The sequence below is a fragment of the Vicia villosa genome, linkage group LG7 (assembly GCF_029867415.1).
Source record: "Vicia villosa cultivar HV-30 ecotype Madison, WI linkage group LG7, Vvil1.0, whole genome shotgun sequence".
In the NCBI taxonomy this organism is placed as follows: Eukaryota; Viridiplantae; Streptophyta; class Magnoliopsida; order Fabales; family Fabaceae; genus Vicia; species Vicia villosa.
This window is the reverse complement of record NC_081186.1, coordinates 98414176-98485995: the sequence shown is the minus strand read 5'-3', so window position 1 is coordinate 98485995 and position 71820 is coordinate 98414176. Positions and strand designations below refer to the sequence as shown.

Here is a 71820-nt window from a genome sequence, read left to right as displayed (position 1 = left end):
TCATGCGCGACAAAAAGGAGAAGAAACTTTGGAATTCACAAGAATATTAGATTGAAAGAGTGATACAAAGATTCAAAATGGAAAGTTTTAATGCGGTAAGCACTCATCTTATTTCAAGTTGAGTTCTAATCAAAGTCCATCAAGTAAAGATGAAACGTTTGATATGAAACGTGTTTCTTATGTGTTTGTTGTGGGTATTATGATATATATGCAATGATGTGTACAAGACTAGATATAGTACAAGTTATTGGTATAGTCAGTAGATTTTTTCTCAAATCCAGTTAGAGTGCATTGAAATTTTATAAAATAGATTTTAAGGTATATTCGCGATACTACTTATATGAGACTTTGCTTTGGAGGAGATAAATATACTCTAGATGGTTACTCTGACTCTGATATGGTTGGAGACATTGATTCCATAAACTTCACTTTGGGCTACATGATGAAGTTTGTAGGGGTAGTTGTGGCTTGGCAGTCTAGATTGCAAAAGTGTGTAGCATTGTCTACTACAGAGGCTGAGTTTATTGTCATTACCAAAGCAAACAAAGAGTTACTATGAAGAATTTTTTGTAGGATCTTTGTTTTGTTCAAGACAAATATATTTTATTTCTTGATATTCAAAAAGCTATTCAACTTGGTAAGAATCCGACTTTTCATAAAGGTCTAAACACATTGTTGTGAGATATTATTGGTGTTGTGATATATCATTGGATACGTGATATTTTGGATGTTAAGTTATTGGAGTTAGCTAAAGTCCATACAAATGATAATGATTCTGATATGATTACTAAAGTGTTACTAAGAGGGAAATTTGAAGCTTGTTGTGATATCGTTGTTTTGACGATTTCCTCCACATAGTTGTGAAAGAGATATTTGTTGGGTTTGGGGTCCCTTCCTATATGGAGAAAGACCCAAATATGATTAGCCCATTTGCATGTCTCACTTATTTAAGTGGAGAGGATCAATTAGGATTGTGAGAGATAGAGAGAAAAGAATACTTCAAAAGAGAGAAAAGTTCGACAGAACCCTATTCCGGTTCTCTTCAACATAATTCTCACTAAATCGACGATTTTGCATTCTTAATCGTCGGATCGAGCTCAAATTTGGAGGGAATGTTTGCAACACATGTATCAACCTTTTGACCGTCTGGATAGATATCTACTTCACGCTGAAGTTGCAGATTTGAGTAATTTTTCAGCTTCTTGATTCTTATTTATAATCTAGTATGCTTTGTGATTTTCATTTGTTAGCATTAGTTTGTGAAACACTTTAAGACTCTTGTACCCTTATTTGATTATACTTGAGCTATTTCTTTGGTCTGGTCGACTCGTGATTTTTACTCTCATATTGAAAGATTTTGCACATTAAAATATCAATGTTTTCTTGTGTCTTTATTTGTTCTATTTATTATCATATATTTGTTGTTGATCCTTAAAGTTTTTACTGTGAATACAAGATTACACTCAAAGATGTTTTTGATTTATGGCAAACTCAAATGAGCATTCAAACAACAAGGAGGAATTTGATCACTCATGAAAGCACAAGGTGACCCACTATGCATATAAGTCGACTCAACACAAGCTGGACATGAAAAATGCAGAAAATCAGCAGTTAGGTCGACCTACTGTCAACCTAGGTCGACCTAAAATGAAGGAAAATCCATATACCTCTGCTAGGTCGACTCACAGACCATTTAGGTCGACTCAAAATGAAGAAATCTTCACATCAGTCTGCTAGGTCGACCTACATGGCAACTAGGTCGACCTAATCTGTGAAAATGTCCCCAGAATGCATCAGAAGAGGATTCTGGTCGACCTACTCCTTCAACAGGTCGACCTAACTGGGAGAAAAATTCTGCAAGCTCTGTTAGGTCGACCTAAGCACTACAAGTGGTCGACCTAACTGATCAAGAAAGTTCAAAAATCAGTTTTTCTTGGTTCTAACTGCTATGCAATCATATATATTGTGCAAGGGTAATTATTCAAGCAACACCAACGACTGAAAGATACATAAACGCTTCTCATCTTCGTTCTTCATCATCTCCAACACAATTACACATAATCATTCTTGCGTTGCGGGTTAGTGATGAGTTCGATAACGTCCATGGAACGGAATTGAAGATTCCTAGTGGGTGAAGGTTTGTGGGGTTTGTTGGTGAATAAAATCTGCGGGTTTTGTCCTCCACGACGGGTGGTTCTTGGGGGTTTTTATCAAGAGGCGTTCATTGAGGATTCGGCTGAGTGTAACGATTGAGGAACGGGGAGTTCAAGGAATCAAGACACTGCAGAAGGGAATCAAAGTGAAGCTCTTGGATAACCTTGATCTGGCTCAAGATTAAGGGGGAAGAAGATTCAAAGGATCGACATAAATTGGTTTATCGTTTATCGCTTTGTTATCTTCTTTGTATATACTACTTTCAACATTAATGAAAGATTACCCAATTTCAATTTGGAATTGGGGGCAGACGTAGTCGTAGCGAGGACGATCGACGAACTGCCTAAACAAATATCGTGTTCTTGTCGCTTTTACTTTCTCTTTTACTTTCTGTTCATAATTGGTTATAAGTGCAAAATTGATCAACGATTCGAGTGTTAAAATTGTGAATTAAAGTTCTGCACAAACATCACAATTCACCACAACTTGAATCACTATCAATTTGAACGTATCACCAAGTGTTTGTGTTTTTGCTTAATCCAATCTTACTGCATTGAAAATCAAAATTGTCAATCTAGAAGTTAATTGGTTTTCAGTTGTAAAACGTACTGTTTAGCTATCATATTACTTCACCATCAATTCCACTTACCCTTTGGTTTTGAAACACATACGACCTTTGCAATAGCGGTCCAGAATAGACGCAAGTCGATTCAGAACCGCTTTCGCTCGAGTCAGTAGAAAAATCCTTAAAAACTTAGTGAGATCTATTCACCCCCCCCCCTTCTAGATCTTTTGGCCAGCGTCTAACAAGTGGCATCAAGAGCTCTGGTTTATTCCGTGCTTCGTGAAACACTTATTGGAAAGATGGCTTCTGGACCTAAAGGGGCTCATAATAGAGCTCCAGTTTTCAACGGAGAAAACTACGGCTATTGGAAGGATTGTATGTGTGTCCATATCAATGCAATTGATAGGAACATCTGGACAGCTATTGTCAATGGTCCATTTCAGATCACTATGACAAATGCAGCTGGTGCAGTTGTTCCAAAACCAGAAGATACTTGGAATGCTGAAGATGAAAAGAAATATGCATACGATTGGAAAGCGAGAAACATTCTAATCTCAGCTCTAGGAGTTGATGAATACTATCGCGTTTCCCATTGTAGATCAGCTAAAGCTATGTGGGACACATTGCAAGTTGCCCACGAGGGAACGGATGATGTCAAACTAGCTAGGATCAATACGTTAACTCAAGAGTTCGAACTTTTCCACATGGAAGATGGTGAAACCATCGAAAGCATGCAGAAAAGATTCGTTCACCTGAAAAATCGATTAAATTCTCTTGATAGACCTGTTTCCAATGCAGTTGCTACTAACAAAATCTTAAGGTGTTTAAACAGGGAATGGCAGCCCAAAGTTACAGCAATTAAGGAAGCAAATGATCTCAACACTTTAGACATTACCACTCTCTTTGGTAAACTAGAGGAACATGAACAGCATCTTAAATGCCTTGACATGCATGAGAAGAGGACAAAGAAAGAAAAGAACATGGAGAAAGAGGTAGAGAAGAAGTCAATAGCTCTAAAAGCTTCGAGCTCCAAGACCTCAAAACGAGAGCCAAAGGATAGTGACACAAGTGATGACGAAGACTCCGATGATGAGGAAATGGGACTGTTTGTGCGAAGATACAACAAATATCTAAAGAAAAATGGAGCAAAACATTCCGACAAAGGATTGATCAACTATAGAAAGCAATCAAACATGTTCAAACAAGATGACGACAACAAAGGAAAGATCAAAGGTCTTTGCTTCAATTGTGGGAAAGCCGGTCACTACAAACCGGATTGTCCATACCTTAAGAAAGAAAAGGAGAAGAACCAAAGCAAAGGTCATAACAAATCTAAAAGAGCTTACATAGCATGGGAAAGTGATTCATCTAGTGAAAGCTCGTCAAGCGATGAAGAAGAATCAGCAAACCTATGTCTCATGGCTCATCAAAACAAGAAAAAGAAAGCTGTAAGTCATCTTAAACCTGAACTCGTAGATAAGGTATCTCATTCTCAACTAAAACTTGCTTTTGAAGAATTACATAGAGATGCAATTAAAGCTTTCAAACTTTTGGCCTCAAATAAGAAAATATTTTCATACCTTGAATCAAAAGTTGAGAAAACCGAAAGGGATATGGAAGCTTTAAAACAATCTATGCTAGACATTCAAAAGGACAAAGTTGAATTAGATCCTACATCATGGTTTGGTTGTGAGACATGTCACATTTGGCAAAAAGAAGTAAGAGATCTAAAAGCCAAGTTAGACAAGGCTCTACAACCAAAAGTGACTTTTGCAGTTGATCCAAACAAGTTCAAAAGATCGTATACTCCTTTATATAGTAAATACACTTTTGTACCAAAAGTATCAACTAGCAAAACTCCATATTCTCATCATATTACCTGTCATTATTGTTGCAAAAAGGGACATACCATTGAAAAATGCAAATTTAGGAGAATTTTAGTTCCTAAAGGAGTATTTCAATGGTTGCCTAAGTGCAACAAATTGTGTACTCACTACCAAGGACCCAATGAAAATTGGGGACCTCCCTCTTTAAATTAATCTTGCAGGAAAAGTGTCTTGACATTGCCGAAAGGTTGTGGTTCCTTGATAGCGGATGTTCAAGACACATGACTGGAGACCTATCTCTTTTCGTTGAGTTTCAAGCAAAGAAAAAGGGGTATGTCACCTATGGAGATAACAATCGGGGAGCCATACTTGGTAAAGGAAGTGTAGGTAACCCTTCTACCACTACTATAACTGATGTGCTGCTAGTAGAAGGTCTTAAACATAATCTTTTAAGTATAAGTCAATTGTGCGACAAAGATTTTAAAGTAATGTTTACAAATTCTGGATGCACAATTGAACATACTAAGAAAAGAGACATTATGTTTAAGGGCTTAAGAGTAAACAACATTTACATGCTAAACTTGGATGAGGTATCTAAGTCTAGTACCAAATGTCTAGTTGCTCTAGGCGATGACTCATGGCTTTGGCATAGACGTCTCGCCCACATAAATTTTGACTTACTAAATAAAGTTGTCTCAAAAGATTTAGTAATCGGCTTACCCAAAATGAAGTTTTCAAAAGATCATCTATGTGATGCTTGTCAAAAGGGAAAGCAAACAAAAATCTCTTTTAAATCAAAGAACGTGGTTTCAACATCACGCCCTCTTGAGCTACTTCACATGGATCTCTTTGGCCCTTCAAGGACTAAAAGCATAGGTGGAAATACCTATGGTTTTGTCATTGTCGATGATTACTCGAGATTTTGTTGGACAATCTTTTTACCTAGTAAGGATCAAACTTTTCCAGCCTTTACACAATTTGCAAGATTATGTCAAAACAAAATGAACAACAAAATAGTTGCAATTCGAAGTGATCACGGTGGAGAATTTGAAAACATTTCTTTTGAAAAATACTGTGATAAACATGGAATTGAGCATAACTTTTCAGCTCCTAGAACACCTCAACAAAACGGAGTAGTTGAACGTAAAAATCGTGTTCTAGAGGAGCTGGCAAGAACAATGCTGAATGAGGGTAATCTACCAAAGTATTTCTGGGCTGACGCAATTAGTACAGCATGTTATGTTTTGAATAGGATAACAATACGTCCTATACTGAACAAAACTCCCTATGAATTACTAAAGGGTAGAAAACCAAATGTATCTCATCTCCATGTATTCGGTTGCAAGTGTTTTGTTTTGAACAATGGTAAGGATTATCTTGGCAAATTCGATGCTAAAGCTGATGAGGGCATATTCCTTGGTTACTCACAATCTAGCAAAGCATATCGAATATATAATAAGAGATTACTTATAGTAGAAGAGTCAGTACACGTTTCTTTTGATGAATCTTATGCAAAATATGTCAAGAAAGGTCTTTCATTTAATGGTGCAGGCCCATCCACTGAAGACATTGTCAAGGATAAGGAAGATGAGGATGAGAGTATTGTAAAGAAAGATGCTGAGAGAGAGAAAGATGAGTCTCACAATGAAAATGAAAAAGAAAGCATCTCAAACAATGAAGAACTTCCCAAGGCCTGGACAAACGTGAAAGACCATCCAATTGACAATATAATAGGAGACATCTCAAGGGGCGTTACAACACGCTCAAAGATAAGTAACTTCTGCCATCATTTTGCTTTTGTTTCACAAGTTGAGCCGAAAAACGCTAAGGACGCATTACTTGATGAGCATTGGCTAATGGCCATGCAAGAAGAATTAAACCAATTTAAACGGAATGATGTTTGGGACTTAGTCCCTCATCCGGGAGATCATCAAGTAATAGGCACTAGATGGGTTTTTCGTAACAAACTTGATGAAAACGGTGTTATTACTAGAAACAAAGCTAGATTAGTTGCTCAAGGTTACAATCAAGAGGAAGGTATTGATTATGAAGAGACATACGCTCCTGTAGCACGTCTCGAAGCTATTCGCCTCTTACTTGCTTATGCGTGTTCTAAAGACTTCAAACTATTCCAAATGGATGTTAAGAGTGCCTTTCTAAATGGCTATATAAATGAAGAAGTCTATGTTGCTCAGCCACCCGGCTTTGAGAATTACATGTATCCAACTCATGTTTATAAGCTGAAACGTGCTCTATACGGCCTTAAACAAGCCCCTCGGGCTTGGTACGAACGTTTGAGCAAATTTCTCCTTAGTCAAGGGTACTCTAGAGGTAAAGTTGATACTACTCTCTTTATTAAAAGAAAAGATAAGGATATTCTCTTAGTCCAAATTTATGTAGATGATATTATATTTGGGTCCACTAATGCAAAACTTGTCAAAGACTTTTCTAAGCTTATGCAGAGTGAATTTGAGATGAGTCTCATGGGTGAGCTAAATTTCTTCCTTGGCCTACAAATCAAGCAACTCAGTCATGGAACGTTTGTGAATCAAACTAAATATTGTACGGAGCTGCTCAAAAGATTTGGAATGAGTGAAGCAAAGGAAATTGACACACCTATGGCAACCAATACAAATCTAGACAAAGATGAGAAAGGTAAAGAGGTTGACGTGAAATTATACCGAGGTATGATAGGCTCACTATTGTATCTTACTGCCTCAAGACCAGACATTATGTTTAGTGTGTGTATGTGTGCAAGATATCAATCTTGTCCAAAAGAATCTCACTTGAAAGCTGTCAAAAGAATTCTGCGATATTTACGTGGAACTACTACATATGGTCTATGGTATCCAAAAGGAAATGAGTGTCATTTGGTAGGATTCTCCGATTCAGATTTTGCTGGCTGCAAATCCGATAGAAAAAGCACCAGTGGAACGTGTCATCTATTCTCAAACTCATTAATAAGTTGGCATAGTAAGAAACAAGTATCGGTTGCATTATCCACTGCTGAGGCAGAATATGTAGCTGCTGGAAGCTGCTGTGCACAAATATTATGGCTCAAGCAACAACTTCTTGACTTTGGCATTAAGCTTGATCACATACCTATCATGTGCGACAACACAAGCGCCATAAACTTGAGTAAAAATCCTGTCTTACACTCACGTACCAAACATATTGAAATAAGGCATCACTTTCTACGAGATCATGTAGAGAAAGGAGAAGTTACTTTTGAACATGTAGAAAGCAAGAAGCAACTAGCTGACATCTTCACCAAACCGCTAGCAACGGAGCAATATTTCAACATTCGTAGGGAATTAGGGATACTCGATATCTCTAATTTGGGCTAATTACGTTTGTTTTCTCTTAATATTATTTCTTTACTTTATGTATATATCTATTTGTCTTGCTAACAATTTTTTTAGCATAAAGGTAGTTCATCATCAAGCCAGGCGTCATATTGAAAAAGCGGTAACGCAATTGGTGTTCACTTCCAAAAATATTATTGATACTATAATATGCTATCAATTAACATGCTTATAGTGACCTCATGCATAAAAACTGCTCCTGCTCACATATGTGTCTCATTCTACCATTAACTACCTTTTACCTACTATACTATACATGCTAGCATTATTATCTATGGTTCTCTTGTTACTCTTCTATTCTCCTGTTTTCTCTTTTTGATGTTGACAAAGGGGGAGATAGATGCTGAGCGTACGGGGGAGCTTTGTTGAGAGATTGCCTTGGTGAGAGATAGATGCCGGATGTACGGGGGAGCCTTTTGAGTCCTTGTCACTTACTACCAAAGCTTTTGAGTATTGGTTTGCCATCATCAAAAAGGGGGAGTTTGTGAATACAAGATTACACTCAAAGATGTTTTTGATTTATGGCAAACTCAAATGAGCATTCAAACAACAAGGAGGAATTTGATCACTCATGAAAGCACAAGGTGACCCACTATGCATATAAGTCGACTCAACACAAGCTGGACATGAAAAATGCAGAAAATCAGCAGTTAGGTCGACCTACTGTCAACCTAGGTCGACCTAAAATGAAGGAAAATCCATATACCTCTGCTAGGTCGACTCACAGACCATTTAGGTCGACTCAAAATGAAGAAATCTTCACATCAGTTTGCTAGGTCGACCTACATGGCAACTAGGTCGACCTAATCTGTGAAAATGTCCCCAGAATGCATCAGAAGAGGATTCTGGTCGACCTACTCCTTCAACAGGTCGACCTAACTGGGAAAAAAATTCTGCAAGCTCTGTTAGGTCGACCTAAGCACTACAAGTGGTCGACCTAACTGATCAAGAAAGTTCAAAAATCAGTTTTTCTTGGTTCTAACTGCTATGCAATCATATATATTGTGCAAGGGTAATTATTCAAGCAACACCAACGACTGAAAGATACATAAACGCTTCTCATCTTCATTCTTCATCATCTCCAACACAATTACACATAATCATTCTTGCGTTGCGGGTTAGTGATGAGTTCGATAACGTCCATGGAACGGAATTGAAGATTCCTAGTGGGTGAAGGTTTGTGGGGTTTGTTGGTGAATAAAATCTGCGGGTTTTGTCCTCCACGACGGGTGGTTCTTGGGGGTTTTTATCAAGAGGCGTTCATTGAGGATTCGGCTGAGTGTAACGATTGAGGAACGGGGAGTTCAAGGAATCAAGACACTGCAGAAGGGAATCAAAGTGAAGCTCTTGGATAACCTTGATCTGGCTCAAGATTAAGGGGGAAGAAGATTCAAAGGATCGACATAAATTGGTTTATCGTTTATCGCTTTGTTATCTTCTTTGTATATACTACTTTCAACATTAATGAAAGATTACCCAATTTCAATTTGGAATTGGGGGCAGACGTAGTCGTAGCGAGGACGATCGACGAACTGCCTAAACAAATATCGTGTTCTTGTCGCTTTTACTTTCTCTTTTACTTTCTGTTCATAATTGGTTATAAGTGCAAAATTGATCAACGATTCGAGTGTTAAAATTGTGAATTAAAGTTCTGCACAAACATCACAATTCACCACAACTTGAATCACTATCAATTTGAACGTATCACCAAGTGTTTGTGTTTTTGCTTAATCCAATCTTACTGCATTGAAAATCAAAATTGTCAATCTAGAAGTTAATTGGTTTTCAGTTGTAAAACGTACTGTTTAGCTATCATATTACTTCACCATCAATTCCACTTACCCTTTGGTTTTGAAACACATACGACCTTTGCAATAGCGGTCCAGAATAGACGCAAGTCGATTCAGAACCGCTTTCGCTCGAGTCAGTAGAAAAATCCTTAAAAACTTAGTGAGATCTATTCACCCCCCCCCCCCTTCTAGATCTTTTGGCCAGCGTCTAACAAGTGGCATCAAGAGCTCTGGTTTATTCCGTGCTTCGTGAAACACTTATTGGAAAGATGGCTTCTGGACCTAAAGGGGCTCATAATAGAGCTCCAGTTTTCAACGGAGAAAACTACGGCTATTGGAAGGATTGTATGTGTGTCCATATCAATGCAATTGATAGGAACATCTGGACAGCTATTGTCAATGGTCCATTTCAGATCACTATGACAAATGCAGCTGGTGCAGTTGTTCCAAAACCAGAAGATACTTGGAATGCTGAAGATGAAAAGAAATATGCATACGATTGGAAAGCGAGAAACATTCTAATCTCAGCTCTAGGAGTTGATGAATACTATCGCGTTTCCCATTGTAGATCAGCTAAAGCTATGTGGGACACATTGCAAGTTGCCCACGAGGGAACGGATGATGTCAAACTAGCTAGGATCAATACGTTAACTCAAGAGTTCGAACTTTTCCACATGGAAGATGGTGAAACCATCGAAAGCATGCAGAAAAGATTCGTTCACCTGAAAAATCGATTAAATTCTCTTGATAGACCTGTTTCCAATGCAGTTGCTACTAACAAAATCTTAAGGTGTTTAAACAGGGAATGGCAGCCCAAAGTTACAGCAATTAAGGAAGCAAATGATCTCAACACTTTAGACATTACCACTCTCTTTGGTAAACTAGAGGAACATGAACAGCATCTTAAATGCCTTGACATGCATGAGAAGAGGACAAAGAAAGAAAAGAACATGGAGAAAGAGGTAGAGAAGAAGTCAATAGCTCTAAAAGCTTCGAGCTCCAAGACCTCAAAACGAGAGCCAAAGGATAGTGACACAAGTGATGACGAAGACTCCGATGATGAGGAAATGGGACTGTTTGTGCGAAGATACAACAAATATCTAAAGAAAAATGGAGCAAAACATTCCGACAAAGGATTGATCAACTATAGAAAGCAATCAAACATGTTCAAACAAGATGACGACAACAAAGGAAAGATCAAAGGTCTTTGCTTCAATTGTGGGAAAGCCGGTCACTACAAACCGGATTGTCCATACCTTAAGAAAGAAAAGGAGAAGAACCAAAGCAAAGGTCATAACAAATCTAAAAGAGCTTACATAGCATGGGAAAGTGATTCATCTAGTGAAAGCTCGTCAAGCGATGAAGAAGAATCAGCAAACCTATGTCTCATGGCTCATCAAAACAAGAAAAAGAAAGCTGTAAGTCATCTTAAACCTGAACTCGTAGATAAGGTATCTCATTCTCAACTAAAACTTGCTTTTGAAGAATTACATAGAGATGCAATTAAAGCTTTCAAACTTTTGGCCTCAAATAAGAAAATATTTTCATACCTTGAATCAAAAGTTGAGAAAACCGAAAGGGATATGGAAGCTTTAAAACAATCTATGCTAGACATTCAAAAGGACAAAGTTGAATTAGATCCTACATCATGGTTTGGTTGTGAGACATGTCACATTTGGCAAAAAGAAGTAAGAGATCTAAAAGCCAAGTTAGACAAGGCTCTACAACCAAAAGTGACTTTTGCAGTTGATCCAAACAAGTTCAAAAGATCGTATACTCCTTTATATAGTAAATACACTTTTGTACCAAAAGTATCAACTAGCAAAACTCCATATTCTCATCATATTACCTGTCATTATTGTTGCAAAAAGGGACATACCATTGAAAAATGCAAATTTAGGAGAATTTTAGTTCCTAAAGGAGTATTTCAATGGTTGCCTAAGTGCAACAAATTGTGTACTCACTACCAAGGACCCAATGAAAATTGGGGACCTCCCTCTTTAAATTAATCTTGCAGGAAAAGTGTCTTGACATTGCCGAAAGGTTGTGGTTCCTTGATAGCGGATGTTCAAGACACATGACTGGAGACCTATCTCTTTTCGTTGAGTTTCAAGCAAAGAAAAAGGGGTATGTCACCTATGGAGATAACAATCGGGGAGCCATACTTGGTAAAGGAAGTGTAGGTAACCCTTCTACCACTACTATAACTGATGTGCTGCTAGTAGAAGGTCTTAAACATAATCTTTTAAGTATAAGTCAATTGTGCGACAAAGATTTTAAAGTAATGTTTACAAATTCTGGATGCACAATTGAACATACTAAGAAAAGAGACATTATGTTTAAGGGCTTAAGAGTAAACAACATTTACATGCTAAACTTGGATGAGGTATCTAAGTCTAGTACCAAATGTCTAGTTGCTCTAGGCGATGACTCATGGCTTTGGCATAGACGTCTCGCCCACATAAATTTTGACTTACTAAATAAAGTTGTCTCAAAAGATTTAGTAATCGGCTTACCCAAAATGAAGTTTTCAAAAGATCATCTATGTGATGCTTGTCAAAAGGGAAAGCAAACAAAAATCTCTTTTAAATCAAAGAACGTGGTTTCAACATCACGCCCTCTTGAGCTACTTCACATGGATCTCTTTGGCCCTTCAAGGACTAAAAGCATAGGTGGAAATACCTATGGTTTTGTCATTGTCGATGATTACTCGAGATTTTGTTGGACAATCTTTTTACCTAGTAAGGATCAAACTTTTCCAGCCTTTACACAATTTGCAAGATTATGTCAAAACAAAATGAACAACAAAATAGTTGCAATTCGAAGTGATCACGGTGGAGAATTTGAAAACATTTCTTTTGAAAAATACTGTGATAAACATGGAATTGAGCATAACTTTTCAGCTCCTAGAACACCTTAACAAAACGGAGTAGTTGAACGTAAAAATCGTGTTCTAGAGGAGCTGGCAAGAACAATGCTGAATGAGGGTAATCTACCAAAGTATTTCTGGGCTGACGCAATTAGTACAGCATGTTATGTTTTGAATAGGATAACAATACGTCCTATACTGAACAAAACTCCCTATGAATTACTAAAGGGTAGAAAACCAAATGTATCTCATCTCCATGTATTCGGTTGCAAGTGTTTTGTTTTGAACAATGGTAAGGATTATCTTGGCAAATTCGATGCTAAAGCTGATGAGGGCATATTCCTTGGTTACTCACAATCTAGCAAAGCATATCGAATATATAATAAGAGATTACTTATAGTAGAAGAGTCAGTACACGTTTCTTTTGATGAATCTTATGCAAAATATGTCAAGAAAGGTCTTTCATTTAATGGTGCAGGCCCATCCACTGAAGACATTGTCAAGGATAAGGAAGATGAGGATGAGAGTATTGTAAAGAAAGATGCTGAGAGAGAGAAAGATGAGTCTCACAATGAAAATGAAAAAGAAAGCATCTCAAACAATGAAGAACTTCCCAAGGCCTGGACAAACGTGAAAGACCATCCAATTGACAATATAATAGGAGACATCTCAAGGGGCGTTACAACACGCTCAAAGATAAGTAACTTCTGCCATCATTTTGCTTTTGTTTCACAAGTTGAGCCGAAAAACGCTAAGGACGCATTACTTGATGAGCATTGGCTAATGGCCATGCAAGAAGAATTAAACCAATTTAAACGGAATGATGTTTGGGACTTAGTCCCTCATCCGGGAGATCATCAAGTAATAGGCACTAGATGGGTTTTTCGTAACAAACTTGATGAAAACGGTGTTATTACTAGAAACAAAGCTAGATTAGTTGCTCAAGGTTACAATCAAGAGGAAGGTATTGATTATGAAGAGACATACGCTCCTGTAGCACGTCTCGAAGCTATTCGCCTCTTACTTGCTTATGCGTGTTCTAAAGACTTCAAACTATTCCAAATGGATGTTAAGAGTGCCTTTCTAAATGGCTATATAAATGAAGAAGTCTATGTTGCTCAGCCACCCGGCTTTGAGAATTACATGTATCCAACTCATGTTTATAAGCTGAAACGTGCTCTATACGGCCTTAAACAAGCCCCTCGGGCTTGGTACGAACGTTTGAGCAAATTTCTCCTTAGTCAAGGGTACTCTAGAGGTAAAGTTGATACTACTCTCTTTATTAAAAGAAAAGATAAGGATATTCTCTTAGTCCAAATTTATGTAGATGATATTATATTTGGGTCCACTAATGCAAAACTTGTCAAAGACTTTTCTAAGCTTATGCAGAGTGAATTTGAGATGAGTCTCATGGGTGAGCTAAATTTCTTCCTTGGCCTACAAATCAAGCAACTCAGTCATGGAACGTTTGTGAATCAAACTAAATATTGTACGGAGCTGCTCAAAAGATTTGGAATGAGTGAAGCAAAGGAAATTGACACACCTATGGCAACCAATACAAATCTAGACAAAGATGAGAAAGGTAAAGAGGTTGACGTGAAATTATACCGAGGTATGATAGGCTCACTATTGTATCTTACTGCCTCAAGACCAGACATTATGTTTAGTGTGTGTATGTGTGCAAGATATCAATCTTGTCCAAAAGAATCTCACTTGAAAGCTGTCAAAAGAATTCTGCGATATTTACGTGGAACTACTACATATGGTCTATGGTATCCAAAAGGAAATGAGTGTCATTTGGTAGGATTCTCCGATTCAGATTTTGCTGGCTGCAAATCCGATAGAAAAAGCACCAGTGGAACGTGTCATCTATTCTCAAACTCATTAATAAGTTGGCATAGTAAGAAACAAGTATCGGTTGCATTATCCACTGCTGAGGCAGAATATGTAGCTGCTGGAAGCTGCTGTGCACAAATATTATGGCTCAAGCAACAACTTCTTGACTTTGGCATTAAGCTTGATCACATACCTATCATGTGCGACAACACAAGCGCCATAAACTTGAGTAAAAATCCTGTCTTACACTCACGTACCAAACATATTGAAATAAGGCATCACTTTCTACGAGATCATGTAGAGAAAGGAGAAGTTACTTTTGAACATGTAGAAAGCAAGAAGCAACTAGCTGACATCTTCACCAAACCGCTAGCAACGGAGCAATATTTCAACATTCGTAGGGAATTAGGGATACTCGATATCTCTAATTTGGGCTAATTACGTTTGTTTTCTCTTAATATTATTTCTTTACTTTATGTATATATCTATTTGTCTTGCTAACAATTTTTTTAGCATAAAGGTAGTTCATCATCAAGCCAGGCGTCATATTGAAAAAGCGGTAACGCAATTGGTGTTCACTTCCAAAAATATTATTGATACTATAATATGCTATCAATTAACATGCTTATAGTGACCTCATGCATAAAAACTGCTCCTGCTCACATATGTGTCTCATTCTACCATTAACTACCTTTTACCTACTATACTATACATGCTAGCATTATTATCTATGGTTCTCTTGTTACTCTTCTATTCTCCTGTTTTCTCTTTTTGATGTTGACAAAGGGGGAGATAGATGCTGAGCGTACGGGGGAGCTTTGTTGAGAGATTGCCTTGGTGAGAGATAGATGCCGGATGTACGGGGGAGCCTTTTGAGTCCTTGTCACTTACTACCAAAGCTTTTGAGTATTGGTTTGCCATCATCAAAAAGGGGGAGTTTGTGAATACAAGATTACACTCAAAGATGTTTTTGATTTATGGCAAACTCAAATGAGCATTCAAACAACAAGGAGGAATTTGATCACTCATGAAAGCACAAGGTGACCCACTATGCATATAAGTCGACTCAACACAAGCTGGACATGAAAAATGCAGAAAATCAGCAGTTAGGTCGACCTACTGTCAACCTAGGTCGACCTAAAATGAAGGAAAATCCATATACCTCTGCTAGGTCGACTCACAGACCATTTAGGTCGACTCAAAATGAAGAAATCTTCACATCAGTTTGCTAGGTCGACCTACATGGCAACTAGGTCGACCTAATCTGTGAAAATGTCCCCAGAATGCATCAGAAGAGGATTCTGGTCGACCTACTCCTTCAACAGGTCGACCTAACTGGGAAAAAAATTCTGCAAGCTCTGTTAGGTCGACCTAAGCACTACAAGTGGTCGACCTAACTGATCAAGAAAGTTCAAAAATCAGTTTTTCTTGGTTCTAACTGCTATGCAATCATATATATTGTGCAAGGGTAATTATTCAAGCAACACCAACGACTGAAAGATACATAATTATTTAAGGATATTCTCTTAGTCCAAATTTATGTAGATGATATTATATTTGGGTCCACTAATGCAAAACTTGTCAAAGACTTTTCTAAGCTTATGCAGAGTGAATTTGAGATGAGTCTCATGGGTGAGCTAAATTTCTTCCTTGGCCTACAAATCAAGCAACTCAGTCATGGAACGTTTGTGAATCAAACTAAATATTGTACGGAGCTGCTCAAAAGATTTGGAATGAGTGAAGCAAAGGAAATTGACACACCTATGGCAACCAATACAAATCTAGACAAAGATGAGAAAGGTAAAGAGGTTGACGTGAAATTATACCGAGGTATGATAGGCTCACTATTGTATCTTACTGCCTCAAGACCAGACATTATGTTTAGTGTGTGTATGTGTGCAAGATATCAATCTTGTCCAAAAGAATCTCACTTGAAAGCTGTCAAAAGAATTCTGCGATATTTACGTGGAACTACTACATATGGTCTATGGTATCCAAAAGGAAATGAGTGTCATTTGGTAGGATTCTCCGATTCAGATTTTGCTGGCTGCAAATCCGATAGAAAAAGCACCAGTGGAACGTGTCATCTATTCTCAAACTCATTAATAAGTTGGCATAGTAAGAAACAAGTATCGGTTGCATTATCCACTGCTGAGGCAGAATATGTAGCTGCTGGAAGCTGCTGTGCACAAATATTATGGCTCAAGCAACAACTTCTTGACTTTGGCATTAAGCTTGATCACATACCTATCATGTGCGACAACACAAGCGCCATAAACTTGAGTAAAAATCCTGTCTTACACTCACGTACCAAACATATTGAAATAAGGCATCACTTTCTACGAGATCATGTAGAGAAAGGAGAAGTTACTTTTGAACATGTAGAAAGCAAGAAGCAACTAGCTGACATCTTCACCAAACCGCTAGCAACGGAGCAATATTTCAACATTCGTAGGGAATTAGGGATACTCGATATCTCTAATTTGGGCTAATTACGTTTGTTTTCTCTTAATATTATTTCTTTACTTTATGTATATATCTATTTGTCTTGCTAACAATTTTTTTAGCATAAAGGTAGTTCATCATCAAGCCAGGCGTCATATTGAAAAAGCGGTAACGCAATTGGTGTTCACTTCCAAAAATATTATTGATACTATAATATGCTATCAATTAACATGCTTATAGTGACCTCATGCATAAAAACTGCTCCTGCTCACATATGTGTCTCATTCTACCATTAACTACCTTTTACCTACTATACTATACATGCTAGCATTATTATCTATGGTTCTCTTGTTACTCTTCTATTCTCCTGTTTTCTCTTTTTGATGTTGACAAAGGGGGAGATAGATGCTGAGCGTACGGGGGAGCTTTGTTGAGAGATTGCCTTGGTGAGAGATAGATGCCGGATGTACGGGGGAGCCTTTTGAGTCCTTGTCACTTACTACCAAAGCTTTTGAGTATTGGTTTGCCATCATCAAAAAGGGGGAGTTTGTGAATACAAGATTACACTCAAAGATGTTTTTGATTTATGGCAAACTCAAATGAGCATTCAAACAACAAGGAGGAATTTGATCACTCATGAAAGCACAAGGTGACCCACTATGCATATAAGTCGACTCAACACAAGCTGGACATGAAAAATGCAGAAAATCAGCAGTTAGGTCGACCTACTGTCAACCTAGGTCGACCTAAAATGAAGGAAAATCCATATACCTCTGCTAGGTCGACTCACAGACCATTTAGGTCGACTCAAAATGAAGAAATCTTCACATCAGTTTGCTAGGTCGACCTACATGGCAACTAGGTCGACCTAATCTGTGAAAATGTCCCCAGAATGCATCAGAAGAGGATTCTGGTCGACCTACTCCTTCAACAGGTCGACCTAACTGGGAAAAAAATTCTGCAAGCTCTGTTAGGTCGACCTAAGCACTACAAGTGGTCGACCTAACTGATCAAGAAAGTTCAAAAATCAGTTTTTCTTGGTTCTAACTGCTATGCAATCATATATATTGTGCAAGGGTAATTATTCAAGCAACACCAACGACTGAAAGATACATAAACTCTTCTCATCTTCGTTCTTCATCATCTCCAACACAATTACACATAATCATTCTTGCGTTGCGGGTTAGTGATGAGTTCGATAACGTCCATGGAACGGAATTGAAGATTCCTAGTGGGTGAAGGTTTGTGGGGTTTGTTGGTGAATAAAATCTGCGGGTTTTGTCCTCCACGACGGGTGGTTCTTGGGGGTTTTTATCAAGAGGCGTTCATTGAGGATTCGGCTGAGTGTAACGATTGAGGAACGGGGAGTTCAAGGAATCAAGACACTGCAGAAGGGAATCAAAGTGAAGCTCTTGGATAACCTTGATCTGGCTCAAGATTAAGGGGGAAGAAGATTCAAAGGATCGACATAAATTGGTTTATCGTTTATCGCTTTGTTATCTTCTTTGTATATACTACTTTCAACATTAATGAAAGATTACCCAATTTCAATTTGGAATTGGGGGCAGACGTAGTCGTAGCGAGGACGATCGACGAACTGCCTAAACAAATATCGTGTTCTTGTCGCTTTTACTTTCTCTTTTACTTTCTGTTCATAATTGGTTATAAGTGCAAAATTGATCAACGATTCGAGTGTTAAAATTGTGAATTAAAGTTCTGCACAAACATCACAATTCACCACAACTTGAATCACTATCAATTTGAACGTATCACCAAGTGTTTGTGTTTTTGCTTAATCCAATCTTACTGCATTGAAAATCAAAATTGTCAATCTAGAAGTTAATTGGTTTTCAGTTGTAAAACGTACTGTTTAGCTATCATATTACTTCACCATCAATTCCACTTACCCTTTGGTTTTGAAACACATACGACCTTTGCAATAGCGGTCCAGAATAGACGCAAGTCGATTCAGAACCGCTTTCGCTCGAGTCAGTAGAAAAATCCTTAAAAACTTAGTGAGATCTATTCACCCCCCCCCCCTTCTAGATCTTTTGGCCAGCGTCTAACATTTACAAGTTTGAAAATTTTTATATCCCATACATATATATTGGCTTGTTATGGTAAATCTTAGTAATATTTTAATCATAAATTTATTTTTAAAAGAAAATGGTGTATTATTTTATTTAATAGCTTAATAGATAGTCCCTGTAATCAAATAAGTTTATTGTTAAATACGTTGGAACAATTAATATAATAAATTCATATATGTTTCAAATATATTAACCATTTAATGTACATAAAAAATAATTCTTTTTATAATAATAATCCGAAGGGAATATTTTTAGAAGAGTGCGATTGTATATATTAAAAGTAAATTGAGAAAGTAGCCTGCAAATGTGTTGATGATAACTCATTTAACCTGTAAATTCAGCCGACCAACCAATATAAATTCTGATGTAAACATATATGACTTTCTCATCTCTTCACCTATGCATGCATGCAATTAAACTAGCAATTTTCAAACTATACTTCTTTTCCAACAAGAACAATTAGTGACTATAAATTAAGAATAGTAACACATTACTTTTCCAAGTCTCACTTAATTACTTCTATCTCTATATAAAGCATATCCCTTAAGTTTAAGGACCAAGGCAAAAAGCTTACAACTTTAGTGCAAAGAGTTATACTATAAATATTTAATTAAGTTGCTTATCCAAATAGGTCTTTGTTCTAGACGAAAAAGGTGATCTCATGGAATCTTGTGATGAATATCATATCCAACAAATCATTAACATTCCAGAAATGATTGAACCTATGTTTCATGAACAATGTTGCATTTACAAGGTTCCTAAACATCTTTTGAAGTTGAATGAAGAAGCTTTTACTCCAAAGTTCATCTCAATAGGTCCTTTTCATAGTCACAATTCAGAGCTAAATCAAGAGAAACAAAAACAAAGGTACTTTCATGCATTTTGGAAACGTTTATCAAACAAACAAGGTTTAGATTTGGGTCAATATAAAGTTTTTCTTGAAGAAAATAAAGAGAATATTACTAAATGGTACTCGAATCATGAAGTTTGCATTTCCGAAAAGTTTTTGGAAATGATTTTCTTAGATTCAGTTTTCATTATGGAGTTGTTTTTAAGAAAAGGAAATGAATCTGAACAGAAAAATGATTTCATGTTTACAACATCATGGATTTATAAAATAACACAAAGGGATTTGTTGTTGCTTGAAAATCAAATTCCTATGTTTGTTTTGGAGGAATTACACAAAAGGGTTTTGTGTGAAAATTATGTTAGTTTTATTGAACTTGCTTTTAACTACTTTGAAGATTATTATCCTCAGAGGTCTCGCTTAAAAGATGAGATGATTCAGAATTGTAAATCTTGCAAACATTTCACTGATTTGATTCGATATAGTTATCTTCCAAGAAAGATTCAAGAAAATGGTGTGAATCAATCAGAAAACTTCCCTAAATTTTCATCAGAATATGTACTAAGAACAGCGACAAAGTTAAATGAAGCAGGAATTAGCTTTGAGAAAATTCTAGGTAGAAGCTATTGTGACATAAAGTTTAAGAAAACACCAATATTGAACTGGTTTTTATGCTTAGGTTTTTTACCATGTTTCAAATTTGTGGAGTCGAAGTTACAAATCCCACATTTGAAAGTTGATCAATCGACGGAATGTGTTCTAAGGAACCTTATCGCGTTTGAACAATGTTATTATTCGAGCCAACCTTTTGTATGCAACTATGTTGCTTTGGTTGATTCTTTGATTCATACTCATGAAGATGTTGAGTTGTTGGTTGACACCGAAATCATTAGCCATGAACTTGGGAGTCATGCAGAATTGGCCACTTTGGTTAATTGTCTTTGCAGATATGTTGTGGTGACATCAAATTGCTATGGTGAAATGGTGAAGGAACTGAATGAACATTATAATAATGTTTGGAAACATTATATGGGAATGTTGAGATCTGTGTATTTTCGTGATCCTTGGAGGCTTAGTTCAACTGTTGTTGGAGTTTCTATTTTCTTGTTTGCTGTTGTCAATTTTCTTAAAGTTATTGGTGTATTGCATCCCAAGTTCTCAAATATTTTTTAGTACTAGTTTATTTTGTTAGAATTCGTTGTATCTAGCGGTGGGAATATGTCAAACCAACTAATAAGGGTCTACAGCTTAGCATATACATACCCACATAGGCTAGGCTTTTATTAAATAAATGACTAGGCTTTTTATAAGTCTATTTAGCTAAACATGGTAGGCCAAGGGCCATAAAAAAAGCCTTTTAAGCCTACCAGGCTGACCTATTTAAATAAACATGAATAAATTTATTAGTATTATTTTATTTGTACTTTGAATTAAAATATGAAAATAAAGCTTAGTTATCTTGAAAAACTTACGAAAATAAGTTGAAAAAAATTTATGAACAATGTCATAAGTTTTTGTCTTAAGTTGTTTTTACAAGTTCTCTCGAAAAAATAGTATCACAAAACTTATGCTAATAGTTAAACTCAAATGAGTCAACGAAAAAAAACATTAGTCGCATTGATCTTTTAATTTTTTTAGTCTATTTAGAGACTGTTTGACCGGACTTTTTGTTGACTTATTTTCTACTTTAAGAGAGAAGTAAGTCCAAACAATATTTAGAAAAAATTTCGTATAAAAAGAGTGACTTTTATTTTAAGAATAAAAATACAATTTAAGGAGCTTCTACTAAAGCAGTTGAAAGTAACTTTATAATAATTTTTTGGAACATTTACATGTACATAACTATATTTCTTCGAATTCCAGCTAATAGAATTTGTACTATCATATTATAATAAATTATTTTTTAATTCTTCACTCTAACATAAATTTTCATAATTCATTCATTACTTCATTTTATTATCTAATTCAAAAAAATTATGCATTCACGTGTTAATATTATCTTCACATATTTTCAAATATTTATATCAAAAAGTATTTATTTCATTATCTTAATATATTTCATGTCTTTTAGTAATATAGTATTATTTTATTTTAATTTGTATCCATTTTTTGTGTAAAACATTTATACATATATATTTAATATTTTATTGTTTTTAACAATATGAATAAAAATTAGTACTTTCACTTACAAATATTTTACATGAAACACTATATATTTGTCATAAAAATAATTTTGTCACATAAAATAATTTTATGTGAAACAGACTCCCAATATATTTGTCACATAAAATAATTTTTTTCAACTCAATTCATTCTAATTTCAACAACTCAATTCATCTCACACCATACATTTTCATTTTCTATTTTTTTTTCATAACTCAATCCATTTATTCTTAATTAATCCATCACAATGCAAATTCTAATTAACCGAAATATATATATATTTTTATTTTATAATTTATTTCATATTTCATTATGTCATGCATATCATTCATGATTTTATTTAAAAAAATTAATTCATTAAATTTTCAAGATTAATTAATCAATTTTTTTAAAAAAAAATATATTTGCGTTTTGTAAATTACATGGTGTGCGTAAAAATAAAATTAACCTCATTTTTTTTAAATAATATAATTTTAAAAAATATTTAAAATAAATTATAAAATCATTTTAAAGAGATTTTTTGTAAAAAAAAATTAATTTTTATTAGGATAAAATTCAATTATTTATTTTCATTGTCTTTCTTTTTGTTTTTCAAAATAAATCTGACATATCATATATGCATAACAATAATACCAAACTCTCAATTCTATATTTTTGGTGAAATGGTTGGGTGGTAGTCAAGTGTCTACTGTAGAGATGTTTGTGATGGTTTGTATGATCGAGTAGTGAACCGTTGAGTTATCATAATGAAATGTTGATGTTATAATGAATTAAAATGATTGAATGTCCATGATTATGTAATTGTTAAATTGCTACTATTGATGTTGGTTGTCGATTGTCGTAACTTTGAATTGTGGTTGTGAATGGTGAATAATATTATACATGATGATGATAGATGTATGGTGATTCCTTTTGATGAATTTTTTGTGATAATACATGTTATTGAGTATCGTGCATCATGGTATACGGACTTCGATCTAATTTTGGTGGGCCTTGATCCTATAGTAAGGATCGAGTGTGAGTAACTGGTTCCGGTGGGGACCGGTGAAGCGTTACCTATGGTGATGGTAGCGATCTTGGTGTGTTCCGGTTCCAAGAGGGAATTTTATCCTATGATGGGAATCATGGAGCGAGATAAACCTGAGTGTTCATATTTGGTACCCCATGCATGTTGAGTCGGTGTCTACTGTAGAGATGTTTGTGATGGTTTGTATGATCGAGTAGTGAACCGTTGAGTTATCATAATAAAATGTTGATGTTATAATGAATTAAAATGATTGAATGTCCATGATTATGTAATTGTTAAATTGCTACTATTGATGTTGGTTGTCGATTGTCGTAACTTTGAATTGTGGTTGTGAATGGTGAATAATATTATACATGATGATGATAGATGTATGGTGATTCCTTTTGATGAATTTTTTGTGATAATACATGTTATTGAGTATCGTGCATCATGGTATACGGACTTCGATCTAATTTTGGTGGGCCTTGATCCTATAGTAAGGATCGAGTGTGAGTAACTGGTTCCGGTGGGGACCGGTGAAGCGTTACCTATGGTGATGGTAGCGATCTTGGTGTGTTCCGGTTCCAAGAGGGAATTTTATCCTATGATGGGAATCATGGAGCGAGATAAACCTGAGTGTTCATATTTGGTACCCCATGCATGTTGAGTCGGTGTTGATTACATGGCATAAGTGTTGCATTTGTATTGATTATTGTGATGCGTCATTTGGATGAGAATTCTTAATATGTTGGCGTTAATTGAGTAATGTGTACTCCCTCCGTCTCATATTATAAGAAAAATTTACCTTTTCAGATTCATTGAATAATTAATATATTTGGACTATATATAGTCCATATACATTAATTATTCAATGATTCTGAAAAGATTAATTTTGCTTATAATATGGGACGGAGGGAGTATGTTGTTTTTATGTGACAATCTACTCCCATTTGTTTTCACCATTAATTATTGATGTGTATTCTCACCCATTTACTTTAATGTTTTCCACCATGGACGACTTGCAGATACTCGGGAGAAACATTGTTGAAGTAAGTGGAAGATAGCTCTTGGAGTGACTTCCATTAGTTTGTCACTTTATTAGTAAGGTCTTGCTCTGATCATGTAACATTGGGCTAGGAACGTTTGCTTTCACTTGTTTTGTTTTGTTGAAGTTACTATTTATGTTTTGTTGAGATTTCGAAGTTGTTGTGAGTTGAACAATAAAACTCCTTTTGTCATGTTTTGAAAATTAAGGTTTATGAGACTAAGTGTTATGAGTTGAAATATTTTGTTTATTTGATTTAATAATGATTCCTCTGCGATGATACCTTAAGTGAAGGTGAGCATGTGATGACAGGTTCTAAATTGTCATGTTGTAACCTGTGTTACGGAGTAGCCTATGTTTCAACCAATAAGTGAATGGTGATATTGTGTAGAGAAATGCTAAGAACACTCTATTTTCAACACTCTCTCAAACACTCACTTTCTTATTGGTTGAAACATGTGTGGGTCCTACCATTTTATGTGGGACCTATTTCCAAAATGAAGGACTCACACATATTTCAACAAAAAAGAAAGTGAGTGTTTGAGAGAGTGTTGAAAATAGAGTGTTGTTAGCACTCCTTTTTGTTTAATTAAATTCTCTATTCAATTGTATGCTGGATTTATGGTGTTACAACTAGTGTCAATCATTTGTACCTGAAATGCAAAGTAAAAAAGCCAACTTACCGAAGCAAAAGTAACTTAAAAGACGTTAAAACAAATAAATACCAAGTTAATTAAAATGGTAAAAACACATGTTATCAAATTCTCCCTCACTTGAACCATTGCTTGTCCTCAAGCAACTTAGCTCGCGTAAACAGAAAGTAAATGAAGCAACATACATGTGAATCCGTGAAAAATACTAACACTAATACTTATATGTGATCTCAAATTTGGATCGCCTAAATGTCATTTCTCTCAATTCTAAAGTTAAAACCAAGTGAATTGTAAATACACAAACCACAATAAATTAATTCGGTTCAAAGAATGGGTAGGCAGATAATAGAAGCAGAAATCACATGCATAAATGATTCGACAACACATGTTGATGGCTCAATAACAACTAAACAACAAAAATAACATAAAGTCCTAACTACAAAGCGGAAAAAATCCTAACTAGAAAACAACAAATCTAACTAAAAATTGAAAAATCCTCTCTCACACTTAAATCCCACATAGTCCTTAATGTTAAAGGAAATAAGTAATTGAAAGGAAAGACATAACCTGAAGATTTATGCCTACATGCAACTAACAGGTGTCAAGTGATTGACCTCTTTATTTTCTACAAATACAAACAAACAAAAGCAAAAATGTAAAATTGAAAACACGTGGGTTGACTCTCACGCAACGCTTTGTTTATAGCCGGTTAGCTTGACTTTTCCTAACCCTCTAAATCAAGAGGGTGTTTTCTTCAAACTCGAATCCTTTTCCTTTTGCCCAACAACTTTAGGGCTCCATTGAAACATTTCCAAAATTTTCCCAAGTATTTTGCCCCTGTCTCCTTTCCTTTTATGACGATCTTCATACTTGAGGTCTAACGGTGGAGGTTCCCTTTTTAACCTTCGTATTGTCCTGTGTGCCAGTGTTAAGCTTTATGATTTAAAGCTCTGATTTTTAGTAACAAGATTATTCTCTAGCACCTTCTCGTAAACCTCAACTTCTTTGTCTTTTCTACCCATGTTAATAGCACAATGCAAGAAATTGAGAAGCTCCCTAGATTAAAAACATTAACTATTCAATATATATAAAAAATAATAAATTTTTTCTTGAGAATATTTTTATATGAATACGAGTGCACTTAATAAAAGTAAATTGAGAAAGTAGCTTGCATATCTGTTGATGATAACTCATTTAACCTGTAAATTCAGCTCACCAACCAACATAAATTCTGATGTAAACATATATGACTTTCTCATCTCTTCAAACCAAAAACAGATCTCAGTTATTATCATCACCTATGCTAGCATGCAATTAAACTAGCATTTTTCAAACTATATTTCTTTGACCATAATAATTACTAAAGGAAAAAACTAAAGCATGAATAGACATTCAGTGTGTGTCTAAGTCTCACTTAATTACTTCTATCTCTATAAAGCATACCTCTTTAGTTTAAGGATCATTGCAGAAAGCTTAGAACTTTAGTGCAAGAAGCTTGGAACTCAGAAGTTGTTGGAGGAAACATACTTTCAGGTTCTATCACTTATTGTTGTTTAAGCCTTTGTTTTTTGAGTCTATATACTTCACTCCAAACTTATGCTACATGCTTTTTTCTTTATCATAAAAAGTAGTGTTTTTCTAGCTTATATCCCTTTTCTCCTATTATGGTTTTTCTTATATTTTATTATACAAATAGAATAAACATAAGTACTTAAATGATAAGCTGTTTATACTACAAATATTTAATTAAGTTGTTTATCCAAACAGATCTTAGTGTCTGTCAATTGATCTGCTTACTTAGCGGCTAAGAAAAAGGTGATCTCATGGGATCTTCCGATGAATATCATATCCAACGAATCATTAACATTCGAGAAAAGGTAGAACCTTCCCTTTGGCCTCAATGTTGTATATACAATGTTCCTGCTATTCTTTTGAAGGTGAAAGAAGAAGCTTATACACCTCTACTCGTATCAATCGGTCCTATCCACCATAACAACAAAAAACTCGAGGAAATGCAAGAGTACAAACAAAGATATTTTCATTTCTTTCGGAATCGTCTAGAAAGAAAAAGTGATTTAGTGAACTATAGATCGTTCCTTGTACAAGATGAACAAAATATTCGCCGTTGTTATCAGAAGAAATTCAATGATATCAGCAATGAACAATTTGTTGACATGATGTTGTTGGATGCTGTGTTCATCATGGAGCTTTTTCTAAGAGAGAATAAAAAATGGGAACACAAAGATGATTATATAGTAACTCAACTTTGCGTAAGTAAGAGTATTCAACGCGATTTGTCGCTTCTTGAGAATCAGCTTCCAATTTATGTGTTGGAAAAACTATATGACACTGTTGTTCCAAGCAGTGTCAAAAAGAACAACTGGTTTTTCAAGCTGGCACATGAGTATTTTGCATCTTGTTACCCTCGTCACAAGGAATCTGATGAACGAAAGTTTGAGGCGAAAAAATGGGAGAAATCACTTCATTTCGTTGATTTGATTAGATGTTCTTATCTCCATAAGAAAATGAGTAATCAGTATATTGATTCTCAAAATGAGTGTTTGATGTTAAGGACTGCAACAAAGTTGAATGAAGCTGGTATAAGCTTTGAGAAAATTCATAATAGAAGCTTACTTGACATTAAGTTTGAGAAAAAAACATTTTTGAGTTGGTTTCTTTGTTTAGGTTGTTTACCATGTTGCGGGTTTTTCAGAGCTAGATTTCTATTACCACAGTTAAAAGTAGATCAAGCGACGGAATGTGTTCTTAGGAACTTAATCGCTTTCGAGCAATGTCACTATCCTGATGAGCCTTACATTTGCAACTATGTTTCTTTGATTGATTCTCTTATTCGTACCAAAGATGATGCAGAGTTGCTCGTAGATAAAGAAGTCATTGTTCATGAGCTTGAAAGCAATGAAGAATTGACAACTCTTGTTAACGGTCTATGCAAACATGTTGTAACAAACTCTTCATGTTATTATCAAGTTATGGAAGATCTGAATGAACACTACAATAGTGTGTGGAAAAGAGCTATGGGTACTATAAGTCGGGTTTACTTTCATGATCCTTGGAGAAGTAGTTCTACCATAGTTGTTATAATTGTTCTAGTTTTCATCATCTTCAACTTCTATCGTACTGTTCATCTAATGTTTTAGTTACTTCAGAAATATATATGTACTGAATCACCTGTAGTAGTTATTGTTGCACATGATTTCTTGTTATGATCTCATGGAAATATTCTATAGCTTTTAAAAGTAAACTAAGTAATGTACTCTAACCATTTCACTTTATCCCAAGTAACCATTCCAATCATCTGATTCACTAAAACAAAAAAGTTAAAACCACTTGCCACAATTACACAAAGAGAAGTCAAAATCAAGATTCTTGATATCCAATGTCAAATAAACAGTGAACATGGACACTAAAGCAGAACCAAAAATACTAACAAGAAATACTTAAAAATGAAATTCAAGAATGCAGTGAAAGATAACATGGTCCTATTGATTAACAGAAAGCTCCCTTCGCTTGTATCGGACCATAACTTTTCCTTTAACTCCGACAACCATGGCATTCCAATCAATCTCAGGGAAAGGTGACAGAAGCTCGAATTCAAAGTTTCTAAGAAGATGAGACCAAATTGCTTTTATCTGCAGATATGCAAACGGCTCTCCGAGGCATCCATGTCTACCACCACCAAATGAAATGTATGAGAATGCCCCTGCCGCCTTGTCTTCTTCCCTCCCTACAGCATACCTATCAGGATCATACTTATCAGGTTCATTGAAAATGTGAGGTAACCTGTTTGCAAATGCAGGGGATGTAGCAACTATATGACCCTTTGGAATGTCATACTCTTTCCCTTCTCTTGTAGTGACGCTAAAATCGCTGTGTGAGCTTCGAAGCAGCATAATCAATGGAGGGTGGAGTCTCAAGGCTTCTTTAATGCACCTATACAAGACGTCCATCTCGGCCAAAACATCATGATCAACTCTATCGCCGTGTTTCGCCATCAAGTTCTTCTGCTCCTCCACCACACCAGAAAGGTACTGTTTGTTACACAGGAGGTATGCTCCGGTCCAAGTTGAGGTGATTGAGCTGGTATGCTGCCCCGCGAAAAGAGCAGCAATGAGGAGACCGGTGACTTCGGCTTCTGTTGTAGGGCGACCGTCTTTGTATTTTGAGTCAATGAAGCACTGCAGCATGTCGTCCTCTGACTTGTTGGAATCTTTTCGTGAAGATATAATGCTTGCAAAGATTTCAGCGAGCTTCTTGCGTGCATTGTCACGGCGTCTGTGAGCTGGGATTGGTAGGTATGGGAAGAGAACACTGATTGGAAGCATTCCATTGTCGAGGTCATGGAACAATGCAGAGACATCGTCAAAGAGCTTGTCGCGAACTTCCCGTCCCAACAGACATCTACTGGCCGTCAAGATGATCAGATGCTCAAGTTCATACTTCAAATCAACTTCACCACTTGATCCCCATTTAGAGAAATAGTCCTGCAAATTTGGTTCATTTTTTAGAAACACAACTCAGCCAAAGAAAGTTACAACAGAGGTTTATACTATTGCAAACATAAAGAAACAAACAATGAAGTCAAGTCCCAATAGAATTAAAAGCTTACTCAATTAATCAATATATGAGAATGAATTCAAGTTGCAGTGAAAAATTATATTTTCAGTTAAGTTGGGAGTTTGGCTCCATGAAAAGTGTGGAGTTAATAACCATTGGCTAGAAACATGACTGCTGAGATATAACTGACCTCACCTAAGGTCATAAAGCCAAATCATTCAATCAAAACTGCATTAAGTTAACCAGAAACAGCACCAGCCTGCAGTGTATCATGTATACTACAGATCACCACAGGTGTTGCCAGACCACCAACCAGAATTGATTATAACTCAAAATATCACTTTTACATTTAAATTTATTGTATGTGTATGTTTGGTAGGCCTTTGGGTGAACTAAAATTGATTCCAAGAGTAGAATTAACTTTACCTCCAAATTGATTCTAACTTTTAAGTTATAAAATGGAGCTTTTGATTCAATATATCTGTTCAGCTCGTTTTACATGAATGTGTCCAAACAAAAAACCACTTTACTTTCAACTTACTTTTAGCCAGAATCAATTATAATAATTCATTCAAAATCAACTTTTGTCACCATAGAAACAAACACAATAACTCACTTCAACACTAACTTAAACCAATTTTTGTCACCCTAGAACCAAAAAGACACATTGATGAATATAAATGTCCTCACTTAAGATCATAAAATCAAATCCTTCAATAGACACATAACAAGCATTGAATGCACAAACATGTGGTCTTTCAAGTAAGAAAAAAAAGGGTCAACTCAAGTACACAAAACAGCAATTAATAAAAAAGAGAGAGATTTATTACCCTATTGTATCCAACTGTAAGATGTTTGTTCAAAGAATATCATTCTTAAAAAACGGATCTAGGTCCGACCAAATCAATGTCTCACTATTCGTTATTATAACTACTAAAGTTGATATTGATATTCCAACACATTCAAGATTTATTCTACATACAAAATCAGCCATTGATTAATTCATAAAAAACAAAACAAACAAATCATCAAACAGATAATCTGCACAAACAAAAACATAACAATTAAGCATAATTAACAACGAATTAGACAAAGGGTTATGAACAAAACATTACCTCAGCTTCAGAAACCATCTGATTAACATAACTCTTAAGCTTATTAACCCTAAGCGCTTCAGTAAAAAACCTAAACTGCTCCTGCCTAACAGAATAATCAACATCAAAAACAACCCCAGGCCCAAAAGTCGGCACATTAAACTGATAAACCTCTTGCTGACTAAGATCAGTTTCCGGAGCTTTAAAAAAATGCGCAGAAACCTCAGGCCCAATCAAAAAGGTGATGTTTTTATGAAAGATTTTCAAGGTGAAAACGCCACCGAGTTTGGGGTATTCTTCACGGAGCATAAAGATTGGACCTTTGAGGAAACGGAAGAGGCCTCCGACGATGGGCCATCCAGGGAGAATTGGGGGGAGGCGTTTGCGGGATTTGGGGATGATGAATGATGAAATGAGTTTTGCTACGATTATGGTTGTGATGAGGAGGAGAATGGTGTTGAGGGATTTGTTTCCGTCGAAAAAATCCATGATGATGATGGTTGTGAGTGAGTGTTAAGTAGATCTAGAAAATTGGGAGATGTAATGGCAAGTGCATTATTATTATAGAGAGATGAGTGATTGTGGTGGGTATAGTATTAGTAGTAAAGAACAGAAAGGAATCAATCTCTTATTTGTAGATTTGTTTATAAAGGTGGATTTGATTTGGCTTAGCTGGGCTCATGGATTAAGGGTAGGATGAAACTGTGGGTTTGTTTGTTTCTTTCATTTTTCATTTTTTATTTTTTATATTTGTGAACTGATTTAGAAATTTTGTTATTTCTTGGTTTCATCGATTGGGGAATGTTATTAAAAAAGTACTATTCTTAGCTGTGTAGAATAGAAAGAAAAAAAATAGCCAACAAGAGAAAGGCATAAATCAATAAATGATATCGTGGAAAAGATATCAATGGGTTAAGCCATTGATGTTTGTTTCCTTCAAGAAACTAAGGTGGAGGTGGTTGATGACAATTTAGTGTTTGGATTTTGTGAAGGATGATCTTTTGAGAGTGGTGGAGGGGTTTTATCGTGGTGCTCGAGTGCCGAAAGCGATCATAGTAACTTTCATTGTGTTGATCTCCAAAGCGGATAATTCTCATTCTCTCGATGAATTTAAGCTGGTTTGTTTAGTGGAAAGAAAAGAAGGAATGTCAAGTTTAAAAGAAGGTTGGCGATGTAGCATAATAGATTATTGTCTATTGAAGGTATGGTGGTTCTTTTAAATTCCCTTTTATCCAACATGTCGATTTTTTTTCTTCTCTTTCCACAATGCTCATAAGGTGAACATTAAGGTTCAAAGAGGGTTTTAATGGGGAGGGGCGACAATATTAAGAAAATTACTTGGATGAGTTGGGACTCTATTTGCTTATCTAAGGAGAAATGAGGTTTGGAGCTTAAACATTGTGGTTTGTTCAATCTTGCATTGTTAAGTGAGTGGAAGTGGAGGATTCAAAATGAGGATTCTTCTTTGTGGTCTGATCTTCTATCTTGTAAGTATGGTAATGTGAAGTGGGGAGTTTTAGGTGGAGTGTGTTTGAGTTGGAGGACGTCCTTGTGGTGGAAGGACTTGTGATCTATTGGGGAACCCATGGATAACTCCTCTCGTATTAATTGGTTTTCTTCTTCCATCTCTTGTAAACTTGGAAATAGGACGTCTTCATATTTTTAAAGACATCACTGGTTAGGTTCCTTTTCTCTTAGAGTCTTATTTCCCATTTTATTTTGATGTTGTGTTTTGTCTCGGCTTAAAGTCTGAGAGGTGAGGGCTTGGTCAAATAATTCTTGGGTGTGGGACAGTGGTTTCAATGGAGTGGCCTTGAGTGGAGTTGACACATTATTGTTGGAGGAGCTTCTTTTGCTTTTGAATGGGGTGGAGCCTAAGCCTCTTGATAACGGCCGCTTCATGTGGTTAAGGAATAAATTTGGTTTTTCGATTAAAGATTGTTTTAAGAAGATTTGTAAAGCTTGTGTTTTTGTGCGTATTTTGGATCCTCTATAAGCTAAAGCATTAGCTTGTCTATGGAAATCTAAAGTGCCTAGCAAAATTCTTATTTTTGGTTTGAATCTAATTCTTAATAAGTTGCCAACTAGAGTAGAATTAGTTAAGCGGGAAATTATTGAAGGTGTTCATAATGTTGTTTTCCCTTGTGTTTTTTGGAAGAGGAAGACGTGGAGCAATTGTTTTGTTCTTATTCTTTCTCTAATCTCTTATGGAACAAGTTTTTCTTTTGAATTGGTGTTTATGCTATGTCGATTGCTGACTCTTTGTTGGTGAGGCTACAAAATTTAAATTCTTCAATCTTTTATTGGTTTTTTAGTTTTGCCTTTTGTTGATCTATTTAGTTTTGTAGAAATTTCACTCTTTTTAAGGGTTGTACTCTTATAAGTTTATATGTGTTGAGTTATATTAACGCTGATCTTTCCGAGCAGAACAGGTGGCCAGCAACGGTGAAGCTTGAATTTCGAGACGATTGGAGGAGAAAAAGGTTGTTGTACCTGCAAGGCACTTTGATGCCAAAGTAAGTGTTTGGACAACAAGGTACAACAGAAAAGTGAGAGATTTTGGGTAAGTGATTATCTTGCCCTCTAGGGTTGGAGGACTATTTATATGGCAGTTCAATGGAAAAGGACTCCACATTTTGAGGATTAATGCGAGGCACTAGGCCAGGAAACATGGGGACTAGCCGTTGTCGAGCACGAGGCTTTTAGCGTGCTCGGTTGTGTCTCGTGTTTTCCCGGAGCGGACCGGGGCAGGCTGCCGTGTGTATGGACCAGAATGCCTTGGACCAAGGAGTGGATTGGCCCAATTGGAATAATTGGGCCGACCCAGAACAAATGCTTTAGCCCGAGGTTGGTTAAATACTTTCCATAAAAAAGGAAGGAACATTACTTGGGTTGATTGGTGTAATAACCCAGGGGCTTGTTGAGGGTAATTCTTGTAGCTTTATTTTTTAGTTGGTTATTGATTGATGTTTAGCTTCTTTCTTGGTTTCTTGGTTGTATAACGGTGAGCACCTTTAATGCTTCTTTTTAAATGTCAAGTTGCTTATTTCTTATTTAAAAAATATAGGTTTATTTAGTCTCCAAGTCCCTTAAATGTTCCGCTTTAGTCACTTAATTAAAAAACGTTACAAGTTAGTCTTTTAACTTCACTTCAATTATCTTATTTGGTCCCTTCCGTCAATTTCTGGCAAAAAACTGTTAAATTCTGGTGACGTAGATGTACAACAAGGCTCAAAGTCCAAATGTGACTAAGAATTTATGCTATAAAGTAGTGTTTTCACTTAAGTAGGTGCTATAAAGATGTTAAATCACATTTGAACTTTGAACCTTGTTACACATCCACATCACTAGAACATGACATTTTTTTTGCTAGAAATTGACGAAATGGATCAAATAGGATAACAGAAGCAAAATTAAGAGACTAACTTATAACGTTTTTTAATTAAGAGAATAAAATGAAACATTAAATTAAATTAAAAGACTAAAACATGTATGAAGCCAAAAAATATATATATATATATATATATATATATATATATATATATATATATATATATATATATATATATATATATATATATATATATATATATATATATATATATATATACAAATACTTTTATTATTTGTTTAGTCATATATTTTATCATCTTCCGTTATCATCTTCTTGCAAATCAAACGTTGCCTTAAAACAAAAATAACAATATTATTGTATTTTTTTTATATAAGAAAAAGTTGATAAAAAACAATGCTAGATTAAGTAAAATATTTTTTAAAAATGTGGATAGACGGAGACCACAACCACAAGTGTCCGCTAGTAAATAGCAAATTAATGCAATGTAGGAAATTTTATTTTGAATAAGTCAAATATACTATCACACCAAATAATATAAACACAAGATGAGTCTAATTTTTTTCCTTAACTTCTCTTTTTTATCAAATATTATAAATGTTGACATAGAAGAACATATACAGAAAAACATATGGACAAGTTTTATAGTTCACTTTTAGAAAATTGGTTCAAACTTCTTGAGAAATAGTCAAAACACACTATTCTCATAAATAGAGGTTATGAATAAAACCATGAAGCGCCCTGAAGCAAAATCTTAAACACAATGGAAAATTTTGATTGCATTTAATTAGTTAATAATAATAATAAACTTTTTAGTACAATAATAAATTAGTTAATAATAATAATAATAATAATAATAATAATAATAATAATAATAATAATAATAATAATAATAATAATAATAATAATAATAATAATAATAATAATAATAATAATAAATTAAATTGTTAATGGACAACGTGGGCATGTTTAGTGGGAAGAATGAGTAACCACCATAACCGCACAAGTCTAAGAACATGGAATAGTGTGAAGCAAATATTTAGGAGGAAGAAAACAACATAAAATAAAATGCCAAGCATTTGAAACCTAGTAGAAAACAAAAATATCAGAGTCTTAGTTTAAAGTAGTTGTCTGTGTCGTGTTATTATTATAGATAGAAGAAAAGAGAGAGAAAAATGCATGGGAAGAAAGAACAAGAACATGTGAAGAAAGGTCCATGGAAAACAGAAGAAGATGATGTTTTACTTCATCATGTTAAGAAATATGGTCCAAGAGATTGGAGCTCCATTCGATCCAAAGGTCTTCTTCAAAGAACTGGAAAGTCTTGTCGTCTTCGTTGGGTTAATAAGCTTCGACCAAACCTCAAAAAGTAAGTTACTACCATTGCATTTCACTTTCATTTCTTCTTCTCATTGTTGTGTTTGTTACTTGCAATATATACTTCACCCACACCATACCGATACGTCGACATGTGATGGTATAATACATACTAACGCCATACATACATGATTATATTCAATTATTTTATTTTCGCTGATATTAATATTAATGTCAATATGTTTTGTTAATGTTTTTGTCGGTGTTAGTGTTTGGTCTGTATTTGTATATCTAATTCAACAATTCTGTTTTAAAGATGGAGTTAATTGGTTAATTTGTTTCTAGTACATATATATGCATGTCTGATTTTAGTATTTAGTGTCCAAATTGGGTGTTAGATACTTCACATTCGTGATAACATTCAATTATTTGATTTTTTTTTCCACATTATTAGTATCGACATGTCTGTGTTAGTGTCCATATTCATGTTAGTCTCCGCGGTTTGCTTACAAAGACGGAGTTTATTGGTTAATTTTGCTTCTAGTGCATACATGTTTGATTGCTTAAGTTTAGGCTTAAAATAATTATTTGATGTGTTTTTCTAATTTGATTATTGTGTTTGGGGTGTTTCACTATGTGAAAGTGGATGCAAGTTTGCAATAGAAGAAGAGAGGATTGTGATAGAGTTGCAGGAACAATTTGGGAACAAATGGGCTAAGATTGCATCCTACTTGCCCGGAAGAACAGACAATGATGTCAAAAATTTCTGGAGCAGTAGACAGAAGAGGTTGGCTAGGCTTCTCAAAACATCATCATCAACATCAACCTCGAAGTCACACAAAAACAAAGCCAAAGTTTCTTCCCATGTTCCAACTTCAGAGGTAATTAAACAACACAAAGGTTCCTATTTTTCTTGTCATGTCATTTCTTCGAATTCAGATTCCTCAAAGTCTTAGGTTTTCCGGATTCGCCTAATCAATTGCACCATGAATTGAGATCGGATGTGTTTTTTCTTTCAGATTCCTTATAAGTTCAGCTCTTCATCAGAGGGAGAAACATCATCAAAGCCTAACCCGTGTTCATTACCCTGCATTGAAAAATCTTCTGAGGTTATCAAAATGGTGCCACTAGAAGATCTTGTAAAACCCGAAAAGCCAAGTATCGACGCAAACTATGTCGAACAAGACTTAACACCTTTTGATCAGAGCTACAAAGACTTAGCCCCTTTCGATCCGAGCTACAAAAGTACTGAACACAATGCATTTCCTCAGATTCCCGAACTCCAAACTGATCTTACTTTTCCAATGTCAAGAGTTGATGAACCAAATTCGTTTGATGTTTTTGATCCCTTGTATTCATCCGAGTTTGGAATGGTTCCTTCATTTGAGCCATCAGGGAGTTGCAGATTTGGGAATATGGATACAAATGATGATTTCTCAACAAACATTGATAGTTTCTTTGATGATTTTCCTGAAGACATGTACGATCACATTGATTCACCTGCAAGTCCATCTAATCTCTGAATTTTGTTTCCATTGTTATTTATTTTGTTTGTAACACTTAAAATTAGGTTATTTCTTGTAATCTGGGATATATTTATGCTATGTTTTGTATTAATGCTGCAATGAGTTTTGATCTTATTCTACATGTATTCGGTATTCCTCTCCAACAACAAAAAAGTGATAAAACAGAAACAACTTAAACTTAAACTCAAATAAGATTATCTCACCTTGGTTCATTATTGTACAAACAAGAAGTATCTTCCCAATAAAATAGCAACATAAATTCCTCCAATTTCGATTTCTGTCTCTCCTATGTTTACTATTTAATCTAGGAAAATGCCATAAGAGTGCAGAAGAATATGCAGCTAAAATTCACCTACTGAATCAAGCATGCACAATGGAAGTCATTTGGACATTGGAGAACTCCAATGTCAAAATAAGCAGAGTGATAAGTGAGAAACTGGCTCGTAGACGAGCAACATGAAGTTCAACTGATGTATGACGTTGCACCAAGGACTTTAGATGGAATATTTTACGCCAGTTTGTCCGGTATTAGTAATTACTTCAAACTGTCCTGCAGTAAATGACTTATCTTTCTTGAAAATCGGGCGTCTAAGTTCCACATATCCACAATAGTCAACTTCATATACTTCAGCACCCTTTCTGAATGAAGATAGAGCCACACCAACTCCTTCTCCTGGAAAAGGTACAATTCAGTTAGATTTCAACTTACAAAAACGAGAATGATTCTCATTTCAATCTGTCATTGACCAGTGAATTCAAGTTCTTTTATAATTTGCAGCAACATTGCCAATCGCAAAAAATACATGTTAGTTCAAATTTCGCTAACCGACGGTGCTATAACATCCCTATTTGACAATATTTTGTACTAAAAATAGAGCATCGTGTTATATAACAGATCTATCTTATGATGGACAAGAAATTCAATATGATACATACCATGTGTGACAAGAAGCAAGTTTTCAGTGAGATGTTTATCAGCAAGGTCTTTAACTATTTGCTCATATCTAGCCTTCGTGCTTGCAATCGGCTCCTCATACTTAGGCAACTAAAGTGAAAAATTCCTCAAACCAAAAAGTAACTATCATAAATATAATTTGTCAAGTGCCAAAAAAATATGCTACTCAAAATGAACAAGAATCCAGTATAGTTTATACCTCTTTATAGATCTTTTCAACATTTTTATCGACTGTCCCTGCCGGAAGCATGGCCTCACGCTCTGCTATGTTAAAACCCCAGTTTCCATCTTTAGGAGCCACGTCAAGCCTAATCGCCATTCTGCTCATCATTTCACATAATCCATATTCAACAGAGACCTGCAGTTGTGGTTGTGAGTTGGAGAATTTTAGCAACAATTAAAAGGCAAAATCAATTTTGATTCAATGTAACGAAACATCTATGTTAAAGAAATGTGTTTGGCCTAACACAAAACGCACACCCTTGCGCCCAGGACCAAAACACGACATCTAGAGTTTGGAAATAAATAGTTAGTGGCCCGATAGAAAAAACCTCGTAGCTGGTGGCTCACTGGATCTGATACATCTCTGATATCATGTTAAGAAATGTGTCTGACGTGATCTTAACATTTGAAATATTTATCTCGTATACACTTTTTTTATAAAATTTTCTTACAATATCCATCCATGATTAAGATATCATAAAAAAAACTCTTGATCTCTAATCATAATTACTTCTAAAGTTGTACCTGTCATATCATATATATATATATATATATATATATATATATATATATATATATATATATATATATATATATATATATATATATATATATATATATGAATCATAATTGTGATTTGTTTCTAAAATATCTATCTAAGACTAGAAAATGTATCTGTGTCCATGTCAGACGTCTGCACCAGTAGTCTGTATCTGAATCGTATTCGGGGTGTCCGTGATTCATTGTAAAATATAATTTAAATAAAATGAATGTAATTGGATGATGAATTAAAGCAATCTGATGGACCTTAATTTTAGAAGGATCAAATCTAACAGACTCTCCGGTGAGAGCTTCGGGGCTATCATCAACGGCGGAGAGAGCGATAACGGCTTCAGCGGCGGTCTGAACACAGCGGAGGAAGGGTGAGACGTAAACACGATGAAGCTGATATTTGAAAACATTGCGAAACTTCCGACCCGTACAGAAGGACCGAACCCGTCCCTCTTGAACGAGAGGTGGGTCCCACGGTCGTTGCGCTGTGGATATCCATAACGGATCGAAGTTGTCGATGCGATCGCCGTGTCTCATTACGACGACGTTTTGGTAATATTCTGGAGTTTGGTTTTTCGATGTTGAAGACATTTTTTCGTTTTTCTGAATGAGAGAAAGAGAGAGAGAACGGGTTCCTCTATGAAGAGAACAATATTAAACTTTGGTTTTGTTCTCTCACCAATCACGTTACGACAAGTGTTTTTTGTTTTGAAAACAAGTAGTATAATGTGATAAAATATTTATTTATAGAAAAAATAAAATTTGATGGGTATTGTATTGTTGGTGTAATTGTAAGAAACTTTTACTTTTGAGATTGGCGAGAGACAAGAACACTAATATATAATAGAATACAATTTGATTGATATAGTTGTTTTATTGTAAGAAGGTTTTAGTATGGAAATTGGAGAGACAAGAACACTAATATATTTAAAACAGAAGGTGCTTTGGAGATATGCGTAATTTATAGGGATCAAGGTTGTTATTTCGTAAACATATACTCATTGTGTTTGATAGAAAGAAAGAGAGTATTGTGGTTTGACTTTGTGGAAAAAAAGAACAACTTTGGACCTAGGTGGTGGTGCGTAGGGGGAGACTTCAACACAGTCAAAGACAAAATTGAAAGGGTGGGGATAAATGGTTTGTTTAGGACTGGAAAAGCGATTGAGCTCAATGATTTTATCAATGCCATGAAGTTGATTGAGGTACCATCCATTTGAGGCAGATTTACATGGTCAAACAAAGAAGGTAGTGCTAGGAGTAGATTGGATACCTTCCTGTTATCGGAGCATATGGTGGATAAGTGGAAGATGGTAGGGTAGATGATTGGAGATAAAGACATCTCAGATCATGCTCCAATATGGTTAAAGGCAAATGTTATCGATTGGGGCCCAAAACCGTTCAAGGTGAATAATTGTTGGTTCAAACAAAAAGAATTCAAAAGTTTTGTGGAGAATGTGTGGAACGCTATTGAAATAGAAGAAAAACAAGCACGTTCTTAAGGAAAACTTTAAATTGTTAAGAAATAAATTGAAAGTATGGAACAAGGAGTGCTTCGGGTGAGTGGATTTGAAAGTTGAGGAGGCTGTGCAGAAATTGAATGAATGTGATAAGGCGGCAGTTGAAGAGGATCAAAGAGTTAAAAACAATATGGAAAATTCTAGAGTTTAGGCTAATGATGAAATATGGAAACACCTAGAGTGCTTACTAAAACAAAAATCAAGACAAAAATGGCTAGCCGAAGGAGATCTTAGCACAAGATATTTTCATGCGGTGATCAAGGAAATGAGAAGGAGAAATTCTATATTGTCGGTTCAAAATAGCAAAGGCGTGACAATGGAAAACGTTGAGGGTATTCGTAGTGAGATATTCAAGGTTTTTATGGAGAAATTTAAGGAGGAAGTGGTGGAAAGACCTATCATGAAAGGGGTTGGTTTTAGGTGTATTTCGGAAGGTGAAAGGCTCTCATTTGAAACAAAATTCTCAGAGGAGGAAATTCAGGCTGGTGTTTTGGACTCGGACAGGGACAAAAGCCCTGGTCCCGATGGAATCAACTTCAAATTTATTCATGAATGCTGGGAATTCCTTGAAAAGGACATTGACAAGTTTGTTCAGGAGTTCTATCTAAATGCGTGCCTTCTTCAAGCAATCACAACATCCTTCATCGTGCTAATCCCGAAGAATTTTAATCCCCAGGGGCTGAATGAGTTTAAGCCAATATGTTTAGTGGGCTGCTTGTACAAAATTTTGTCTATGATTCTTGCCAACTAAAAGGGTTCTCAACGGCATAATTTCACCAACTCAAACAGCTTTTGTCCCAAGAAGACAAATTTTAGAAGGAGTTTTAACTCAAAACAAAATTATCGATCATGCAACCAAGCTTACGATTGCGTCAATTGGACTTCCAACAAGCTTACGATTTCGTCAATTGGAATTATTTGCGAATGATGCTTGTCAAATTTGGTTTTGGCTCAAAGTGGTGTAAATGGATGGAAGCGTGCATATTCAACAGTACCATGTCAATCTTGGTTAACGGTAGCTCAACCAAAGACTTTAAGGTTGAAAAAGGGGTTAAGACAAGGGGACCCCCTATCACCTTTCTTGTTCACTTTGATAATTAAAGGTCTTGTTGGGCTACACCGGAAAGCTAGGGAGGAGGGTCAGTTTTAAGGTTACAAGGTGAATAGAGATACTGAAGTAAAGCTTCTTCAATTCGCGGATGATACAGTGGTCGTGGGTAAAAGCTGTTGGAAAAATCCATGGTGTATCGTAGACCAGACTAGTGGACGGTGAAATTGGTCCTCTTGGATTAGTCAGTTCGCAAGGCCGGATACCAAAATTTCAAAAAAAATAAAGATTAATTGAAAATTTAAATGAAAAATAGTCTTTTAAATAAACTTTCAGGTTAAGTCAGACTTTTAAAAAGGTCAGGTCAGACAAAAAAAAAAAAAGAGTCTACAATAGGTCATAGAGCAGGCTCAGGCCTTTTATGTTTATCGTAGACCAGACTCAAGCCTTTTAAAGTTTAGCCTAACCTAGCCTATTTCCACCACTATAATTTAAAAACATTTACAAAATTATAATGTTTAATTTTTAAACAAAACATTTTCGTATCGATATTTAAATGGAGAAATATCCCGATTCTCTTTAAAAAAACAACATTAATATTAGAACTTTTCAATAAATGATTATTAGATTTTTATTAACCTTTTTCAGTTATAAGTATTTTAGTAATTACCTATTGGAGCATAGTTTCACAAAACCACAACTCATAATTATGATGATTTTTACTACAATATCACAAACCTCCCGTTCCTTTTTTTAATATAGGTTTCAAATCAAGATATAGGTTTCAATTCTTTTTATATTGAAACTCCTCAATTTTGTAAATGAAGTTAAATATGAATATCAATTCTCTTAATGAATTTAATTTAAAGAAGTTTCAAACCAAAAGAGAGTTATCACACATAACTCTTCAATATTGATTCCTATAAATTCATCAATATTTTCATAACAAAGTGAACATTAAGTCATCAAAATGGAGACCAAAACTCACATAGCCATAGTTACAGTTCCTGTATACAGCCACCTACGTTCAATTCTTGAATTCGCCAAACAATTGGTTCATCAAAACCAAAACATTCATGTCACATGCATAAACCCTACTTTTGGTTCTTCTCCATGCAACAATGTCAAATCTCTCTTTGAAACTCTTCCATCAAACATTGACTATATTTTCCTTCCACCAATAAATTTACAAGACTTACCAAAAGATATTCACCCTGCACTCAAAGTTCAAGCCACAATATTTTGTTCCGTTCCCTTGATTCAAGACGCTTTGAACACATTACATTCTAGTTCAAAACTTGTCGCCGTTGTTGCCGACGGTTTAATAACCCTAGTTTTGCCATTAGCCAAGAAACTCAATATTTTAGCCTATTCATACTTTCCATCCACAACCATGTTACTATCACTTTGTTTGCATTCTACGTATCTAGACAAAACAATTTCTTCCGAGTACAAAGACCTATTAGATAAAATAGAGATTCCCGGTTGTATACCGATCAATGCTACCGATCTCCCGGATCCTATGCAAGATCGATCGAGCGAGGCGTACAAGGTTTTTCTTGAAGGTAATGATAGATTTTATTTAGCTGATGGTATAATGGTTAATAGCTTTCTTGCGCTTGAAGAAATCACCATAAGAACCTTGCAAGAAAAGGAGTGTGAAGGAGTTCCTTCCATTTACCCAATTGGACCTTTTATACAAAATGATTCATGTGATAAACACAATGATTTTGAATATTTGAAATTTTTGGACAAACAAGAAAAAAAGTCTACTTTGTATGTTTCATTTGGAAGTGGTGGAACACTTTCTCATGAACAAATAATTGAGCTTGCATTAGGATTGGAATTAAGTGGTCAAAATTTTCTATGGGTTTTAAGGCCACCAAATAAACATGGTGTTATTGATGATCTTGAAATAGGTGAATATAATGATGCTAATGATGTTCTTTTTAAATTTTTACCAAATGGTTTTTTGGAAAGAACAAAGGAGAAAGGTTTAGTAGTTCCATATTGGGCACCACAAGTTGAAATTCTAGGTCATAGTTCGATTGGTGGATTTTTATGTCATTGTGGTTGGAATTCAACACTTGAAAGTATTGTACATGGAATTCCATTAATTGCATGGCCACTTTTTGCTGAACAAAAGATGAATGCAGCTTTGTTAAGTGATGGTTTAAGGGTTGCAATTAGGCCTAAAGTTAATGACATAGGTGTAATTGAAAGGGAAGAGATAGGTGAAGTTGTAAAGAATTTGATGGTTGGTGAAGAAGGAAAAGGAATTAGAGAAAGAATGGAAAATTTGAAAGGTGGTGCTATTGATGCTTTGAAGGAAAATGGATCTTCAACAAGGACTCTTACACAATTGGCATTAAAATGGAAAAACTTAGCAGCCACGAAGCACGGACATCCTCCTGATCCCGACATTTAAACCGTGATATCAATAATAGTTTTAAAAAAAAATAAATAAAATTAACATAATCATAAGTGTTGATATAGGTGTCTGACACAAACACGTTTTTTTTTCAAAAGTGTCGGTGCTACATAGACGGCCACGCGTGATTAATATATTTTATTTGGAATTTTAATTTTTAATTGTTATTTATAACTATTATGTCTGGTATTTAAATTGTCTGTCTGTTCCAAATTATAAGTCATTTTTATCAAAAATATTTGTTCCAAATTATAAGTTATTTTATAATCCCAATATATTTTTTTACTACTTTAATTTTCATGAAAGACTAAGTTTATTTTTAAATATTTTATTTCTAATTAAAGTATCTTTTAACATGTATTCTTGCGATAAAATTTTTTACTACTTCAATTTCCGTGCAAGACTAAGTTTACATGAAAAAGGCTACGGTGTCGAGAAGGTGTTGGAATATAATACAAATGTTTAAATAGCATTGCTCTCTTGAAATACTCATTTGATGATAGAAAAACTTACAACCTCGATTTGTACAAACATTTTATATTACTACCATCTGTTCAACTTTAGATCTATCCATTTTCATGTTTTATTTAAGTAACCAAATCAATCTTCCATTAACAACATCACACTATCACAAAAATTTCATGGAGAAAAAAACACACATTGCAGTAGTTTCTGCTCCCATTGTTAGCCATCAAATAGCAATTTCAAACTTCATCAAGAAACTCCTTCAACTTCATCCTAACAAGTTTCACATCACCTTAATCATTCCAGTACTAGAATCACTTTCCAATGCATCCAAATCCACCATTGATTCTCTCTCATCTCTCAACATAGATATCATTGTTCTTCCTCCAATCAACTTGCCACCACAAACTGTCCCTACACTCAAACTACCTCTTGCTATGTCTCTAACTATGCCATCAATCCTTGATGCATTGAACTCAATAACTTCATCAACAAACACATCCAAACTAGTTGCTATAATAGCTGATTATTTTGCTTATGAAGTTTTCACATTTGCCAAGAAACTCAACATTTTATCTTACACATATTTTCCTTCATCAGCCACAGTTCTATCTCTTTGTTTTCATTCAACAGCTCTAGAAGAAACAGTTTCTGGTGAATTTAGAGACTTGAAAGAACCAATCAAAATGCCAGGCTGTGTACCTTTTCAAGGAACTGATCTTCCATCTTCATTTCAAGATAGGACTAGTGAATCTTACAACCATTTTCTCCTCCGTTCGAAAGGAATAAATCTTTGCGACGGTATACTAGTCAATAGCTTTGTGGAATTGGAATCAGAAGCAGTTGAAGCCATGAATGAAGGAAGCATCAACGGTTCTCACCCTCCGGTTTACATGGTTGGACCAATCATGCAAAAAAATAGTGACAATAATCAAAATGAGTCACAATGTTTATCATGGTTAGATGAACAAAAACCTAATTCTGTGGTTTTTGTTTCATTTGGGAGTGGAGGAACAATCTCCCAAAATCAAATGAATGAGTTAGCATTAGGGTTAGAATTGAGTTCGCAAAAGTTTCTATGGGTTGTGAGAGAGCCAAATGATATAGCAAGTGCTAATTATTTTGCTGTTCCTAACCCTAATTTATTAGGGCAAGAAGATCCTTTGTGTTTTTTGCCAAAAGGGTTTATAGAAAGAACAAAAAAGCAAGGTTTTTTGGTTTCAAATTGGGCACCACAAGTTGAGATTCTTAGCCATAAAGCTATTGGTGGATTTGTTACACAATGTGGTTGGTTTTCAACACTTGAGTGTGTTGTGAATGGGGTGCCTATAATTGCTTGGCCACTTTTTGCTGAACAAAGAATGATTGCAACCATTCTAGCTGATGGGATTAAAATTGCTGTAAGGCCAAAGATTGATAATGTGAGTGGTGTTGTGGAGAAAGGTGAAATTGTGAATGTGTTGAAGAGGTTGATGGAAGGAGATGAAGGGGTTGAGATTTGTGAAAGGATGAAAGTCCTACAAGATGATGCTGCTACTGCAATAGAAGTTGATGGATCTTCCCTAACTATCATTTCTCAATTGGTCACAAAATGGACCAATATGGAAGGCTATAATGAAAATTAGTTTCATAGGGTCCATTTTATTATGTATTTGTATCATTATTTTGAGTCCTTTAGTTTTTTGAATGTGAGATATCTTTGCAAGGAATTCATTGAAAAGTAAGGTATTATTGACATGGGATCGTTTGGAACAAAAATAACTTTGAAATTAAGATCACTCATCATAGAAAGGAGAAGACTGGTGCAAAGAATGGTTTCAAAAATCTAATTGAATTAAACAGCTTAATTGATTGAATCGAGAGTAGGTCAATTCGTTGGTTGGTTAAATTTAATTTGAATATTAAGTGGTGTATATCCCAATAGGACTTAAAAGAATTTTTAATTCATGAAATAGCCTTGTTGTATTTGATTAAAAGTTTTATCTAATCTAAGTCTAATGTTTTGCAAATAACTTTGATTTTTAAAATTGAGCAGAGAAATATAATTTTGATTTTTAAAATTGAACATAGAAATTTTGTAGTGTTGAATAAAATTTAAAAAAAATAATTAAACCACTTAGTAGAATTATTTATAAAACACATCAAAAAATTTGACGTATGGGGATAAAGATCTAATTTGCTTATCCAATTTGATTAAATCGATTTAGTTTATAGAAGAAAATGTCTGGTTCATTATACTTTTAAGAATTGTTACAGGAGATTGTGGTTCTAAGTGTGATGAAGGTATTCTAATAATTTTGATGATGACAACTAAGCAAGAAAGAATATATCTAAAGTCTCATCGATTAGAAAAAAAAAACATAAGTTCAAGTGTCTCAAGTTTCAGTTGAAAGTGTTAGACAAAGTTTAACATAAATGTTAGACAAAATTTAATCAAGAACAAGAACTTCAAGTGATAAAGTCATGATTTTGAACCTATGAAGATAAGAACACGAAGTGTGAAGTTGTTAAATCATGTCTGATCTTGCGCTTAGAGTTTTATTTAATTTTTTATCAGTGAATTGAAAAAGAAGCAAGAGTAGGTCTTGAGGTACTAAGACAATGCACGTACAGACCACATAGAAAAATTATTTGTACTCGCAAAAAGTACAAATATTTAACAACCTCTAGTGGATAAGGATTGTCAGAGGCTTATAAAGCTAGAGACTTATAAAGCTATTGTGGTATTGACAACTAACTCACGTGATGTGAGAAGCTAATGTATTTAGATATTTTCTCTGTGTTGTTAGTTGGCCATTTTCACTACTACAAAAAAACATATTTATTTCGGTTTGGAAATGGTTATTACCCCGATTTTATGGGCGACGTAACGAATGGTGTCGTGGTAATTTGCCACTTTTTTCCTTGATCGTCTACTTGCAACCGAGGGGAAAGGTGAAACTTGTAGTGGGTTCGATAGCCGACAACTGCATATTCGTTTTTTAAAAAGACGCTATTTTTTCTCTCAATTTTTAGAATAACTGAGGAATATATATATATATATATATATATATATATATATATATATATATATATATATATATATATATATATATATATATATATATATAATTTTTTTTGACAAATTATGAATCTGATTGATTGTCATCGCTTTAATCTATGTAGAAGATCAAATGTTAGAAACCCATTTCATTGAATCTTGGACAAGAACAAATGTTGAATCAAATATATATTTTCAATGGCTTTTTCATGCATTTGTTTTTTATATAAAAAAAATAGGATAAATAAAATGAGTTTTTCAATTACATGATAAGAGATTATGTAAGAAAACCTTCCTTAAACCAAAATTTTATTTGGTCTTGCAATCCATCATATAGATTTTTTTCAAACAACAACAACAATAACAACTTCATCAACAACAACACCAACAACAATAGCAAAAGAAACCATGTTTCCATTGTCTACGGAGCAGATTCCATATGCGCTAACCACCCTATCGAATTATAAATCTACTAAGATCTCTGTCTTTACAGGAGAAACATGCACACATGTACTCTTAAACAATTACAGAATATATTATTTATATTGTACTAAAAATTTTAAATAAAACACAAAAATGCAGGAGCTGGGAATAGAAGCTCAAACACTTAGGCTATATTTCTTGTCGATTTTATTTTAAAATTGAAGAATAAGATTAAATATTTTTATAAAAAAATTAAAAAATTGAGTTGTAGTTTATTTAAGACTTTATTTATTTATTTTTAAACAATAATATTTAAGAATAAAGACAATTGAATGTGTATTTGAATATGGTGTCTATCCGATATTGTACTACAGTCAAAATGAGCTTTAATAATATAGTGGGGAGCATAGGGTGTCAAAAAAACTAGTGTGCAAATAACATTGCTTAAGATATATAAGATGATTGGAGATATGTCTCTACTATTTTAATTATTATAATGGTTCGCCATGTGCTTCTCCAGCTACCAATTATGTTCTTTCTACAAAATGGTATTATCATGTCATCGTCCAAAAGACATTTTCTAGAAACTTGAAACAGATAAAAATCAATTTGACAGAGTGAAAACAGCTAGATTGATGTTGAATTTTTTGTTTCTTTCATATTTTATTAATCAATATCATAATACAATACAACATAAAATTTATATAATTTTACTTTGCAGATTAATTTATACAACTACGGATAGGTAGAATCGATTTATTATAATTTTTTTAATCTAATTGAAATAAAGATTTCTCTAATCGAAATTTATATATTTAAATTTATATTATTATATAAATATTTATGCCTATTAGTTTTTAAAAAAATATATTAATATTAAATTATCATACATTTTAATATAATATATGTATTTGTTTACTATATTTCAACAATAAAATATTCAAAAACATTTTTTATTTTTGTTAAAAACTAAAAATTATGTGATATTTTATATTTTACCAATTTATTTTTATTCGAAATGTGAGTAAGAGATACGAGTACGGGTGCATAGATACTTACAGAGCACGAATATGAGGATTAAGGTTGGACTCACACGAGTTTCTTTTTCAAACTGTAGATATATAAATATACACTATAATACCCTTTCCAAATCTTACTATTGTTTTTTTTAAATGTGATTTCTATTCAATAATAATAATATTAATAACAAGGAATACATGCAAGTTGTTGTTTTATGAATAGTACTCAATTTGAAACAAATAAGAGTCATGCTATCTTACACCTTGAATTATACCAAAGGAAATCTTTGTTGCACAAAATTCAAGACTAAAATATTATTTAAAAAATGAAACTTATACATTTTTTGTATTCAATTAAGGTGTAAGTGTAGGAAATAGCGTACACTTATTATTTCTCAGAAAATAAATACTCTTCTTCTTCTAAATTTATATATAAGTAAAATAACTTGTTTTGCATACTAATTTTTTTAATCGAAAAGGTAATTTTAAAACGACAACCAAAGAACAATATGAAAGAAAGAGACCCTCAATAACTATTAAACAACGGCAAATCTTATCAAAGAATGATTAGATGTTGAAAATTGTATTAAATCAAATTCCCCATTGTTACATAATATATTTGATTAGAGTATAGTTGCAAGGCTATTTATACAACAATAATCTTCTTAGTAAATATTTTTTATTTGAGAACTTCAATATGTTCAACAATGAATGATAGATAATGTTTCGAGAAGGAAATGCAGATGAAGATTATGATTAATTCTTTTGAGAGATGATATTAACTACGAGACTCTATCTCAACTAGTATTTCGTCCGTTCCTTTTTAAGTGTCATTTTAGCAAAAAATTCTTCAACCAAGATAGTGAATTATTAGAGTTACTTTTCTTATCATACCCTTATTTATTTTTCTCTTTCCAAATAAATTTATTCATACACTCTCTTTTTCCAATAATTAATTGAAAAATGTGAGGTAGAGTTATTGAGAAAATAAGGGTATAATTGACAAATTCTAACATTAAATTATAAAACGACACTTAAATAGGAATAAAAAAATTCTTCTAAAACGACACTTAAAAAGGAACGGAGGGAGTAATAAATAGTAATCCAAATTAATTCTCATTCTCAAAACATGGATTAGGTCCTAAAGCTCAGGTGGAACGAAGCTTGATCAACCAAAATATATTTGTTTAATCAATAAATATATATTTGTTTTACATTTTTTAATATATTATTAATAAATATTTTCCTATAATTTGATAAATATTTGCTATATATTATTTCAATGTACCTAGCTCAAATATCGTAATAGACATCTTTTATTGTTTTTCAAAAATATTAGCAAAAATTAATTTAATTTATTAATTAGGAACAATGTATTTAGTCCATATATTAATTGTATACTCTAGTAAAAATTTAATTTACTTAATTTTGGAAAAATAGATTGAAAAAGGTGTGGAAAATAATCATTAATATAATATGTTTATTCTTTGACACTATTAAAAAAACACTAAGATATAATTTGTATTGATGTGTGTAAAAATCAATTTTTGTGTATTATAAATTTTTCCCATTTTTATTTATACGAAAAAATCATAACTTCAACTAATTTTTTTGTCGAAAATATTTTTTCATATATGATTTTTATATTAAGTAAACTAAAATTATTCTATCTTATCATTATTTTTTGTTTTTATTTTGAAGGTGTATAACTTTAAATCTAAATAACTTATTGGTGACAATGATTTTTTAATTGGTTTTATAATTGACAAAAGACAATTTATAATTTAAAAGTGAATAAAAAGGTAGGAGATTTTTTTTTATACAAAAGATATGTTATACTAAATTAAATGCAGTTAATATTAAATGAATAGTCTAAATATTGTATAAATTTTGGATAATTAGTATTTTAATATATGACGGATTGATATTTCTATTCAAGTACAAAATTAACCTTTAAAAAAAGTAATAAAGATAAAGAAGTCATTAATATTGGTTTTCGATTTATTATTTCCTCTTTAAATTTGTTTTATGAAAAAATATATTGTTTATAATAATAAAGTATTCTACTGTTTTCTCTCCTTTACTATTGTTATTAGATTTATTATTTCCTCTTAAAATTTGTTTTATGAAAAATATATAAAATCGTGACTAGAGGTGTCAAAATGAGCTCGGACCGGCCCACAAGCCATATATTTTATCGTGGATCGGGCCGTAAAAAATCTTTAAAAAGCACAACCCTATCATTTTGGACAGTCCACCAGGCCTATGTTTTTCATGGGTCGGATCAGACCGGCCACACGGATTTCAGGTTGGCCAATTAAAAATAAAATTTAAAAATATTTTGTTAATTTTGCAGAAAAATATTGAGCTAAGTTATAATTGCATAAGTGTATTTCAATTGAAAAAGAAAAATTAAAGAGGATGAAAATATGTTTTAAGATGATATGATTAAAGAAATAAGTGTGAGATAAAGAGAAATTTTAGTAATTATTAAAGATAATATTCAGTTTCTCTCTATTTTTACATAGATATCTTCGTGAGATTTGTATATATCACTTAACAAAGTTTATCATTATTCTCTTATGTTATGTAATTTTTATTCATTACATTATTTTTATAAATTTAAAATTATAATATTAAAATGAAGGACTGACTGGTCCATCAAACAGGTCCATCATACCACATGGCTTATTAGTATCTGAGTCAGACTCATTTTTAACCGCCTATGAAATAATCGGCCCGACCCACTTCAGCCCCTTTATATGCTTTAGCTCTTAGGCCGAATCGGACTGGCCGGATCGGCCACAACTCTAATCGTGACTAGTAATTAATTCAGTATAATATACGTGTCATTTCAATATATCATAAATATATAGAATTGTGATTAGGCAATTCAATGTAGTATACTTGTCATTCCATTGTAGTGTGAGGTTGCTAATGCTATACTACCTGTCTAGTTTCCATGGAAGCAAAAACTCACATAGCCCTTGTCTCTATTCCTGTCTTAAGCCATCAAGTTTCCCTACTAGAGTTTGCTAAACAACTCATTCATCTCTATGAACACACTTTCCATGTCACATGCATTATTCCCACAATTAGTAACTCTCCTTCCATTGCATCCAAACCCTTCTTTGATACCCTCCCTTCTAGCATTCAATGCATTTTTCTTCCTCCAATTAACTTTGAGGATCTAAGAAATGAAACTAGGCTTGAATCTCAAATTCAAATCTCGGTTTCTAGATCTATGCCATATGTGTTTGAAACCCTAAGGTCAATTAGTACTAACTCCAATTTGGTTGCTCTAGTTGTTGATCTGTTTGCACATGAAGCACATAAATTTGCTAAGGAATTGAGTATCTTATCCTACACATACTTTCCTTGTTCGGCAATGGTTTTATCAATGTGCCTATACTTCTCAAAGATGGATAAAATAATCACTTGTGAGTACAAGGATCATCCCACACCAATAGAGATTCCAGGTGAATAAATTAATTAACCCTTCAATTGATTCAACTTTATATTATACTAGTGTTCTATTTGTTATAGTAATATTGATTGATTTGTGAGTAATTAAATTAATACTTTCTAATTAGAAGTTTATTAAAATCTTAAAGTTATGGTTATGGGTCAAGATGTGATGTTAAGCTGATCTCTTGGATGTTTAGATCTATGTGGTCCCGACACGTTTTAGATTGTCCAACAATTATTATTAAAATCTATGCTCGAAATTGGTGGATTTGCTAGAGTTAAACTTTAGTAAGATTAGGTCTAATTATGTTCATGACAAAATAGAGAAAATATTGAATATGTAAAAGGTGCGACACATACACTGGCATAAATTAAATTTTTGAGTCAAAGTGTAATATCAATATGGTTTAGAGGTCTTGGATGTTTTTGAGCTTTTGTTTTTTAGGGTTTGCTTGCCCTTATCTAGAGGGTTGTTAGTCGGGGTTGGGATGATGCTTGGGTGTGAAAGCTATATTAGATTAGAGGTTTCTCAGTAAGTTCGACTTATGATAACTTTTTGATATGGTCTAGAGTCAGGGAAGGTAAGTCTGAGGATGGTGCTAGAGTTTTCTAGGATTTGAAAGAATTGGGTGTCGTCTAAAGTTGTGATGTTCTCTAAGCAACTCATTCAGAATTCGTTGTCGATTAAGCAAAATCTTCTAAGGCGCCAAATTATGTTAGGGCCTAGTAGTTAGGTGTGTGATGGACACGTAGAGTCAATGAACTATCTTTTTGTTTTGTGTGAGATTGATTTTGTCATCTAGTATAGAGTTTTTAAGTGAATTTGACAGTCAGAGCCTCTAGCCCACTCGATTTTAAGGATTTTTGAGTTGTTCTAAGATTTTAGTTTTAGAAAACAGGTGTCTCTTAAGTCTCTTAAGTCGATGTTGATATAAAATTATGTGGTATTAATTATTTAGAAAATACAAAACAAAATTATTTTTAATAAAAAAGCTTGACGATTAATCCTTGGATGTTTATATTTATTAATTTGACTTCAAAGTAGATTCATATTCATGTTTTGAGTTTTGCAAATTGTTGGGTCTCTTTTTGTTGGGCTTGGTTTTGTCCTGATGTTTAAGGATGTGCTTCACAAATTGTTGGGTCTCTTTTTGTTAGGCTTGGTTTTGGTAGTTTTGCCTTTTTCTGTTGTTTAGTTTATTTTTTGTCCTGCTGTATTGTTAGAGTTGGTATTCCCTTAGATCTTCTTGTTACTCCTTATTACTTTTGTACATTTGTAACTCATTTTTTATTCTAATATATGATTCTCTCTTGCTATTCAGAAAAATAATAATATCCCAAACTACTAGATAAATGGTATTAGAGTTCTACTTTTGTTTAGTGGATACAAGAGAAGAGATCTTATTTTGATCAAGTCAAATAATGTGAGCGATGTTTCTTATTTAAAGAAAAAATTGTTTTGAAATTAAATGTAATTGGATAATTTCATCTCGATTAAAAATATAAAAAAAATTAAATATATAAGAAAGATAATCCATATAATACTTATTATAGAAATTAAAAAAGTTTGTTAGAGTAATAAATTTATTAATGCATTTTGAAAGTTGAAGAGGGTGAGGAAAAGAAAAAAATTCAAGAGGGTCTTAAAATTAGGGACAGATGTAGTATTTATTAGGGGTGTTCGCGGTGCGGTTTAGACGGTTTTTATGCTAAAAATTATCTCAACCGCAAGAGAAAAAATGTGCGATTCGATTTTTTTTTAAAAAAATTATTGAGTCATACATACACATATATAAGAAAATATAATTTTCGGTTTAATCGTTCATACATTACCATAAAAAAAAATTATAATTGTCAAAATAAGTTTATAATTTGATACATAAAATTGTGTCTTACAATTTTATCTTAGGTCTAAAGAATAATATACATGAAATTGTATTCTTGAATAAATATCATACAAAAAATTCAATAAAATATACTTTATCAAAATAGTATTTATAAATTAATAATTTTTTTTTTGTGATATATGTAAATTAAAATAAATACCATATAAAGAATGTGATAAAATTCACACATAATACTGTTGATTTCTATAAAGAATTAGAGAAATATATATTGGTTAATGAGTTTTTGTAACATAATGCGGTTTAATTTGATTTGTTTCGGTTTGTAAATATAAACTGCAAACTGAACTGAACCGTGCGATTCTGTTAAAAAATACTCAAAAACATCTAAATCAAATGTAATTTTTTACAATTTCAATTTGGTTCGATTCAGTTTTACAGTTTTCTATTGGGTCGGTTCGGTTTCGAACACCCATGGTATTTATTAAAAATACTAAGGGTTTTTTTAGAGTTCCTTGACGTTTAGTCTATTGGTTTAAGCAACACCAAAATATTTTACTTAAAAGCTCGAGAAGCCTCATCTTTTTTAAGCCTAAAAGATTTAACCCTTTAAATATTTTATCCCTCGAGTGTATTATACTTTCAATTGCACTCTAAACATGTTTAAGTGTGCTTGTTAGTTTGTTGATTAGTGAGTAATCTATTATATGAAATATCATCTCAGAATCATAATAGTAAATAAATTGACAATTATTTGAATATAGGATGCATATCACTTAATGGTGAAGATCTCCCAGATAGTGCTCAAGACAGATCAAATTTAGCATACAATTTACTTCTCCACCGCTCCCAACAACTTCATCAAGCTGATGGAATCATAATCAATAGCTTTCTAGATTTGGAATCAGAAACATTCAAAGCAATTTCCCAAAATGGTCCATATGGTACAAGTACACTCCCTAATGTGTATCCAATAGGACCCCTAATACAAATAAAACCCAATATTCAAAATCAAGCATGTGAATGTTTACTATGGTTAGATAATCAACCACCTAATTCAGTTATATACATTTCCTTTGGAAGTGGTGGCACACATTCACAAGACCAAATTAATGAGCTTGCATCAGGGTTAGAATTGAGCAACTATAAATTTCTATGGGTTAATGTGAGACCACCAAATAATAAAGCAAGTGCTAGTTACCTAAGTAATGAAGAAGTTGATCCATTACATTTTTTACCATTAGGGTTTCTAGAAAGAACAAAAGGACAAGGCTTTGTTATGTGTGGTTGGGCACCACAAGTTGAAGTACTTAAGCATGATGCAATAGGTGCATTTCTAACTCATTGTGGTTGGAATTCTATTTTGGAGAGTATTGTTCATGGAGTTTCAATGATAGCTTGGCCTTTATTTGCTGAACAAAGAAGCAATGCTGAATTGGTGACTAATGGACTTAGAATTGCTATGAGACCAAAATATGATAGTAAAGGGATTGTGGTAAAGGAGGAAGTGGTTAATGTTATAAAAGGTGTTATGGAGAGTGAAGAAATTGGAAGAAGAATTAAAGAACTACAAAAGTTTGCTAATTGTGCTATGATGGAAGATGGGTCATCCATGAAGACATTATCTATGTTGGCACTCAAATGGAAGAGCTTGAGAAATCTTGTGTAAAAGATTGAAGGGTGGGGTGATATGTGGTAAAAATAAAATATGGAAAAGTTTGTTGATAGACAAAGTTTATGAGTTATTTGTATGTGATTAACATTTTCCTTTTTCTCAAATGGTTTATTTACAAGTGGAGGTGTTTGCTAGCTCATTAGCCTTTTTCTCAAATAGGCCATGGTTTATAAGCGGAGGTGTCTGCTAGCTCCAAAGACTATGCCTCTCAAATTGCAACTGCTAATTCTATTATGCACATCCTATGCATTCGTATAACTCGAAGAGACTATCAAATCAAATAAAATGAGAGTTGTCTCATATTTAGGATAAGTTTTGAATAAAAATTCACGTCATAGTATTAAAATAAAAACTTTGAATTAGAATGGTACATTTAAGATCAACGTGTACTTTAAATATTAAGGGTGGATTTTTTTTTGTTAACGTTCTTCAAATTTACGTGACTTTACAACGAACTGAATTATTAATAATTTCTTGTGTCATTTTTATTTATTTCACATTTTATTTGTAATTACATTAATATTATCATACACATGGTCTCAAACATTTGTGTTTGACATCTTTCTATTAGACAAACAAAATTTTAATCGGCATAAGAGCAAGTATTTTGTTCTGATTGGGTGAGCTCTATGTAGGGATGGCAAGCAGACCTAAACTCGCGGGGCCCACCCGCACTCGAACCCGAGTCAATAGGTGAAAATCGGAATTGACTAGGTTTGGGTTTGTGTTCGGGTTCGAGTGTCATCCGATATTTCGAGTGCGAGTTTGGGTAGTATGAAACTCACACCCAAAACCCGAAATCACACCTGCTTATATATATATATATATATATATATATATATATATATATATATATATATATATATATATATATATATATATATATATATATATATATATATATATATATATATATATATATTAAAAATTTGTTGTATGAAAAATGTATTTTATGTATTTTGCTGCGGGTTTGAGTTTGGGTGAAAAACACAAACCCAACGGATGTGGGCATGGGTACGTTATTTTGCAACCCGAATAGTCTTTGGGTTCGGGTTCAGGTGCCGATTCCGGGTGCAGGTTTGGGTAATGTGAAACCTGCACCCGACCCGACCCGTTGTCATCTCTAGCTCCATGGGATCTACACACTCTATTCAAAATGGACAATGCTAAATAAGGAGGACCTGTAAATCACCCACCTATCTTAGATGACACAAACTATGATTATTAGAAAGCTCGCATGATTTCCTTCATCAAATCTATGGATAGCAAAAATTGAAAGGAAGTCATCAAAGGATGGACACCCCCAATGATTACTGCACAATATTGCACACAATCCTTGAAGTAAGAAAAAAATTGTTCTAAAGAAGAACAAGAAGAATCACATGTTAGTTCTTGAGCTTTGAACGTCATATTCAATGGAGTTGACAAAAAATATCATTAAACTCATAAATACATGTTCCATTGCCAAAGAAGCATAGGAAATTCCAAAGAGGTTTGATATAAGTCAAAGTGCATAAAAGTAAATGTTAGCATAAATATAGGTCAAGTTAGTGTTATTGATGGATCAATCGAATCGGAATAATTTAGCGTTATATTAAGCAATCGTAAGTGTATTTATGTAGAAGTAGCACATTATGACGTCGGTCAATAGCAATTTATGTGTTATACATGTTAGAGAAATAATACAAAATCATTCTCCTAAAACATACAACACAATGCTTAAAACAAAACAAAAGAAAGAGATGAAGAAAGAGGAGTTGATCAAACATGAACCAAATTGAACAAGGGATCATCTATCATCAATTTTAATCATTCAACTTCATGATAAAATAGAAAAAAAAAATTATCACCAATCCAAAGTATAAAAAATGATCTAAAGATCATTTAATTAATAGATTTAAAATGTTGAAAGTTCATACAATCAAAATATCAATTAAAGACCAATTAAAATTGATGAAGTATCAATCAACCAAGTCAAATCATAAAGGGATCAATTAAGACAATTAAAAAAATATTTTAAAACAATTAAAAGGTTTTGAAAATGTTTTTAAAAGGAAATTAAAGAGAAAATACCAAAGGGGTATCAAATTATCAAATAAAATACCACAAAAATTTGAGGAAGTTAAAAATATTTCATATAAATGGATCTCAAAAGGTGGAGAGAAAAAAGTTTTAAAATGAGTAAAAATAAATAGTTTAATGGAAATTAAAAAGAAAATAAAGAAAATAAAGAAAAAATAGAAAAAAATGGTAAAATGATTTTTAAAATTCTAAAAAAATACATGTTGTAGAAAATATCTTTTATAGTTTATGAAAAAAATTGGAGTGAAAAAGGTTAAAGGAGCTACTATAAATAAATTTGAGAAGTTAAAAAAAATTAAAAATGATTTAAAATAAAAACCAAACGCGTAGCACACGCTTCTGATTCTGATTGTACAGATGATTTGAATTTCACTCCATACCGCGCGAAGAGCTTCATCTTCAACTTTTGAACTGTGATTTTGCATGTTTATGAACTTGTGGTTTTGAGCTTAAACACCAAACGTGCAAGCTTCTACTCACATCATTGTTCATGTCTCCCTGCATTAGTCATTTATTGGCTCTAAGTAGAGAGAATTTTCATAAATACGCAGAAAATTCTACGGCTCCAAAGAAAAATTAAATGACTAATAAGATAAATAAATGGCAAGTAATATAGGGCTTTGAATCTGTGAGCCAAGACGAAGAGAGTGGAAACTCGTTTGTTCAGTGAAGTAACTCGTATGTATCTTTCAAGTTGAAGCTTCAAGGTCCAAAAATGGTGAAATCAATTTGATGCTTGCAAGAGGTTTCAAAATTATGTAATTGTTCAAGTAGCTTCATATGATGCCGATGAAGGTTTCCGGGCAGAGATTTGAAGTTAAAGCACCTTCAATTTAGAGAATTGATTTCTGGTTTTTGAAATTTTTTATTAGTGAAAATGGAAGATGTTCAATGGCTATCAAAGCTTACAAATGAAGGCAAAAGTACCCTCTATAAATAGGAAAAGTGTTGAGGTCATGTACGTGTGAATTTCAAATCCCAAACATGTGATCCAAGTTGAGAAATTATTATTTGCAAAGCGTGTGAAAATGAGAGTGAATTGTGTGAAATATTGGTGAAATCATGTCATTTTGCTTAACATCCCACACGTTTTGCAAGGACAAACAAGTTTGAACATGTATTGATTAGTGGTCCCAAGTGAATATTTGGTGTGTTTAAGGTTTTAGGTCATGCGCCAAAAACAGAGTTCAGATCACCATGTTTGAGCTTAGGCCAAATAGAATTCCCTCGTGCGTTTTGTGATTTTCTTTGAGCCAAATGATCTTCTCATGACATAGAATTTGATGCAAAAAGAACCAAGTCTAAAGATGCTTGAGTTGAAAACTATATGGAGGTAAAGAGAAGGTCATGACCTGAAAAACTAGGTCATCCAATAGGTCGACAAGGTCTTGAATCTAGTTTTGTGCTCAAATGGACTTAAGTCCAATTCAAAATTTGAGATAATTAGGAGCGAAATTGGTGTTTCGCCTTTGAAGAAAAGTTGTAGAGGAGCTCAAATGTGACAACCAATAGTTGACCATAACTTTGACTTTGGGATCAAAACCCTAATTTAGCAACCAAACTTGATCTTTCGGAAATTTTCAACTACAAACCAAGTAATCTTGAACAGTTACCATTTTTTATCATTGAATAAGGTCCTCTTATGCATTAGACACTCTCTTGCTTCCTTGATTGCCAACTCCTACCTTGTACAATAAGAAAATAAACCAATAATATATTTTTGTATTTTGAATAGAGGTTAGCAAAATTAGTTGATAAAATATAAGCAAATAAAGATGTAAAAAGAAACACAAGGGTGTTTGGTGATCTCTCCCAAAATATAAACCCAAAGATCAAGGGGATAGGGGATTGCCATGCGTGTGACCTTGATAAAATGAAAATGATTGATAGGTGAAATTTTAGGGATAAAAATTAGGGTATGACAATTGGTGATTCACTCAAGTGAATAGTGAAGAACAAGGAATTTCGATCGGATAGATTGAATCTTGTTCATCAAGAATGATTAGGAGTTACTCAAATTTTATCATTGTTCTTCAAAATATTTAAAAAATAATAATAATAGAAGAGTTTTTAATTGAGTTAATTTTAATCTCAATTAAAAGTATAATGTTAAATAAAATTGATTATAATAATTTAATAATTTTACATTTTAAAAATGAGATTAATCTCGACCTCGTACTGACGCGCCAAGAAATGAAACCTCACGTGCGCTCAGCGGGTCCTCTCCAAGCGCTATCTTCAAGCGCCTCGCTTCCTCCTTCGTTAGTCTACCGTGACCAGGGAGGGTATCCAAGATAGGTATATGCAAGAGGCATGCAATGTCGTCAAGAGTGATGGTAACCTCACCATGAGGAAGATGGAATGACAAAGTCTCTGGATGCAACCTAACATTTCAAAAATATGGATTTGTTCTGTAAGTGCATTTACAGAACGACCTAACGTTTCATATGTTTCGTAGACGCATCTACAGAAGGTTCTGCAACTTCAGAAACACAAAAATGGCGTAAGTCACTTTCACCTACTTGAAAAAAATCAATTTTCACCCCATAATCAGTTTGTTCTACACATTAAACACTACCTACATTGTCTCTAAATTATGTTCCTAAACCTAACTAATGATTTCTACAGCTAAAAAAATACTCAAACTTTATTATGGAAAAACTCGAAAATAACTCGAAAACTTATCGATTAAATTGAGTTTTGAAGATGTTGGAATGTGTTATTGTTGATGTTGATGTTCAAAGCAGAACTCGAGAGAAAACAACGGAGTTTGGTGGAAGTTTGATTTTTTATGTTGAGAGAGATTGAAAGTTTGAAAATATGAAAAGTGAAGAATGAGGGAGGAGAAGAGTCTGACATGAATATAACATCAAATGCTTTCGTAGATGCATCTTAGAAAGTCTTCCGTAGATGCATCTACGAAACAAAAACAACTTTAAACAAAAAATAAATAAATGCTTCCGGAAGTACATATGCAAAAGCATGGAGCATTTTAAACAACTTGCATGGTACATAAAAAACACATGAAATGGGATAAGAAATTCTCTAATTTAATTTACTAAGTTTCATACTCCCTCCGTTTCTTCTTAAGTGTTGTTTTAGAATAAATTTTTTATTTATATTTAAGTGTCGCTTTATAGTTTAATCTTATAATTTGTCAATTATATTCTTACTTTTTCAATAACTCCACTTCACATTTTCTATAAAATTAATTATTTTTTCAATTAGTTATTGGAAAAAGAGAGAATGTATGATTGAAGTTATTTGGAAAGAGAAAATAAATGAGGGCATAAGGCTTTGTTTGGTAAAACTAGTTTGTAGCTGATAGCTGGTAGCTTATAGCTTGTAGCTGATATGTGGTGACTGATAGCTGATAAGCTAACATGAGTATTTGGTAAATTAGTTATTTTATTAGTTGATAGATACAAAATAACATAAATGATCATTTTAATTAATAAGGGTAATAATATTTTATTAAAATAATAAGGATATATAACTAGAAGAAAAAAAGTCACAAAGTAAAAGCTACAAGCTCAAAAGTTATTTCAAAACAGAGCTTTTTTATTAATGTGAGCTGAAAAGCTAAAACCTAAAAGCTCTTTTTTGGGTCTTATCAAACAGACCCTAATAAATAAATAACTCTAACAATCTACTATCTTGATTGAAGAGCTTTTTACTAAAACGACACTTAAAAAAATCAGAGAAAGTATTTAATAGCCGGTAATATTGTATTCTGTCCAGAAGCTAACTTCACGGTACAATTAACTAAAGCCTTGAATAATGACTATCAAAAATTCCTCACCTAAACTTCTTTGAAATCAACTGAACCGAACTTTCAGGTCAATTAATATCAATAAATAAACATATTAGTTGCATTTTATAATAATGTATTTTTTATCGATTATAGAGAAAAAGGAATAATACTCACAAGTCACAACCAATAAAAGATATCTATTCAAATACTACTTTTCAATCATTTTAAATAAATTAAAAAATATAATTATTATTTTATAAAAAAGTGAAACAATATATAATTTAACAAAAATATTCTTCAATAATTATATTAGAATGCGAAATTAAAAGAGTATACTAAAAAAGAGAGTAATAAATGGTAGATGGTATATTGAAAAAAAAATTATATTAATATTACATTGAAATTGTAAAATAACTTATAATCTGTGATAATTTTTTTCTCCAAAACGTCTTATAATTTGGAATGGAGAGAATAAAATACACTTTTTATTTTAAAAGATTTTATGTCTCATCTTTTAATAAGTTAGTAATAATCAAATCACCTGAACTGCAGTTAAATATGAAAAGCAGTTAAATACATGTAAATATATTTTAATCGTCGAATTTTCAAGATGCAAATTGTATAACTTGATTGTTTTCAACCTCATATTTTTTCCTCATCAAATCGAATTAAAAAGAAATTAATTGGGTATAAATCCTTTTATCCTCAAACGTTTGAACATAAGTTGTACCACTTACTTGTTCTAACACTTGCTTTCCTTTTTAAAAAATTTAATAACTTAATCTTTTTTTGTCAATTCTATTATCAAATTAAAAAAAGATTAATTAGATGTACAGTCTTTTTATACCCAAGTGTTCTGACATAAGGTGTACAACTTGTTTGTCCTAACGTTTGTCTTCCTATAAGAAACTTTAACTCGATTTATGTTGAATATTTTCCTTTTCCAATAAAAAAATGGATTAAAAAAGATTAATTGGATGTACAACTCTTTTATCCTTAAGAGTTTGGACACAAATCCTACCAGTTGCTTGTTTTCTAACGCTTGTCTTCCTCATAAAAACAATCACAATCTACCAACAAACCATGTTTTTTTGCTTTTACGCGATAGAATCTTTTTTCTTTAAAATCTAACAACATACAAAAAAATTCTTCCCAAAAACTACATAGCTTTGAATTTTCCATCACCCTGAAAGGTACGTAGGAGCAAGAACCAAATATTGTCAAGCACAGTAATAAAAAAATATTTTGCCATTTACTTGTTAGTATGTTATATTTTTTATTCGATAATTAGGAGAAAATCAATATAATAAGGTTAACAACATCTTTTGTATGATTAATTATAGGTAATTGTTTTCTTAAACAAATTTAGTAGAATTCTAATATCTCTCCTATGCATAATCGACTCTCAAACCTAATATTTGATTTCAAAAACCAATTTTTTTATTTTAAAAGGTTTTATAAACGTTCCCCTAATTAAATAAACTTTGATGGAGACTTCATTGATTTCAAGTATGTTTCAAATATACTTTCTGCATCCTGACAAAAGGCCTATATGTTTATGTCTCAGCCAATTGAAATCTACTAGACACTAGTAAAAAGAATCTCGAGGTACCTCAAAGTCAGGTTATATCACAATCTTTTACTAAGGCCAACCGCAACTCATGTTCCTCTTTAAATCAAGACACTTTCTAATGCTGATTGGGAAGTTGATCTTGATAACAGGAAGTCAACTTCAAACTTGTATCGAGTTAGCACATGCACTCTGAACATAACATAAACTCAGAGCTACCTCTTGTGTAACTAACTTTGAGAAACTGGATTATAAAATTAATTACAACAACATCTCTATATCTCTTGCTCTCAACTTTTTTAAAAAAATTGTATTTTTTTATAATATAATTCTGATTATATGTAAAATATTAACTTTAGTCCATCAACACCCTCTCAACTGAAAATGAATCTAAAGAACGACATATCAATCATATTCTTTACAAAATTTATCCTAAAAAAAGGGAAACAGACTTAAATGAATTGAATTTGAAATATATGAAATTCTACTGGAAATTTGCAGCCGGAAATTTCAAAAAAAAAATTGGGTGATACCGGAAATTTTGAAATTTCACCAGAAATTTCATAATTTCTGGTATTTTTAAAAAGTACCGGAAATTTCGAAATTTCCAGTACTTTCTAACAAAAGTTTCATGTATTTTGTATAGAAAATTTTGAAATTTCTGGTACATTTTATAGGGGTGTGTTGAAAATTATTTGTATCTTATCAAGGGTAAACTTGGAATATTTAAATTTTGGGGGTGCCATGTTTAATTTAGGGGTAACATGCAGGGGCGATTCCAAGATCCGACGAGTCCGGACACGCATTTGGGCTTAACCCCTATTTTCTTTGTACTCTCTCCAATTTAATAGTCGATTTTTAGACAAAATCATAGATAAAATTATGGATAAAATTAATAAAAAAAATAGAGTGTAAAAATTAAAATAAATGAATAATCAATAATATAAAGTTTTTGTCTAGTATAAAATTTCTGATTCCGTCACTGATCTTAATAAAAGTATCAACACGTTCTCTTCTCTTAAAATGAAAAATATTTGAAGTGATATATATTTACACAATTTGGTCATCATATGCGAATTTGCTAACCAACCACGAACGACGGTTTGAAGGCATGTACCACATGTTTCTCCAACTACCATTTTCTTTCTTTCTACAAAGTGGTATTACCATGTCATCATTAAAATAAAATAGACAACTTATAAAAAAAATTCTTTCTACAAAAGTGGTATTATCATGTCATCATCAAAAAAAGACAACTTTTTAGAAAGTTTTTTTTGGAAATTTTTTAGAAAGTTGAAACAGATAAAAACATACTCCTGTTGAACAGTTAGACTCATGTTAATGTTTTTTTTTTTCTTTCATATTTTATTTATTCAAATTTCATATCAAAATCATATTTATTATTATATAATATAAAAATAATACTTTTTGTTTAATCTTAAGCTTAAATTTGCTGCAGAGTTGAAACCTTATAGGAGAATTTTTTGATCACTTTAAAAAAATTTAAAAGATTAGTCTATGTAGTTACATTGAGTTACATCTAAATATAATCGATTTAATATAAAATGGATGATGCTAAGAGTTAAATATAGAAAAAAAATTGAAAGTTATGTATTGTTTTAAATAAAAATTGATAATTAATTTTTTAATTATTTTTCAATACAGTTTTTTATTTTTAAGCTTTTTAACATGTATCTTAAAAGTATAAATTACCATTACTTTGTACAAACACTTTCTAGTATTTTCTTGTTGTAAGGGTTGCACCCTTAATGTGATATCTTATAATCAATTGCTTATTTAAAAATAAAAATAAAAATAAAATGTTTCCCTTATAAAATTTAGTATGAATCTATTGCAAAAAGGTCAAAATTTCTGGAAGGCATGACTTGTTTCAACAGATATGGAGTAAACTTATAAAAGTGTATTTCGACATCACACCATTGCATGAATCCAAACAATATTAATTGCTATTTATTACATTGTCATTTTGCTCGTTCAATTCAAATCACATGCATCTAGGCTTAGCTACATGCCATGGAAGAAAAAGCAATTACGTGTAGTAATTGTTGCTAGTCCACGATACACTCATTTAGAACCACCCGTTGAATTTGCATAAAGACCACCTACCTTTCATTCATTTTAGAATAAAAAATATCTATTTACATCACTATCACTAGTGTTGTCTTTGAAGGCGTTTAAGCCAACCTATAATAAAAGGTCTCATATTTTTTTATGTTTAAATTATGACAAAAAAATCTCTGATTATATATTTTATTGTTAATTTACGTTTAAATAGGTCTCTTTAAAAAATTTTCACAATTTAATTGTAGATAACTTCAACTTCTTACATAATGCCTCTAAAAAATTTGAAAAGACTCTCACCATCTTAAATTGCAAGTTTTTGTATAATTTACAAAAATTAAAAAACATAATTAACTTGATATAAAAAAACTAATGTATATTTTTATAATATTGTCCTTATTAACTATACATGTTAGAGAAGTTAAAAGAAATAAAAGAATAAATAATTTTTTTGGATCACAATAATAAGTAAAAATAATTAATTTTATATAAAAGTTAATTAAGTATAATTATTATTTTTTAGATTTTATTTTAAATTCAAATTCATTTTAAATTTTTTATGGTTAATTAACTATCAATATTAAATAGGGTATACTAATAATATAGATATTAATTAATTTAAAATTGTTAATTTTTGTTTATAATAGTGATCAATTTTAAAATCTTTTTTATTTTAAATATTGATCGGAAGAAGTGTATTAGAAAAAATTCATTAATGTTGCATAAGATTTTATACTCGCTAAAAGTATAATACGTAACAATCCCTAATGATTAAAGATTGTCAGATATTTTTAGAGTTTGTTGTAGCAATTAGAGTCATCTCACGTAAGAGGTGAGAGGCTATGTATAAGTGTTATCTTCCTAAATGTGATCAGGAAGCTATTTGAATTATGCATTATGCCCTTCCCCTCTAACGTCACCCCTTACAAGCCTTTTGCAAATATACCAATAAATATTCCCTCAAACACAAGAGCTTAGAAAGGACGAAGTGATTTAGTCTTGTTTTTTCTCTCCCTATCTGAATGAGTCCCAATGGTTTACCTAGGGTGAGTCCTTCAAGTATGGGACGGGACTCTCATATATGAGGCGAGTCCCTCATGTATGGGGCGATTCCCTCATATATGGGGGTACTAAGTATATGATATGTTTCCTGGTGACAACAATGTGAATAATATGTCAGATTAGAAAAATCCCCAAATATCAATTGATAGAAAGGCGTGTGAGGTATTAAAAGCGGTTTAGACATTTAGTCTTGGGACGCCAAATTGGTTTCGTTCTCACACATGTGTCAAAAACGTCCATACCATTCTTACCTTCTGCGTCTGAAGGGAAACCTGATATACCTTTGATCACCCACCCCTAGGAGCCAAACCTATATTAACGAGATTCAACCCTAAACCTTTCACTTTTTATCGCACTTTTGCACCGAAGTTATCTGCAATCCTCCTATGTCTAATTCATCAGTTCTTCAACCTTCTCAAGCTCAGAAACCCTTTTACAGGTACAAGTTCGACACTATTTCTTCTCATTTCTCCCTGTATGGCAATAATTAGGGATTTAGATGTGAATGGTGACCTGGTAGAGCCATCGACTCGCGATAAGTGCATAACCCTATGGAATTACTGTTACAGAAACGCCAAACATCCTGACGGGACAGTTGACTATAAATTAGTTGAATTAGACATGTTAGGTAGTTGCAAGAGTTCATTAGCTTTGATAGCGACAACAACTGCAAAATAGATATTGACTTCTTTTTCCCTTCTATTTTCTCAAGAAACAAGAAGATAATGGCCACCTTTAACACCGAGTGCAAGGAAGTCGGGGACTTTGAATCCTACTACATCACTGGGGAGAAGATAACCTTTTTTCGATAACATGTTAACTTATCCTCCTTAGGTGACGAGGAAGAAGTCATCCTGAAAACCTGCTCTACAACAAAAAGGGTCAATATGGTTGTCTCGTACGACTCTCTTGGTCCTTACTTCTATCTTCATCTTCCCATTGTTTATGACTTAGGAGTTTTCACACCCCCCCCTTCCCATTCAAGACAGAAGTTTTAAAGGTGCTCAACGTCACCCAATGCCTAAAATTTAATCTATGTAGAATGATCTAACTTTGATGTCACTAACACTCGTTTTTTTATAAGGACTTTCCCAATAACTATAAAGCTATCTAACTATAAAGTTATCTCTACAAGGTTTTATCATATTTAATTTTATCATTCAATGTATAAACATTTAACTATAAACATTAAATAAGACTTTAAATTTATATGTAGGATAATGAATAATAAAATATTGTATAATTATTCATTATATATGTTGATTAAAGTTTGAGAATATAATTAATACCTCCTCGAGTCACTATTATAAATAAATTTAATCTTTTTATACCTTTAACAATCAATGTATTTAATTCAACTAAATACATTAATGGTCAAATGTATTAAAAAAAATCAAATGTATTTATTAAAGTGACATGGAGATGTATGTATAGCTTAACAAATTATATGTTCATGTTTGTCGATTATCATTAGAGTAGCATCGAATATGATAGAATTCATTTTATTAATTTTTTATTTTATTTTATTTAAAACATATTTAATGGAATGAAATATTTTAAAAAATATATTTAAATAATTAAATAAAAGGTTAATAGTAGTTTACCCCCCTAATATGAGCGTGTTTTGATTTACCCCCTACCGTTGTCAAAGGCAGGTTTTGGCAACGTTTTTTTTTAAAAAACCGTTACCAAAGGGTAGGGAGGGGGCAAAAACAAAATTCGCTAACATTACAGAGGGTGAATTACTATTAACTCTAAAATAAAATTTATATTCCATTTTATTTCATTTCATTTCCCTTAATATATTTCATGGAACCAAACAATATTAATCGCTATTTATTACATTGTCATTTTGCTCATTAAATTTTAAACAAATAGTGAGTTAAATAAAATTTTCTTCCTAAAAGTAATTTTAAAGTAAGTCACGAGGATCTCCTTGTACATTTTGAGAGAGTAGGTATATTCTCTTTTTCTTTTCTTTTTTTCAATTGAATTAGACCCTTGTGTTTTTCTCTAACTTTTTTGAAATACACAGCATGTTGTCGGTTATTTTGTTTGTGCTCTTTGATTTTAGTATGTACATCTTGATCTCGCCCTTGTATTTTGAGTTGTTTCTCTTAAACCTCTTATTTGGTTCTTATAAGCAAACCTACAACTAATTTTAATTACTATCTACATTAAATATACCAATCTCATAGACAAATGTAGATAGAAGAAAAACATTAAGCAAAAATAAAACTGAATAATTATTATAATAAAAAATTTAAATATAGCAAAACTAAGCTATATTCCATTAGTGGAAACAACTTCAATTTTCTGACTTGCTTTTTCCTCCCATTTGCTCACTAACCTTGAAAGTGCCATCCTAGAAGAACCATCTTCCCTCAAAGCAGCCTCAGCCCCATCTCTCACCTCTTCAATTCTCCTCCTCAATTTCAACCCTTCACCATCCATTATAATCTTTATAACTCTTGCTACTTCCTCCCCTTTTATCACCCCATCTTGTTCATCAATCCTTGGCCTAACAGCCACCTTGAAAACATCACTCAATGTTGCTGCATTCATTCTCTGCTCAGCATATAGTGGCCATGCAATCATAGGCACACCATAAACCAATCCCTCCAAACATGAACTCCATCCACAATGACTCAAAAACCCACCAGTTGAACCATGACTCAGAATCTCAACTTGTGGGGCCCATGATGGGACCACCAAGCCTTGATCTTTAGTCCTTTCCAAGAAACCCAATGGCAAATAATTTAATGGGTCATCATCAAAATCAGATTTTGAGTTTGAATTAGAATTAGAATTAGAATTACCATTTTGTCCCTTGAAATAAGCTGAACATGAAAGCTTATTTGGAACCCTAACAATCCAAAGAAAATTACAACCACTTAATTCTAATCCAAAGGCTATCTCATTGATTTGTTCAACAGTGAGTGTTCCACCACTCCCAAATGAGATGAACAAAACTGATTTTGAAGGCTTATTGTTCAACCATCTTATACACTTTAACCCATTTTCTTTACTCTTTGACTCTCTTTGAATGATGGGTCCAATAGGGTAAACAGACACAGAATCTTGAGTGGATTTTACTATATCAGGTTCCAAATCTGTGAAGCTATTGACAATGACACCATCAGCTAAAGAGAGTCTTCTACATAAAAGTAGAAAGGCTTTGTATGTTTCACTAGATTTTCCGAAAAGAACCGGGTCAGGAAGATCTTTTACCTTAAAAGAAACATTAGAGTTTGGAATGTCTAATGTTTGTGTTGTGTCCAAGAACTCAGAGGACACAGATTCATCCAGCTTTGGAAGAGTAAGACAAACTTGGATTGCTATAACTGAAGAAGCTGCAAAGAAATAAGTCATGAGATTGAACTTTTTGGCTATATGAATAACATCACTTGAGAAAACATCAAAGACCAAAGCAACAAGGTTGTTTTTTGGTTTTGGAGAAGTTAACATTGTACTAACTGCTTGGTCCAAATGAGGTAGAGAGTGTTTAACAGTTAGTTTCATTTGTGTTGCTATGTGGATGTTGGGAGGGAGATCTTGGATGTTGATTTGAGGGAGGAATGTGTAGTCAATGTTTGGTGGAAGAGAGTTTAGGATGGATTTGGTTGAAGGTGTGGGAGAACCAAGGGTTGGAATGAGGAAGGTTACATGGAAGTTTTTGTGATGAAGAACAAGTTGTTTTGCAAATTCTATAAGAGGGATTAAGTGGCTTATTCCTGGACAAGGAATCATGGCTATGCATACTTTTTGGTTCATGATTATGATATTTGATAAATGAACAAGAGTTTGTGATGAATTTAATTAGCCATGGGAAGTTGAGGTTTTATAAGCACTACTATTTTATAAATTTGCAACCTACCCGCATAATTTGTGGACACAAATGATCACTATAAATGTGCAACCTACCCTAGTAGTACAAGCATAATTTGTGGACACTAAGCATTCATAGGTATCATTATTATAAAATTGATCAAGGGATACTTCTTGAAACCAAAATATCTAGTACTCATTATTTATAAAAAAATACTTTAATGTTCTAGAAGTATGAGTAAGGGAGACTTTTACTCCATTCTAGTTTGCATTGCAAAAGAAATTTTTGGTTTAAATTGGTGGAACAAGGAATGATTATTATGTAAATACAATTATTTATAGTCATACTCTACTTTCTTTGTTGCTTATCTAATGATATTTTAGAAAGTGAAGAAAATTTCTCACTCCACCTCAAATACATTAGGGCATCATCGAATTGATAAAATTATTCTCGTACTCTCGTAGATACATCTCTGAAAGCATTTTTTTTTTTTAAAAATAGTTTTTTCCGTAAATGTATCTACGGAACTCATTAAAATATAGTGAAACGTAGGATTTTCCTAATTAATTGAGAAAATCATAATGTTCCATAGATACATCTACGAAAGATTTCATAAACTTAATTAATTTGATATTTTTCCAATTAATTGAAAAAATTAATTTGGGATTTTCTCAATTAATTAATTTGTAAATTAATTTGTGATTTTCCCAATTAATTGGAAAAATAGGTAGATGTCATCAAACTTAATTAATTTGGGATTTTTTCAATTAATTGAGAAATCTCTAATTAAATTATAAATTAATTGAGAAAATCTCAAATTTTCAATTAATTGAGAAAAATCTTATGTAATTACATCTACGAAAACGTTTGATGGAGTTTGATTAATTAAGAAAATTCCAAATTCTCAATTAATTGGGAAAAATCTTCCGTAGTTACATCTACGGAAAAGTTTGATAGGGTTTGACAATAGAGTGTTCCGTAGATGCATCTACGGAACTTAGGATTTTTCCAAATAATTGAAAAAATCCCAAGATTGTTTATAAGCTATCGTAGATGCATCTACGGAATGAATCAATTTTTTTCAAAATATGGGGTGCTTCCGGATGTGCATCTACGGAAGTTGGGGACAAAAATAGAATTCCGTGTGGTGTTTAAGAGATCCATGAGGTAGGTTTAGAAATTTTCTTAGGAGAATGCAATAAACATCCATAAATAAAAACTCTGGACAACAAATCAACTCTCTCAAATGCAAGATAATAGAACATGGAGTCAACGGTACAAGGCTCAACAAATTAGCTACTTTGTTTAATTTTATTATTGGTCATACTCCTTTTGACTACTTGGAGTACATGTTTTACGGACAAGCCTAGAGTCAAACATCTTCAGGTAATCTCAAACAAGGTAATAACTAAGTTATCTACCTGAGTAATATTCTTTTCATGATGGGTCGTGTCTAGTTAGTTAGATATGTCATTCATGAAATATTACTTTATAGCCTCAAAATATGTGAGTGGCCAATGACCTTTTTAAATAGATTAGACAGTTGAATTATAAACATTGAATAATCATGAAATATTGACACAAACTAGTCACGTTATCCTGGGAGAATTTTTCACTTATATATAATCAAGAGTATTAATAAGGTAGAGTGTCTTACTCTTGGATGAAACTTGATTACAATCAACAAACAATGGGCCATTACCCTTAGAAGTAGATACTTAAAAAACAAGCAACATATTAAGCATCGCATATCTTTCTCATTAAGGTTTGGTCTAAAGCATGTTTTGAATGATATTAAAGATAATAACATGTGGTAAATATGAAATGACAAAGATGTGGTTTGATGTGTTGTGTAGATAAAATATTCTAAATATTTTGATGACGACAATTGAACAAGAAAGAATAAATCACAAGCATCATTAGTTAAGAAGCAAACACAAGACAAAGTGTTCAAAATTCCAATTGAAAGAGCTAAAATGAATTTAAATAGAGTAATCGGAAAAAACGGAAGTCCTCAAGTTGTGAAAACTTGCTTGATCGTGTGCTTATTGTTTTATATTATTTTTTATTAGTTATATAGTTTAAGCTATAGTTGGTCTTAAATTACTAATGTGGTGCACACAAACACCAAAACTATTTCAAATTCTTCATCTCTTTCTTAAAAATTTGTAAAATCTATACGAGCAAGTACTTAAACGATTACTAAGTTATTCTGATCAATAAGGAAATTCATCAATCACTTAAGATTAAGTAACATCCAAATA

At 33.0% G+C, this 71820-nt stretch overlaps 10 protein-coding genes across 10 annotated transcripts; 7 read left to right on the top strand and 3 right to left on the bottom strand.

Annotated features, from left to right (window-relative positions):
• The first annotated feature begins 19594 nt into the window (after positions 1-19594).
• Positions 19595-21017, top strand: LOC131617962 (UPF0481 protein At3g47200-like). Its single transcript, XM_058889233.1, has one exon. It carries the CDS (start codon positions 19602-19604, stop codon positions 20958-20960), a length of 1359 nt encoding a protein of 452 aa, XP_058745216.1. The 5' UTR covers positions 19595-19601; the 3' UTR covers positions 20961-21017.
• Positions 21018-26057: 5040 nt separating this feature from the next.
• LOC131616080 (UPF0481 protein At3g47200-like) lies at positions 26058-27855 on the top strand. Its single transcript, XM_058887308.1, has 2 exons — positions 26058-26187; positions 26422-27855. The coding sequence occupies exon 2, from the start codon at positions 26478-26480 to the stop codon at positions 27810-27812; it is 1335 nt and encodes a 444-aa protein (XP_058743291.1). The 5' UTR covers positions 26058-26187; positions 26422-26477; the 3' UTR covers positions 27813-27855.
• Positions 27856-28022: 167 nt separating this feature from the next.
• On the bottom strand, positions 28023-31018 carry LOC131616078 (obtusifoliol 14-alpha demethylase). The gene is made up of 2 exons (XM_058887307.1): positions 30345-31018; positions 28023-29156 (listed from the first exon to the last, which is right to left on the bottom strand). Exons 1-2 carry the CDS (start codon positions 30810-30812, stop codon positions 28155-28157), a joined length of 1470 nt encoding a protein of 489 aa, XP_058743290.1. The 5' UTR covers positions 30813-31018; the 3' UTR covers positions 28023-28154.
• Positions 31019-34850: 3832 nt separating this feature from the next.
• Positions 34851-36576, top strand: LOC131619805 (transcription factor DUO1). Its single transcript, XM_058890862.1, has 3 exons — positions 34851-35044; positions 35636-35873; positions 36012-36576. Exons 1-3 carry the CDS (start codon positions 34851-34853, stop codon positions 36513-36515), a joined length of 936 nt encoding a protein of 311 aa, XP_058746845.1. The 3' UTR covers positions 36516-36576.
• A 99-nt stretch (positions 36577-36675) lies between these two features.
• Positions 36676-38906, bottom strand: LOC131616081 (uncharacterized). Its single transcript, XM_058887309.1, has 4 exons — positions 38503-38906; positions 37673-37831; positions 37455-37563; positions 36676-37191 (listed from the first exon to the last, which is right to left on the bottom strand). The coding sequence occupies exons 1-4, from the start codon at positions 38836-38838 to the stop codon at positions 37013-37015; spliced, it is 783 nt and encodes a 260-aa protein (XP_058743292.1). The 5' UTR covers positions 38839-38906; the 3' UTR covers positions 36676-37012.
• Positions 38907-40080: 1174 nt separating this feature from the next.
• Positions 40081-40515, top strand: LOC131619803 (uncharacterized). The gene has a single exon (XM_058890861.1). It carries the CDS (start codon positions 40081-40083, stop codon positions 40513-40515), a length of 435 nt encoding a protein of 144 aa, XP_058746844.1.
• Positions 40516-41782: 1267 nt separating this feature from the next.
• LOC131619802 (hydroquinone glucosyltransferase-like) lies at positions 41783-43240 on the top strand. Its single transcript, XM_058890860.1, has one exon. The coding sequence runs from the start codon at positions 41783-41785 to the stop codon at positions 43238-43240; it is 1458 nt and encodes a 485-aa protein (XP_058746843.1).
• Positions 43241-43783: 543 nt separating this feature from the next.
• LOC131617961 (hydroquinone glucosyltransferase-like) lies at positions 43784-45612 on the top strand. The gene has a single exon (XM_058889232.1). The coding sequence runs from the start codon at positions 43822-43824 to the stop codon at positions 45331-45333; it is 1512 nt and encodes a 503-aa protein (XP_058745215.1). The 5' UTR covers positions 43784-43821; the 3' UTR covers positions 45334-45612.
• Positions 45613-51077: 5465 nt separating this feature from the next.
• Positions 51078-55272, top strand: LOC131617960 (hydroquinone glucosyltransferase-like). Its single transcript, XM_058889231.1, has 2 exons — positions 51078-51669; positions 54267-55272. The coding sequence occupies exons 1-2, from the start codon at positions 51153-51155 to the stop codon at positions 55169-55171; spliced, it is 1422 nt and encodes a 473-aa protein (XP_058745214.1). The 5' UTR covers positions 51078-51152; the 3' UTR covers positions 55172-55272.
• A 12677-nt stretch (positions 55273-67949) lies between these two features.
• On the bottom strand, positions 67950-69602 carry LOC131616077 (hydroquinone glucosyltransferase-like). Its single transcript, XM_058887306.1, has one exon. The coding sequence runs from the start codon at positions 69499-69501 to the stop codon at positions 68011-68013; it is 1491 nt and encodes a 496-aa protein (XP_058743289.1). The 5' UTR covers positions 69502-69602; the 3' UTR covers positions 67950-68010.
• Positions 69603-71820: the final 2218 nt, after the last annotated feature.

Coding starts and splice junctions, on each gene's coding strand:
- LOC131616081 (XM_058887309.1), bottom strand. CDS start 38,838: ATGTCTTCAACATCGAAAAACCAAACTCCAGAATATTACCAAAACGTC. Junction 37,832..38,502: donor TTGATCCTTCTAAAATTAAG/GTCCATCAGATT, acceptor CCACAACTGCAG/GTCTCTGTTGAATATGGATT. Junction 37,192..37,454: donor CTTGCTTCTTGTCACACATG/GTATGTATCATA, acceptor TACCTTTTCCAG/GAGAAGGAGTTGGTGTGGCT.
- LOC131619803 (XM_058890861.1), top strand. CDS start 40,081: ATGGAAAACGTTGAGGGTATTCGTAGTGAGATATTCAAGGTTTTTATG.
- LOC131616078 (XM_058887307.1), bottom strand. CDS start 30,812: ATGGATTTTTTCGACGGAAACAAATCCCTCAACACCATTCTCCTCCTC. Junction 29,157..30,344: donor AGATGGTTTCTGAAGCTGAG/GTAATGTTTTGT, acceptor CCAAATTTGCAG/GACTATTTCTCTAAATGGGG.
- LOC131616080 (XM_058887308.1), top strand. CDS start 26,478: ATGGGATCTTCCGATGAATATCATATCCAACGAATCATTAACATTCGA.
- LOC131617962 (XM_058889233.1), top strand. CDS start 19,602: ATGGAATCTTGTGATGAATATCATATCCAACAAATCATTAACATTCCA.
- LOC131619802 (XM_058890860.1), top strand. CDS start 41,783: ATGGAGACCAAAACTCACATAGCCATAGTTACAGTTCCTGTATACAGC.
- LOC131616077 (XM_058887306.1), bottom strand. CDS start 69,501: ATGAACCAAAAAGTATGCATAGCCATGATTCCTTGTCCAGGAATAAGC.
- LOC131617960 (XM_058889231.1), top strand. CDS start 51,153: ATGGAAGCAAAAACTCACATAGCCCTTGTCTCTATTCCTGTCTTAAGC. Junction 51,670..54,266: donor CACACCAATAGAGATTCCAG/GTGAATAAATTA, acceptor ATTTGAATATAG/GATGCATATCACTTAATGGT.
- LOC131617961 (XM_058889232.1), top strand. CDS start 43,822: ATGTTTTATTTAAGTAACCAAATCAATCTTCCATTAACAACATCACAC.
- LOC131619805 (XM_058890862.1), top strand. CDS start 34,851: ATGCATGGGAAGAAAGAACAAGAACATGTGAAGAAAGGTCCATGGAAA. Junction 35,045..35,635: donor CTTCGACCAAACCTCAAAAA/GTAAGTTACTAC, acceptor ACTATGTGAAAG/TGGATGCAAGTTTGCAATAG. Junction 35,874..36,011: donor CCCATGTTCCAACTTCAGAG/GTAATTAAACAA, acceptor TTTTTCTTTCAG/ATTCCTTATAAGTTCAGCTC.